A 72089-nucleotide genomic window follows, 5' to 3' on the forward strand; every position below is an offset into this window, starting at 1 on the left:
CACCACCATCAAGTTGGTTTCATCCAAGGGTGGTTCAACATACACAAATCAGTAAATGTAATTCATCACATAAACAGACCTAAAGACAAAAATTTCATGATTATTTCAATAGACACAGAAAAGGTCTTCAACAAAATTCGACATCCCTTCATGTTAAAAACTCTCAATAAACTAGGTATTGAAGAAACTTACCTCAAAATAATAAGAGCCATTATGATAAACCCACAGCCAATATCATATTGAATGATCAAAAAATAGAAGCATTCTTCTTGAAAACTGACACAAGACAAAGATGCCCTCTCTCACCACTCCTATTCAACATGATATTCGAAGTTCTGCTCAGGGCAATCAGGCTAGAGAAAGAAAGAAAGGGTATTCAAATAAGAAGAGAGGCAGTCAAATTGTCTTTGCATATGGTGTGATTCTATATCTAGAAAACCCCATCATTTCAGCTCAAAAGCTTCTTAAGTTTATAAGCAACTTCAGCAAAGTCTCATTGATTTTACAAAATGAGTGTGCAAAAGTCATAAGCATTTCTATACACCATCAGTCAAGCAGAGAGCCAAATAATGAATGAACTTCCATTCACAATTGCTACAAAGAGAATAAAACACCTGAGAATACAGCTAACAAGGGAAATGAAGGACCTCCTCGAAGAGAGCTACAAATCACTGCTCAAGGAAATCAGAGAGGACAGAAACAAATGAAAAAACATTCCATGCTCATGGATAGGGAGAATCAATATTGTGAAAATGGCCATACTGCTCAAAGTAATTTATAGACTTAATGCTATTCTTATTAAACTATGATTGACATTCTTTACAGAATTAGAAGAAACTATTTTAAAATTCATATGAAACCAAACATAACTTGTATAATCAACACAATCCTAAGCATAAAGAACAAAGCTGGAGGCATCATGCTACCCAACTTGAAACTGTACTACAAGGCTATAGTAGCCAAAAGAGCGTGGTACTGGTAAAAAAACAAAACAAAACAAAAACAAACAAAAAACTTAGACACATTGACCAATTTTTCTGGCTTTTTGATGTAGGCATTTAGCACTACAAGCTTTTCTCTTAACCCTGCTTTAGCTGTATGCCAGAGATTCTGGTATGTTGTGTCTTTGGTTTTCTTTAGTTTTAAATAATTTATTGATTTCTGACTTTATTTTATTGTTACCATAAAGTGATTTAGGAGGTGTCTGTTTTATTTCCATATAATTGTATGGTTTTGAGATCTTCTTACTATCGATTTCTATTCTTATTGTGCTCTGATCTGAGAGTGTAGTTGGTGTGATTTCGGCTTTTATAAATTTGTGAATATTGTTTAATGACTGACTGTGTGGTAACTTTTAAGTTATGTATCGTATCAAGATAAGAAGAATGTATTATCTATTGTTGGGTGGAGTGTTTTGTGGGTGGTGTTAGGTCCATATGATCAAGTGTCCAGTTCAGGTTCTATACATCGTTGCCAGTTTTCTGCAATGATGGTCTATCTAGTACTGTAAGTGGGGTGTTGAAGTTGCTCATTATTATTGTGTGATTATTTAAGTCTCTTTGTAGGTCTCTAACAACTTGTTTTATAAATCTGGGTTCTCCAGTGATGTGTTCGTATGTGTGTGTGTGTGTGTGTGTGTGTGTGTGTGTGTATATATTATAATTAAGTCTTCTTGCTGAATTGAACCCATTATCTTAATGTAACAACCCTTACTGGTCTTTTTTGATCAGTGTTGGTTTAAAATGTGTTTTGTCTGGAATTAAAATAACAACTCCTACTTTCTTATGTTTTTCATTTACTTGGTGAATGTTTCCCCATTTCTTTACTTTGAGCCTATAGATGTTTTTGCATGTTGGATGAGTCTCTTGAAGATAGCAGACCGTTTTGTCTTTCTTTATCCAGCTTGCCACTCTGAGCCTTTAAAATGGGACATCTAGCCCATTTATATTCAAGGTTAATATTGATATATGCAGATTTGATCCCATCATTGTGTTGTTAGCTGGTTGTTATGCAGACTTAATTTTGTAGTCACTTGATAGTGTAAATGGTCTATGTACTGAAGTGTGTTTTTGTGGTGGCTGGTAACCATCTTTCATTTCTGTTTAGCACTCACTTAAGGACTGTTTATGAAGCATGTCTAGGGGAAATAAATTATCTTAGCATTTGCTCATCTGAAAAGGATCTTATTTCTCCTTTATATATGCTTACTTTGGCTGGATATAAAATTGCTAGATGAAATTTCTTTTTTTTTTTTTTTTTAATGCTGAACGTAGGCCCCCAAACTTCTGGCTTGTAGGGTTTCTACTGAAAGTTTAACTGTTAACCTAATGGCCTTCCTCTTTTAGTTGACCTTCCCCTTCTCTCTAGTTGTCATTAATATTTTGTCCTTCACATCATCCTTGGAGAATATGGTGACTGTGTGTCTTGATTATATTCATCTTGTATAGAATCTCAAAAGGGTTCTCTTCATTTTCTGAATATGAATATTAACTTCTATAGTGATGTTGGGGAAACATCATGAACAATATCCTCAAATACATTTTTTAAAGTTGTTTGCTCTCTGTCCATCTCTTTCAGGAATGCCAATTGGTCATAAGTTCAATGTCTTTACATAATGCCATATTTCTCAGAGGTTTTGTTCATTTGTTTCTATTCTTTATTTATGTCAGACTAAATTGATTTTAAAAAAACAATCTTTGAGCTCTGAGACTCTTTCTTCAGTTTGATCTATTCTGCTGTTATACTTCTAATTGTATTATAAAACTATATTTTTATTATAAAAATTCAATTATAAAATCTATGTTAGATCAGCTTGGTTCTTTCATAAAAGAGTTATTTCATCTTTCATCGTTTTTTTTTTTTTTTGAGACGGAGTCTCGCTCTGTCACCCAGGCTGGAGTGCAGTGGCGTGATCTCGGCTTATTGTAAGCTCTGCCTCCCGGATTCACACCATTCTCCTTCCTCAGCCTCCCGAGTAGCTGGGACTATAGGCACCCGCCACTATGCCTGGCTAATTTTTTTGTATTTTTAGTAGAGATGGAGTTTCACCATGTTAGCCAGGATGGTCTCCATCTCCTGACCTAGTGATCCACCCACCTCGGCCTCCCAAAGTGCTGGGATTACAGGCGTGAGCCACCTTGCCTGGCCTATTTCATCTTTCATCTCTTGTTGGATTTCTTGGATTGGGTTTTGACTTTCTCTTGCATCTCAGTGATCTTCACTCCTATCAGGATTTTGAATTATATGTCTATCATTTGAGCCATTTCAGACTGGTTAAGAACCATTGCTAGAAATACAGGGTGGTTGTTTGGAGGTGAGAGGACACTTTGAATTTTTGAATTGCCAGAGTTTCTGCACTGGTTCTTTCCCATCTGTATGGGCTGGTATTCCTTTCATCTTTGAATTTGCTGCCCTTTGGCTTGGTTTCTTTGCTTCTATATTCTTTTTTACCCTTAAGGGTTTGACTGTGGCATAAGGTAGGTTCAGTTGACTGGTTTCACTTCTGGAAGATTTCAATGGGCCAAGGCTCAGCTCAGCACTCCTGGACCACATGCTCTAAACTTGGGGCTGGGCCCATCGCTTTGTTCTCTGGCTCCTTGATGTTACATACTTGTTGCACTGAGGAGCTGTGTTTCTGCTGGCCACAATTTTCCAAGGTGGGATTCCCAGTGAAGCACTTCATTGGAGTGAGGCAACGATGTCTGTACTCACACGTGCATGACAGTAGCAACAGCATGGAACATCATGCTGCTGGGGATGAGGTGCTGACGGGAGCAAAGTCCATGTGTGTACCAGCGGGGGCAAAGCAATGAATTCCACCTTCACACATGTGTTGGCAAAGCAGTGGGGAGAGGTTGCAGTGTTGGGGGGCTGCAGGTGAGTGAGTGCATATCAGTGGAGTACTATCTGCTGGTGCTGTCCGACTGTTAGGTGTGGTCTGCTGGCAAAGGAGCACTATGGCAGCAGCCACTGGGAAGCACCTCTTTTGGGCATCTGAGGCTGCACTGCAGGTGGGTGTGGCCAGGTAGGGACCCTGGGGGAGGCCGACAGACAAAGAGGTGCTCAGATAAGACTGGCCCAATCCCATGGGCTAAACTGCTGTGCTGTACAGAGGTCCAACCATTAACAAAGGCCAAAGGCACCTATAGGAGCATGGCAAGCCTTGGGGAATGGGCATCCCAGGCCATGCTCCAAGATAACCATACTCCCACCAAACACTTTGGGCTATGCATAGGCTTGAGTCTCGTCCCTGTCACCTTCCAAACAGCTCTGTCAACTCAAATGTCTGTGGGGGTTGTGGAGTCTCCTGCAGCTAGGATTCCAGAGGTCCATGGTGAGAGTGGGCCACTCCTCACCTATCTAACTCACCCCTTCCTCAGGAGCTGCTGGGTGCCATGAATGAGTCCTGGTGCCCAGCAGCCCTGTTCAGGGTTCCCAGCTTCCTCTTCCTTCAGCCCAGGATCTGCATCCTCCCTTCATCTACTCTAAATGCCTTTCTTCTGAAGATCTGCTTGGAGTGTGCCAACCTTCTTGAAGTCTGGTCTGTCCATGGGAGATGCTCTTCCTGGCTGTGTCTAGTCAGCCATCTTGGTTCCTTTTCAGTTGTTATTTTCTTAAATAGATTTTTTTTCTTTACCTTCTGAGACACCAAAAATTCAAAAATTTGGTTGCATTATGGTGTCCCATGTATCATGTAAGTTTTGCTTATTTTTTTTGTATTGTTTTTTATTTATTTTTGTATGACTGGACTATTTTAAAAGGCCTGGCTTCAAGTTCTGAAATTTTCTTCTACTTGATCTAATGTGTTTTTGAAGCTTTTGAATATATTTTGTATTTCATTCAATGAATTCTTTAATTCCAGAATTTCTGAGGGTTTTGTTGTTGTTGTTTGATTTTATGATATCATTTTGGTAAATTTCTCTTTCATATCTTGAATTATTTTTCTTAGGTATTTATATTGTTTTTCTGTATTCTCATGTATCTCACTCAGCTTCATTAATATCATATTTTAATTTCTCCTGGGATTTTATATATTTATTTCTGTCTGGAATCTCTTGCTGGATAATCATTCTGTTTCTATAGAGGTGTCATATTTTCTTACTTCTTCATATTTCTTGTGTTCTTACATTGATATCTGTACATCTGACATAATAGTCTTTTCTTCCAATTATTTGAATTTGCTTTCATGGAGGGGACTTTTTCGTGAATAGGTATCTATAATGTTATTTGGGTAGGGCCCTTTGGTTTGGATTTTGGGTATATACAGTAATGTGGTCTCCATATGATTCCTTCAGCTATAAATAGTGACAGTGGTGCCTGAAATTTCCTCAGTGGCTTAGGGTACAGTTGTTAGTAAGAGCTGTGGTTAAGTTTCACTGGGGACAGGATGTCCAGTTAGCCTGTCCTCAAACCCCTCTGGTGGCAGCACTCAACTGAGTGTGCCTGTCCTTGGCCCCTAGGACAGTGTGTGCTGGAACCAGTGTTAATGAATCCAGGCCAATTTTTGTGCCTCCAGGTAACTTGCTTGATAGTGGCAGTGGTTGGCCAGGTGAGCAGGCAGGTTCTCAAGACCCTGGGCAGTAGGTGTGGCATGGGCAATGACAGTAGAGTGGTAATACTTACCTCTGGGTTGCAAGTAGTCCATGCTGTTGTTAGCAGTGGCTATGATGGGCTAAGTGGGTCAGTCCCTGGACCTACAAGTGGTATGTCAGGATGGGTGCTAGCTGTGGTGGTAATGACAGGTCGGGTGGACCTGACTTTAGGCCCCTGGGAGAAATGCTCAGCTGCCAGCAGTGGTAGGCTAGGCTGAGTGAACCCCAAGTTCTTGGACAGAGTTCTCAGTCACCAAAGGATGGAGCCAAGAGAGTCAGACTTGTCATCAGGCCCCTGATGGTGCCTGCAGAGACTGGCTTTGCTAGACAGGGATGGGGTGACCACAAGGCCAAGACAGAATGCTTTGGTGGGGAAGGTAGTGACTGTATTATAGGCTTGCTACTGGAGAAGCCAGGATTGCTTTCATTGAAAATAGCCTAATACAGGATGCTGGCAAGAATGTACTTTGCTTGCACTTCATCCCAAGCAGCAATAGCCTGCAGTGGAAGCTGGTGGAGGTGGGGGAATTTATCCTTGGGGTGCATGAAAATATACGGTGGCTTCACTGCTGGAAATAAGGGGGTTTTTGCCAGTGGTTTGCACTTCAGCCCTGATGGCAACAGCCAATTGTAGTGGTGGCTGAGGGTGGGCAATATCAATGGGTCTCCAGAGATGTGGAGATGCAGGGACTGTTGGACTCCCAGTCAGGATGCAGCCTGGTGGGGGCTGGGTTCTCAAAATGGCATCATGCTGTATAGTTGCTTAAGGCTCAGGGAATGTGTGGGACCCAATGTGATCTTGATCCTTGAAGCAATGCCTTTGCACAGTTTCCAGGCAGCTTCCTATGTTATTCTTGGGCTCATGAGGGTTTAGGGACTTTCCTGTGGCTCGGAGACAGGAGTCTATAGTAGGAATGCAGACCACTGGGGCAACTCACTTATCCTTTTCTACACTGGGAAGCCTCTGTAGGGTCTCCAATTCTTGCCAGCCAGGCTTTCTCACTTTCCTGTTCTTTCCGTGCTTTGGGCATTTCCTATCGCTTTTCTGTTGAATGAATAATAATAGATTTCTTTAAAACAAAACAACTTATCTGAGCTCTCTAAACAGATGAGAGGACCACTAAATATGTGATATGGAAGTATATATCCTAGATATGCTAGGAAAATTTTCTTGTAATTGTATATATGATAGAAATACTGAAATAAAGAGGTGGTGAAGAGAGAAATTGGCGTGTATATCTACTCATCCTATATAAGCAGTACTGATATTGAACTATGATTTTCTTCATTGTGGGAGAGCATATAAACAAAAGTCATGACATTGTCTGACTTCTCAGAAGGTGTGACTTAACTACACCATTTTTCTCTAATAAAATAACTAAATTGCCTAGAAATTAACATCATTATATCTGCTGGTACAGGTATATTTGTGGAATTGCCTTCTTACTTCTCAATCATGGGAAATTCCTACTCATTCCTTAAACTCAGTCCAAATCTTACCTTGACTGTCTCCCTGCACTGTGCTCTTAAAGAACTTTTACTTCCTGCAATTAGAGAAAAATTATCATATGGGTCTGAATTTTCCATGACATATTTGTCTCCCATTCCCCTTAATAGTCTTCTGTGCACGTACCCTAGAACTTAAAGTATAATAAAAAAATAAAAATAAATAGTCTTCTGTGAGAACAAACAATTTATCTTGTACCCCAGTGGTAGTAGTAATATAGAGAAAAGAATATTACAATCAGATTTTGGCAACATTTTTGCTAACTCTGAACATGGGCAAGTTACTTAGGCTCTCTGAACTTGAATTTCCTCACATATAAGTTAAGTTTGATTGTACATACCTTATGGGGTACTTATGAGGCTTAGATATGATTTGTGTGATGTGTCCAGGGTAATGCAGGCATTTAAGTAACAAAAGTCACAGTAGTATTTGGGATAAAGGTGATGCAATATTGTATATTACCTCCCGTGTACCTGGCACACAAAGCATGTCTGTTGCATTACGCATGAACTCTGAATGTTGACTACTTCACTGGAACAAGTGAAGTTAAGAATTACTTCTGCCATAACAGATTTCGGTCTTTGAAGATCTTTCACACTGAAGAAATCAATCTATTACCAATAGCTCATTTTCTTCCAACACCCAACAGCAAATATTCTGACTCCTCTCATATTCCTGTAAGTTTCCTGTTTTTTTTCTAGTCGTAAAAAACTTGTCAATAAATATAACTTGTTTGAAAAATGCTGGACATATACCAGGCTGTATAATTAAAATCTATTAAATAATTTACCCAAATTTCAAACTTTATATAATGGCATATTTCTCTATTTCTTTCAATAAAAACTTAGTCATATTTTAGGGGTTCAAAAAAAGGTTGCCCAGTCAATAAAAGAGGTATAATATTAGAGCAATAAAAAAGTCACTGGACTAAAGATAAGGGGGTGAGTTGGGGTGTGGGGGCAATTTTTGATTAAAGGATGACTTGTGTACCAATATGATTAGTTTTTCTAGTACCAATATGATTAGTTTCAAAATTGAAGCTATACTGAAACTGTAAAATACAAGGAAATTTTTATACATGAAATAGAGCTCTCCATCTGCCTCACTCCATATTGTTTTTTTCTCGAGAGATCAAATCACGTAGACAAAGCAGACTCTCTACTATCTTCTAGGCATACTTATCATAGACACAATGTAAAGGTAAGTAAAGAGGCAGCTGACTAAGCCAGTTATTTTTACAACAAAATAGCCATTGGACTTTTCCATGACCATGGTGTTATTTGGAGATTTGACCTAACTTGAAATCAATTCCCGTGTAGCGAAGTGAAACTAGCAATGTCCAGGAGCCCAGCTTGCAGAAAAGTCGGCATTCGAAAATGAAAATATATTACAATGCTAGCATCTTTCTAGCCACTTCTCCCACAAATTATTCATTTAGACAGCTTATGAATTGGATTTGCAACTATTGTTATGTCATACACAGTACAAAAGAGTGAATGTTTGGTGGACTTTATCTGTTAATTATATAACACATGATGTCAGATCTCATATTGCCTGGGGTTTCTGTTGTTAACCTTTAACAAATATTAATTATGTGCTTCTTCTACATGTTTAGAAAGCTCTAAAAGAGTAAGATTTCTTGGATATTCTTAGATATCCAGATTGTGCTTGTCCAGTAGGTGGTATTTTAGATGTGACTTAGGAGATCATTGAAGTTAGAGGACTTTCGTTCATGACACTTTTAAGTTTGTATCACCTCCCAGAAGCAAGTATGATCTGTGGAAGTACTGTGAATAGAGGTTAATTTTTAATGACTGAGCAGTAAAGTAAAACTTTCCTTTACCTCTTTTTTTTCTTTAATTTTTAGCTAATGTGATGTGAATATGGTGGATAATTAGAAAAGTCTCAAAATGCATTCTAAATTCATAATTTTTTGCTTTTCTTAATTACCTTTGAACATTCTTCTCGTTAAACGAATACCCCAAAATGATGATTAAAAAAAGCTAGTAGTCAGCTCCTGCCAGCCATAAATCAACATTTTTCTTGGCACAATGAGTTTTCATTTATCTCTGGTATGCAGCACTTAAGGATTGATGTGTTCTAACTGTACTTTTAAGGACAGATTTTCATGTGAATACAAGTACTGGCATTTAAACAAAGAAAATCATTAATCTGAATCTAAACTTTATATTAACTATGTCACGGTTTTTTTTTTTTTCCTCCCTGTTTGCCTGTCTTTTCTCTTTTCTATTCTCAAGGTCATTTTCTACCATTTCCAAAGGCATTTTAAATTTTGCCTAGAGTTTTTGGTTGCCTGTTAGATGAAGGGCTAAGTGATTATTTTGCAGTAAGAAAATGAAAGTTAGATGAACCTTGACATTACCACTCAGGGTATAATTCATATCACCAGGATTTATCCACTTTAGGAACTAAACAGTTAACCTAATCATCTCATTTTATTGCTAATTTAGAAAAGCTTTTCCCCTTCTAAGTACACTCTCACTTTTCTAAATTCACTGCTCATGACCTGAGCCTTTTATCCACTGCACTATTACCAACAGCTAATCCCTCTCACTTATTGATAATTGGACAAAACTGAACAACGTGCCAACTCCTGAACACAGCATACCACTGAGGGTTCTATTCAGTTATTCCCGAAAAACCACATTGGTTTCCAAGTTTGGTTCTTTTGTGGCATATCAATGGGAAACAAGTGAGAGATTTTCTCATTGCTTAGGAATTTCGCCAATTCTAACCTGCTCATTGAACAGTCTTTCTAAGGAATAACATTTACAGTTTATAGAGTTCACAGATCTTCCCTTTCTTACAGTTCAATGAACAGTCTGCAATTCTTGTTTACTGAAATAATTACTTAATGCATATATTTAGACTATAATTATACTATAAGTATCTCTTCCAGAACTTAGTTTATTTTGTCGATCCAATGCAAATTCAAACGAGAGATGCCCCAGTGTCTGGGGCTCATGCAGATTTATCACAGGATTAAGCCACAGGCACTACTTTCTATTTGCTTAATTAGTTCTTGAAATTATAGAAGCCTATGATTTGGTGCCACATAGAAATCAATGCAATACTTTCTTAAGGGGATATTCCATCAAACTGTGAAACTGCATTATATCATACATGCAGGTGTAGGAAATATTTTCTATCTTTAAATTTAATAAACATATTTAGTGGCATCTGCTAGCATGAAACAAGCCTTTGGGGCATATGTTAGGAAGCAAGGACAAAGACTTTGGCAACTGAATTATTATAGAATGAAATTAAAAGCTTACAACAGGGTAGCATTCAGAGATGCTCACAAAGAGGGTACAATGCAGTTCACACATTCATGGCTTGAATTTATGCCCTTTCCAATTCAATGGGACAGTGTTGGCTGCTTTTCACTACCTTCACACAGCCACAGGAAAATGAGGGTCCAGGAAGGGGCACACATGGCTTCTCTGCATTGGTTCTCCCTGGAACCTTCTTTTCAATTTTCCCCTCACATGACCATGTTTTCTCACAGCCTTTAACATACTTCACATGTTGATTTCCCTAGAAGTTTGATATTAAAACACAGATGGGACGCCATGAATTTTATTAAATTTGAGCGCTTGTGTTTAGAAGAATTGGGAAAGTGGCCAATGCAGGGATTAAATGACACTCAGAGTTAGAAAATTGGCCATTTAAGGAAGTTAAGTGACTCAAGACACAAGAAGAAAAAATTGAAATGCAAAAAATGTTTAAAAGTGACAAGCGTGTGAGGAAATCCACTGTATTGATGCCTGTATTGTCCCTTTTGAAGAATTTTTAAATACCCCTCCAAATTGTTTCATTTTGCAAGTCACCAAAAATGAAATTCGTTTTAAGTTAGATGCCCACAATTGTTTTTCAGATTTTTTATACCTTTCATTTGAGAGTTGTATTATTAACTAACTTATCAGCACTGATGCTAATTTATTAATTCATTCACTCACTTACTCATGCACCAAATACAATTTGCCCCCTGCTCTGCATCAAGCACAAGGCAAATAAGGTCTTCCTATGGAAAACATTAATTTTCATAAGATGTGGCAAAGCCATAGCATGTTTCCATCAATGAGAGGTTGTAGTGGTGACAGGATGAGAACTGTTTCGAAAAGGCTGACATGACATCTACATGTCAGAGACTCCACCAGGAATAAGGTCCAGAGCATTAGGGTCTCTGGAATTCCTCCCCATGGTTCCTCCAGGGAATCAAGTCCTAATGTCTACAGCATCCATCATAGGTAATAAATTAATTTCTTGCCTGTTCCTTCAAATGGTATTAGTAATGGACCTCATAAGAATTAAGAATATGACCTCTTACATTATGATCTGTGTTTCAGGGTTTAGAAGAAGAACCCCAGTTGATAAAGAACATAGGCTTCCATAGGCCAACTGTCCATATAGGGCTTCATAATTTGATTTTAGGGATAAAGAAAGCCAGAGAAAATTGTTTAAAGTGATTATAATAGTGTTTTGATATTGGTTATTTGGTTTGTTTATTAGAAACAATTAAACTACATTGCTTTCTTATGTGGTTATTTTGCTTGTTATTTTCTGCTTCCTCCCTCTCTCAAGTCAGACCCATTCTCCATACTTCCCTGCCTTTCCTTGTGCTTGGAGGCTGACCTCCCCATGGACCACTCACTTGCTTTCAGGAGAGTTCTGCAAATAGGAGGCATCAGTGGAGAACTGGTGCTTTGGTGGATAGAAAGGATTGGAGTGACTTCCTCCCAGCATGGGCCTGGGGTGTGGCTCTGTTAGGGGTAACCTCTTTCCACCTCTGCACTGGCTCCTGCAGCATGAGCCTGTAATTCTTTCTGTGCTCTTTAGGCTGAGGGATGATAACAGACCACGAGTAAAGTCTGAATTTGTCATAGGTTCTTTCAACCCCAGCTATACTTCCTAAACTCTCCTCACTACACCTGTTTGTATTGAGTCCTCTTGACATCTGGACCCTGCTGATTTCAGTAAGCAGCAGCAGAATACTGAATACTGATGCTTCTGATAATTTTGTGTCAGTTAACAGTCGAGTTTTCTTTTATGTAGGGGAGAAAATGTGCTTTAGTTAGTTTTGGAGAATAGACTTCCAAGTTATACCAAATTATTGTATGATTTTTCTAAACATAAATTTTGAAGAAACCAGTATTTATCATGGTTTGATATTAATTACAGAGGAAAATATTTTCATTTCCTCTTCCACGTAGAAGAATTTTTATCATATTACTAATATTTATAAAAACAAAAATTCGTGTGCTACATCTGAATATTTACCTCAAAAGATAGAAAATAGTACTCATTTATGTATAGATATTACTACTAAAACAATAGCAAATTTGAGAAAGGCATTACACAAAAGCAGTTCCTTTTAACATATATATTTCCTCCCTGTTTATTCCAGTAAACAAATACATTGGCCAACACAAAAAATTAATTTCTGAGAATTATGAAAAATGCCTATTGCTAACCTTTTTCCTGTGGTTAGAGTTTCTAGTTTGAGAGTTAGATAGCATAAAATCTCTCAAAGTTTGCATTTTTATGTCTGACTCAATTTATCCTAATAAAATAACATCGTTGCAAGGCCTGGATTAAGGTTCTGTGTAGAATCTCAGAGAAGTCTGCAATTTGCTTTATGCTGTCATTTTAGTATTCCCTGTACTCATAGTGTCATTTTTTTTTTTCCGACTTGCCTTGGATTCCTAGAGTCAGCAATGAGCTTTAACTTATAAACATTTTTTACCCATTTACATATAAAGCAACTACTATTATCACTAGGCAGCTAGTTGAAATAAACCTCAATAATAAGTCATGATGTAGTAAAATTACAAGTGCTGTATCTCTTTAATTACTGAGTGCAAACCATATTATGTGGGATATTTGTAATCTCATTTGGAGTAGCATTTTGACCAATAGTCCAGAAGCCTGTAACTGAAGCTGGGGAAAGCAGACCCCAAAACAATATTTTTAGTAGTTCTCAAGCTGGTTAAAAGAAAATCAGACAAAAAAAAAAAAAAAATGACAATGACAGAATCTCAGAATTAGGAAAAAAATATGTCATAATTGTATTTTTTAGTTTTCTTTGTTAACTATGGTGGTCAAAGATGAGAAAAAGAACTTCGTAATTAAAGAACATTTATAGCCACACTATTTAACATATTTGTTTAAAACTGAAGCTGACTGTTCGAAAAGTTGTGGGAGGGTATACTCCAGAACAAACCTGGAGGGATGAGTAGCTTTGCTTTTGAAAAAAGAAAGAGGTATACACAGTACAACTGCGAATAGATGTAACTCTGGCTAGGGTCCAGGTGTGAATAAAGTGAGACCTCCCCACACACTCGCTCAGCATGGCTGAATTGCTGAATTGCCATAATAAATCCCAGTTAACCCTGCAGCCAGGGCCGAGCCAGCTTGAGAAAAGAGTCAGGAAAACAGGAGTGAAAGTGTTAAAGAAGTAATACTATTTAAATGGGGTTGCAGAACTCCTATTAAAAATGGCAGTACTATAAATGTTCTAGTATTGTCAGGAATGTTCTGTTGGATGACACTATGCTGTGATTTGTACACACAGCGGACCAGAGTTGATGGGTGAATGAAATGATCCATAACCCTCTCTGACACATTTAGAGCAGTTCAGCTGCACACAGAGAACAGTCCATCATTTGCACCCTTCTGTGAAAGCTGGCTTTACCAAGTGTTTCAATGAAATATGTGCAACTTCCCATTTAAATTAGTACCACATGAACCATGAAGAGCACCACAGGTATCTGTTGTAGTACTAGCCTAATGTAAAAGTGGCCTGTCTTGTAATGCTCTAACAGGAAAGACATACAACTATTCATCTGTAACATATTAAAGCCAGAAGAAATAAATTACTCCATAGATGAAGAATTATTGCTGGTGAAGAAAATGTGCAAAGGTAGTCCTAAAAAGCAGCTTTTACTAAAAAATTATCGCAACAGCATTTGAATTCTTAATGCATATTAAACTGAGAACTTGCAACCATAAATCATCATTTTTAAATGGAGGAAGTCTGGTTAAAACTTTTAGCAGAGATTTGTTTCACTTCTTCACCAGTTTTAGCCTTGGCACTGATAGGAAACTGCCTCAGTCAATCACTGCTTCTATCCCAGGAGCAGTGAATCAGAGCAATTATAACAACGGCAAGCAACAAAAAAAGTAGACGTGTATTAGTTTTTTTTTTTTTTAATGTTTACTTCATAAGGTGACATAATCTAAGTGAGGTTAACTACAATGTATCAACAAAGCCAGATCTCTCCCTGTTATGAAAAAGAGTGCTGCTTAAGTAACGCCATAACGAATGAATAGTTATCTTTGCTTAAATATGTGTGATTTAGGTGAAAAGACTTCGGACCATAAAAACCACCCCAGTGTACACAATATCCATTTCAAAGGATCACGAGTGGTTGCAATTCAGTCAAACTACTTTCCAAATAACTTTAAATGCTCATACAATAAAAATAGTCACAAAAAACACGTATCAGGTTATGGCAATAGATTAGGTCCTTTGCTAAATGTTGTACACACATGATCTTATGTAATTCTCACAACGGTGCTATAAAGTGGATGATTTTACTATCACCATTTTCCAGATAAAGAAAACAGCTGCAAAGAAGTGAGGCAACAAGTCCCAAACCAGCCAGGAGAATCCTAAAATTAGAACTTGACAGACAGCCCTGTGGGTTCCAAAGGGCATTCATGAAAATGTTCTTATTTGAGTCTCGTAACAAACTCAAGAGGTAGATTGGGTGGTTACCATCATTTCATTTTATACATGGAGAAACCTAATTTCAGACGGATGAAGTGGCCTGCCCTAATTCAGAACAAGAAGATGACAGAGTGACAGAGTTAAGACCTGAGGTTGGAGCATCACCACAATGTGGCAGTGCCACTCCTGGGGCAAGCTTGAGGCGTACACTCAACCCTGTGTATGTTCTCACTCCATTCTCCTGCTCAGAGCAAATTCGCCCTACTTCACTTTAAAGTAGCAAAGGATGTATGCAGAAATATTTTTTAAAGGGATTTAATTACGTGGCTCAGTAGATTTCAACATAGTTTCTGCAAAATAAAAAAAAAAATCTGTTATATCTATAAATAATCTGTTTCTCTAGTTAAAAAAAAAATTCAGGCTGTGAGTAATGCGAAACAACCATACATAAAGAAGAAGTAAGCTATAGCTTTTCTAGTAACAGGGAAAGTTGTTTCTTATCAACTATTTTAAGGCATCCTGAATTTTCGCATTTAACAAGGGCCTTCCTATACTCCAGAACTTTTTGCAGTGTTGTGGGTCATAACAGATGAAAGGTAGGTTGAGTTTTGGGTAATTTGAGAGTTCATCGAGTGGCCTTTGTAATGGCTATAAATTCAGGATGAAAAATTTTCCCAATAAGATTACCAACCAGAAAGTCACATAGTATATTCATACAACAGTGTTAAATGTTGTTTCTTTGTAGTAGACTCACATTGCTCAGGTTAAAACTGTGCTGCTAATATTAAAACTCATTGCCTATTTGCACAGTTGCTTGCTTCAAACGCACCACCTGATGTAGCATTCACAGCTCTGTGGACACTAGGATATTAAGGAAATGTGATTATAAGCAGCAATTTATCAGGACTGTCACTTTTAAGCTGGATGTCACATTTTAAATAAAGTTCTGTCATGAGGTCTCCAAAGAAGATTTCAAAAGTTGTAAAATGTATCTGAATGGCATCTAAATAATCAAAATAATGGAAAAGGCATCTGTAGCACTAATCATTTTCCAGAAGCTGGAAAATTAAGAGTTCCATATACTGGAGTAGAAACTGAAGAAAGTTCTACTTTTTATATAAAACCTATTCGGTCCTCTCCAATGCAAAGTCTATCTAACACAAACATAATACAATATGATACAACAAATAGTGTAGCTGGTAAAATTTTGCAACTGTGTTATTCCTCAATCTAATGAGGTGTATGAATGTAGGAGTCCCATGATCTATCTATAAAGTGAAGGTATTTTAGGAATGAAAAAAAATAAATTGTATGTTACTATTCATACTTGCTTATGATTTATTTTAAACTTAAAGCCAAAGAGAAGCACATTCTCTGAAAGAAAGAAAAAAAAAATCAAGAAGAGGACAGTGGACCGCCACACTATATGGGAAAGTGCAGGAACGCTCAGCTGCCTCCAACAGTTTAATGAAGGGACTCTTTCCAAGCATGAGGCTGGGAACAGGAGAAACCACCAAAGATGGAGAATTACTCTGCAGCTAGGAATGGCAGTGTGATCATAAGGAATTTATGTCTGGTCTTTGTCCCTAGTTGCTGACACAGAGCTTCTAAAACTCTTGTAATTTCCTGAAAGCTAAGGATGATAGGTGCATCTTTTGTTATTCAACATAAGACCCTTTTAATCATACTTGAGTTTATGTTAATGAGGTGACTGTTGGTGGATCCCTGGGTAGTTTCAGGAAGGGGACTGGTTGCCAAAGGAACAACCAAACATGTTATTAAATAGTTAGAACTTTCAGCCCCACCCCCTGACCTCCAGGGAGGGTGAAGAGCAAGATGACGATTGGTTGTATGATAAAACCTCCATCAAAACTCCTGACAACACTGTTTGGAGAGCTTCCAGGTGAACACATCAGGGTGCTGGGAGGGTGGTGCAGTTAGAAAGGGGGTAGAAGCGCTGCACCCATCCATCTATACCTTACCCTATGCATCTCTTCCATCTGGCTGATCTGGAGTTATAGGCTTTGAAATAATAATTTCAATATTATTCAATATTAATAATTTCAATATTACCTTTGAAACAGGTAATAATAAGTAAAGTGCCTTTCTGAGTTCTGTGAGCTGTTCCAGCAAATTACCAGAGCTGAGGGGCATGGTGTGGGAATTCCTGACTTTTTAGCCAGTTGGTCATAAGTACCAGAGGTCCAGGACTTGGAAGTGGCAAGTAGCAGGCAATCCTGTGGGACTGAGCCTTTAACCTGTGGGGTCAGCGCTAACTTCAGGTAGTCAGTGTCAGAATGGAATTGAATTGTAGGATGTCCAGCTGATATCTGGAGAGTTGGAGAATTGGTTGGTGTGAGGAGAAAATCCCACCTTTGGTGTCAGAATTATTACGAATAAAAACAGCTCAGAGTCAGGATCCACTATTATAGATATAAAAGTTACTTAAAATCCTAATTCAGATTTGACATAGACAGCAACCCTTCTTTTAAACCAGTTATTTAATTAACCAGAACAGTATGGCATTTCCTGCCCATGCCAGCTAATTACTTCTGCTCTATACATTACCTCATTACTCTGTTTGTATTATTAGGATAGCAATGACCAGCTTGATAGGCTGTTTTAAAAACACCTGTTTCCTCCGTTTCTAGATTGTGCATTTCTTGAAGAGGTGATCATTTCATTTCCAGAGCTAGAACTAAACCATACATGGAGTTACACTGATTTGAATATATCTGAGCTCAATTGTGTGAACACATGTGTGTGCATTGGAAATGCACAAAGAAGAGTGGCATTATGCATTTAAGATCTGACTCCCAGCCTTCTATCTGCGGTGAGGAAGAGGAGGGCAATTACTAAAAGTATAATACAAGTTGACAAAAGTAAAAACTCCAGTTATGTATTTATATCTAAAAGCTGTAATATGACAGTTCTACATTGATAGGTTTTGCCCTTTCTCAGTTTCTTTTGCTTGGAGTCTAGACACACCCGCAGCATCCCATTTTCTTCCCAGCTCCAATTATCACCAGCCAGTTACTACAAAATAATTGTCAAATGGTCCTTAACCCTACGTTGGTTATTCATGTATTTTAGTTCCCTCCTGTTCCCTTCTCAATTACACTCCCCACACCTCATTACCTTCCTAGATCTTCTCCCAGTGAGAGCCACTGAGAGCCACGGGACTCTGCGGTTTTCATTCTCCAAGTGTCTCTCTGCTCCTCTCTTTCTCTGATTAAATTTCTTGGCAACTCTAACTGAAGACTTACATTCCAGCTAGTTTCTCTCCGATTTTCTCTCTGGATTCCCATGCCCTCTCCTACCCAGCACCTGCTGCTCTTACTTTCTCCCAAATCCCTTGTCCTGGAGTCCATTCTTCATGTGTGATTTTGCCTAATGTGTCATAAAACTGTTTCTTACAATACAGTGTTTTAAATTCTTATTCACCCATGTCTTCTCCTGTTTTCCCTTACTTCTCTACAGAGCATTTCATTCTTAACCCTTTCATGTTAACTCCATCATTCTCATTGGTTAAAACACTCTTTCTGCAATGATTGACATATACTTGCCTAGGAATTTCTTTATTTCTTGAAGATCCTATCTTTCAGTTTGTTCGGTTCTAGTTATTTTATCCTGAATCTCTCTGGCTGTTTACTGACAACTTTCTTTGTCTCGTCGATGTCTTTTTTCCATTTGATTCTCCAAGTACCTGTTCTTCAGTCTATACATATTTCATTGACATGCATAGCAGAAGTGGAAGATTAAAATGCCATTTTTATTGGGTGTTAAATTGATCAAATCACTTTTGTCCCCAGGAATTTTTTTAGAGAATGATGCATATTTTGTTGGTTTTGGGTGACAGGCAAACAGCTGTTATAGCTGATGTTGAATCTGTGTGAGAAAGTTTTAGCACTTTTTTGTCTGTGGAAGTTGAGGTCTAAAAAAGATGAAGATTTGAAGGAAAAAGGAATATCACAACCTATGTATGGGAATTTTTTAATCCGAAACCAATCACTCTGGTGATTGCTTAATTTTTAATCATCATGTTTAATATAGGGATATGTTTGTGTGTATGTGTGCATGTGTAAGATTTTTTAATAAAATCAATTATTTTTATATATTTTAAAGCTTCCGAGGCTTGTATTATGATAGTTTGCCTTGGCAGAGGCAGTGTCAATGGTGCCGGGAGAGACTTTACTCATCCTCTGCAAACTATCCATTTTTCTGCCAATATTTGATATCCCATCTTCTGTCTTGTTTATTTTGTTTGTGGTGAATTATCATTTTGGCAATGTGCCCTTGAAACAGACTTCATTGATACAAAAATGTGTCTGATCTGGCCAGCAGGAAAAAGAAAAAAAGATGTATAATACTTCATAACAATGATCCTGGGGGGAATTCGGTAAAGGGCTTGGTTAAGATAATGAGCTAGCCTTAATTCCAAAAGCAATGCATATTCAATAGTGTTTGCAGTTTCATCTCAAATTGTTTAAAAATTAATAATGATTAAGAAAAAGCACTGTGCTCACACTCATGAAGTGATTTTTACTGAGAACCCAAATAACGCTCAGTTGAAATGGGATTCAGTGTAAGCCCATTTGGTCTGAAGAGACTATAATTCTTATATAGGAATTCCCATCTCCAGTAACGGGCAGAATTATCTGAGAAATGTACCTAATACAGTGGCGTGCACTTGATGGGCACTCTACAAAATTTCATTACGGAGCATCATTTAAAGTAGTCTTTTAAAACTGGGGATGAAGGGAAATATCCAGGGTCTTATGTACCTGAACAAAATATTTCAAGATAACAGAAGAAGCAGACTTTGTGTGCTTCAATAAAGAAGGCAAGTTTTTGCAATTAGTCACATATTTTTATAATTACCATGTAGAAATTAGTAAAATCAACTATGGCACACTAATTGAACCAATGAAATGTTTAGAAATACTGGATCAACTCAAATGTTTCAGTCTAAATTCCTCCTCTGTTCAATATTGATGTTTCAAACAATGTAAAATTTCTTTGTTGTTTCTACTTTATTCTGTTGTATCTCTTTTTCAAAAAGAGAAAAAAATAAACACATACTGTATGAATTTTGGACGTAACTTACAGGCTAAAAACCATATATGCTGAATTCTGTTTGCAATTTTGATAATAATTTGCTGAAAAATAATTGAAGTAAAAGGAAAATAGATTGAGTTGAATATTGATGTCTATAATGCATTTATATCTCAACTTTTAAAATATCTATTTATAGCTAAACTCTACTATACCTATTTTTCTATGACTCTATACATGTTTTACATATTTATATAAATTATACATATAAATTATGTGTTTCTATGCATAATTTGATACTAACCAAATTTTACACCTCAAACATAAAATTTTTCAAATCTAAATATCAGTATGCTTTTGGCTGATATTTGGATTTAAAATATTTTATAGCAATTGAGTTGTTATGACTTTCAAACTATATCCTTGGAAATGATAATTACAAAAAGTTAAAATCCTAGGATAAATCAAGTAAGTATGAGGGTGGTTGGTCCCAAGGGAATTGAATAGAAAGAGGAAACAAACTCTAGTTTAAGAATTTAAGTAAGGTGATAGTGTAAAATTCACACATTTCATGTTTTCAAGGGCGTTCTAATGAAAATCCTATGGAACAGGCTACATATACTTTTTGTTTTTCTTTCCAAGTTATCTCTGGAATTCAATTTACTAGAAGTCATACAAATCCAGTGAGAAATAAGCATTTCTGCCCTGTGTTATATAATTCGAGAAGCTGCTAAAAATAAGTACATAAGACAATAGTTATGGAAGATGCAATTTGGAGACCACAATTGAAATGAAGTAGAGATACACTAATCACAGATGCTTTTGCTTTTTCTAGGAGTTCTTTAACATGGTTTTAATCAGCATATTCTCATTCATTGATGAAAGAGAATACAAGAACAAAGCCAAGAAGTAAATTTTCTTGATCTCTAATTATTATCTAATATTAGTAAGCACTCCCCTGTATAAAGCACTATATATATAAGGACACTCTGGAAATGCATTTTTAAATTTCTATTGCAAATAGTATTTAGAGGCATAACATTTGAAATTGTAAACATAGGATATATTCCAAGTAAGCATTTCAGGTACATTTCATTTTCCATAAAACAAGCAATGACCTAGTATTTAATAAAAATATAATTGGTAAAAATTATGTTTTAAGAATTTTAAAACTAACCATTTTTAAATTATTTAATTATTATTTTTTTCTTTAGAATAAGGAGCTTTTTGCTTTGAGCTTCCTTATTTGAATTAGTGAAATTCATTTATTCACTTGGAAAGCAGGTACTGTGCTTGGCACTGGGAATACCATAGTGAGTAAAACAGATAAGATCCAGCTTTCATGGAGCATACAATCTAAAAGGGAATATAATCAGCAAACAACTAGTTACATAATTAAAGACACTATTTAAAAATTGTGATAAGGATTATATAAGAAAAGCACAATGCATGTTAAGAAGTATTAGTAGGGAAACGTGACTTCTTTGGGGGATTTTATAGGCCTTCCCTGAGGGTGTGACAATTAAGCTGAAAGCTGAATGGTTACTAAGAACTAGCAGGGAAAAGAATGAGAATAAATGGTATCATTGGAAGCCATGATCAGAATTTTCAATTATTTTTCCTCTGTGGTTTGGAAAGTCTTTAAAGGGTTTAGCACAAGAAGAGATATTTTCAGATTTTTTTAAAGAATCATGATAATTACTGTGCAGTACATATAATAAATCGAAGGGTTGAGAATTGGACTGTCAAATGTGGTAGTCTTATCTTGACATGAGGCTGTTGAGTACAAGAAATGAGACTAGTGTGAATTGAGATGAGCTGTATGTATAAAATATATACAATATTTTAAACACTTTGTAGAAAACATGTAAAATATATAAATGTTTACAATGGTTATGTGCCATAATAAAGTGGATCTATTGAGTTAAAATGTATTAATACAATGTATTTCACTTGTTTTCCTTATTTTTTAATGTTATTATTAGAAATTTAAAATTACATGTGTGGAGTTTTCAGTTCTAAACAAAATGGCGTACATGACATTTTTTCCCACTTTATTCCATTAACTACAACTGTAAACCCTGCAAATAATGCAAAAAGCAACCAAGTAGAGTTCTGAAGGAAGAAAAGAGTAGGGGAAAGAAATGAGGGACTCCAACATTGGAAGTACAATGTAGTGGCAGGGTATTACAGAGACCCCCATCCTTTGAAGAAGGTGACTCAAGCCCAACCTTTTCTGAACTCCAACCTAGAAACATTAAGTGGCCCCCATAGGTTCATTTCTCTCCACAATTGAATGGAAGATCACTGGACAGAAACAAGATATCTAATCAGCTCTACCCAGGGGCTTTGACTGGGAGCCCTGATGGCAATGAAAGAGCAAAGGAAGAGTTTTCCTTTTCCGCTGGGCCTGAGATCCTCCTCCACCAAGAGAAGCTGGGTGGGCAGAAGACAAAGGCAATCCAGGCCATGAAGCTTCTTCCTCCACTTAGAAGCACCAGGTGCCTTATCTGAGGAATCTCTGCCTGCTCAGGCAGCATCAAGAGGAACTCGTGGGAGCCTGAACAGCAACAACTACACCTAATGACAAAAATAGTATCATAAGACTCTAAACATTAAATTTTCATCATAACCATCACTTAGAAATGTAGGCCAGTATTTGAGGGCGTAACTCAGTGGTATGACTACTTTCTAGAAGAAGAAACTTAAATTGTGCCCATAATCTCCTTAAATAATAGCCAAAATGTCCAGAATACAACTGAAAATCACCCATCATATGAAGAACTAGGAAAACCACAATATTTGGCTGAGAACTACCAGCCTCCTCTTAATTGCTGATCATGAAAATCTCTGTTGGTTTCAAAGGTGCCCTTAGGTTTTAACTTCTCCCACTCTGTTTGAAATGAGGCTTTCTAGCTTGCCTCTCCTGATGTGAAGCTTCCATCGTATGAGCAAGCTGGGGTCAGGGCAATCAGGGGCCCAGTATACTCATCTTTCCATGTGTGAGATTAATCCTCTGAACCTGTTAGTGCTGGCCGGGTGGAGGAAGGGAAACTTGGCCTCCTGGCTGTGCTCACCAGGAATTTAGCCTCTGCAGCTTGGAACAAGAGGGTTTGAGAAAGGATACCAACATTTGGTATCAGTTAGTTGTCTACCAACCTCCTCTTATTTGCTGGTAGGTCTCAGTAATTAAGAAAAGGCTGGTAGACAATCAGCTGATACCAACACTGAGATGACTCAAATGCTGTAAACATCTAACAAGGCTTTAAAGCAGCCATTATACAAACATTTCAATGATCAATTACAAAGCTTCTTGAAACAAATAAAAAATTAGGAACTCCAGCAAAGAATAGAAAAGGTAGGTGTGGTATAAAAGAGCATACGTGGAATTCTTGCAGTAATGTAGCTATTCTGTATCTTGACTGTGGTGGTGGCTGCATAAACCGACTTGTGATAAAATCACATAGAACTAACTGACACAAAACATACAAACACATAAATGAGTACAAATAAAACGAGAAATCTGAATAAGATCCGTGGACTGTAGTGTAATGTAAATATTTTAGTTGGGATAAGGTATTATAGTTTTGCAGGATTTTACCACTGGAGAAAACTGAGTGCAGCGTACATAGAATTGTAAATCTAGTCATTTCAAAAGAAAATATTTCGTATTATGTATGTGAAACATATTTCCATTGGTTATTGCTGGTCTACAACAGCCAACAGACTGGTGAACTACTTAAGCAGTGGCCTGGGTGAGACATGATGATGGAATGAATCAGAGAAATGACATCGGGAGAGAAAAGACAAATTGAAGGCTGACACAAGTCAATGCTAAAAGAGAATCTCTGAACAAAGCTGCAACATTGTGCTGCACTGGGGTCTTAAAATGAAAGGGTCTTCAAATGAAAAAATTAAATGAGTATAGAAACTCCTATTTCTACTCCTATTTCCTGTCTGGCATATAATAGATGCTGAATGGTTCATTTCTGAATGAAATGAATTAAAAATGAAATAATCCAAATTTATAGAGACAGCTTAGGAATGTAATCATTTGGAAGAAACATTCAGATGTTATTACAGAAAAGCTCTTCAAACGTAATTGTTTGGGAGAATTCTCAGCAATACATGCTGATTGTCGAGACAACACAGTGTGGAAACCAGAAACATCATGTCCCCATTTGAGGGAATAATATTTGTGTGTATGTGTCTCTCTGTGTGTAATTTGTATTTAAATTGACAAAACTGCAAGAGTTTATTATTTATGCAGTATCTTTTTGTTTGTACAAAGTTACTAATAGAACAATGCCACATTTTTAGACATTAGTATGTGGACTGTAAAAATGGAAGAAAAACTACTGTCTTCTCTCCTGAATATCACTTTTTGCTTGCATCATCCCTGGTTAAGAAAGAGCAGTGTAGGTCGGGCGCGGTGCTCACGCCTGTAATCACAGCACTTTGGGAGATCGAAGCTGGCGGATCACGAGGTCAAGAGATCAAGACCATCTGGAGAACATGGTGAAACCCCATCTCTACTAAAAATACAAAAATTAGCCGGGCCTGGTGGCATGTGCCTGTAGTCCCAGCTACTCGGGAGGCTGAGGCAGGAGAATCCCTTGAACCTGGGAGGCAGAGGCTGCAGTGAGCAGAGATCACACCACTGCCCTCCAGCCTGGCAACAGAGCGAGACTCTGTCTCAAAAAAAAAAAAGGAAAGAGTAGCGTAACAATTCCACTTCTGGATTAGCATTGTAAGGAGACTGTGGACCTGTTACACCAGAAAACAGACATAATAGGAAAAAAGTATTTTTTAAAAAATCTCCGGAAATTGTTCTAAAAACATACAGCAGACTTTTAAAAAACTTATCTGAGAAAACATACTAAATTTCTGCAAGAAAAACAAGAGTCTGTGGCACGTGAGCAATGTTTGCTTCACTCTAACCTCTCCCTCCCAGGTCACATTCATAAAAGTTCAACTTTAGGAAGTTGTACCCAAGGTGAGATTACCTGTCCCGTTAATTTCCAATCAAGGGATACAGTATATCACCAGGAGGGTAGCCACCAGCATTTCTCAGCTCCTCTTACGCCAAGTTGCAGAGGCTAAATTCCTGGAGAGTACAGTCGTCTGGCCATCACGAACAGGTCAGAGGATTAATCTCATACATGGAAGGATGAGCATACTGGGCCCCTGATTGCCCTGACCCCAGCTTACTTATAGGATGGAAGCTTCACATTAAGAGAGGCAAGCTAAGAAGCCTCACTTCAAACAGAGTGAGGAAGTTAAAACCTAAGGGCACCTTTGAAAACAATAAAGATTTTCATGGTCAGCAATTAAGAGGAGGCTGGTAGTTCTATGAGGGCAAGAAGTTGAACTGTAGGCTAGGTAGCTTACCAGAGACTACAAAGAAAAGAGACACCGAAGTAGAGACTTCCTGGGAACACAACAAACATGCAAGACTTGCCTCACTTAGATCAGACTATAGAGCAATTTATGCCTCAGGACAGTTTTGAAAATAATAGAACAATTAGCCATCAATGTAGCATAACATCTTAGTGTAAATACCAAATAAGGCAGAGAGCTTAACAGAGATATCAGGGAAAGAGACAGTCAAAAAGAGCCCTGCTAAAATTGCTATAATCCCAGGGTGACTGTGTATGTGCCCAAGGCTGTACCCTCTGAGGAGTGACATCAGAAGCTTCACACTGTGAGGAAAATAGACTTCACTACAATAGTCTAGCCAAGTCAGTAAACAAATTAAGAAGCAAACAGAAAAAAAAAAGAAAGAAAAAAGAAAAGAAATGTTCTAGAGAGGGAAGTGAATAAACATTATGCAGATTTACTAAAATATTACTTAAAATATCTAGTTTACAGCAAAAATAAATAAGGGAGATGCAAATAGACAGAAAACTTTGACCCACACACAGGAAGAGAAGCAAGCAACAGATGTTGACTTTAGAGGATCCAAGTGTTTGATTTAAAAGTAAAAGACTTCAAGTCCACCAATGTAACTAGAGTCAAATAACTAAAGGAATGCCTGTTTAAAGAAATAAATAAAGCTATGATGCAGTGCCATGAAATAGAGAATATCATAAGAAGGTAGGAACTGTAAAATTGACCAAATGGGATATCTTAATAGAAAAGTACAGTAAACAGAATTAACAGATTGACGAGAGGCTAAACAGTATACTTGAACTAGTAGAGCAAAGACTCAACAATAGAAATTATACAATTTGAAGAACAGATATAAAAATAAACAAAAATGAACAATGTGTCAGAGAAACGTGGGGTGCCATTTACCACAGAAACGTATGTGTAATAGGAGGACTAAAAGCAAAGGAGAAAGAGAAAGGAAAAGAAATAATACTCAAAGAAATAACAGTTAAAAACAACAACATGCAATCCTAAAAGCTCAACAGACTCTATATGGGATAACCATAAAGAACTCCACACACAAAAACATAGTAGCAAGAGGAAAGGATATTCTGAAAGCAGCAAGAGAAAAACAAATGACAGTACGGAAAAACCCCAATGAGACCAACAAGTGATTACTCATCAGAAACAATGGAAGCCAGAAAGTGGTAGAATGGAATATTCAACAACCTGAAACAAACCCACAATTATCCACCAAGGATCTTATATCTAGCAAAATTGTCTTCCAAAAATGAAGAAGAACTAAAGGCATTGTCAGATTAATAATGATGATAATAATAATAATAACAAAGAGAACCCATTGCTAGCAAATTCACATTACAGGAAAAACTTCAAGAAAACTGTTCAGGCTGAAAGCAGGTAACTCAGAGAGTAATTCAAATCCATGAAAAAACAAAGACACAAATAAAGGTAATTATACAATTATAAAAGATAGTATAAATGTATATTTATTTTTCTTTTTCTCCTAGCTGATTTTGAAAACAACTATATACAAAATATGTATTAAATTTTCTGTTGGAACCACAAAATTTAGAAATGTAATATGTACTTATTGCACAAAGGAAGTGCACAGGAGCAAAGCTTATTTGGAATAGGAAAATGATGTTATACAGGAACACAAATGCACAAGAACAAATGAGGAGAATCTGACATGGTAACAGATTAATATATAAAACTCTATGAATATATATATACCTTCTTTCTTACCTCAGCTTCTTAGATGGACATAAAATTATGTAAACCCATAATTATACCAATGTATTGTTTGTTGTTGAGTTTGTAACATATATAATACATATATATGTAATATGACTGTATAGAAATAACATGTATCACTGCAATAAATTAGTATAAATCCGAAGTAGGTTCAGATAAAGGAACCAGTAAAAATTAACTAAAACATATAATAAAATTATGAAAGAATTTAAATGTTGTACTAGAACATATTATTTTATTAAAGGATAATAGAGGGGAAAATGCACGTGAAGTCTATAAAAAGCAAAATGTCAGACATAAATCCAAATTTACCAATAATAAGAATAAATGTGACTGGATTAAACAATGTAATCAAAGGTAGTTTTTCAGACTGGATAGAAGACAAAATCCAATTGTATCCTATTTATAGGAGATAAAATTTAGATTCAAAGATAGAAATACAACCAATGGAGGAAAAAGTCATGTTAATTACATGTTTTAGTTTATTGAGACCATTGTAACAAATTACCACAAACACAAGTTTATTTGCTCGCATTTCTGGAGGTCACATGTCTGTAATATATTTTACTGAGTCAAAATTAAGATGTCATCAAGGCTGCACTCCATTGGAAGTACTAGAAGAGAAGATATTCTTTGTGTGTTCCAGCTTCTGGTGGCTGGCAGAACTCTTTGACTTGTGACTACATTACTTCCATCCCTGCTTTTTGATCACACTGACTCCTTCTTTTCTGTGAGTCACATATTTTTCTGCAGCCTGGGCCTGGTGGCTCATTCCTGTAATCCCAGCAGTTTGTTGGCCGAGGTGGGTGGATCACTTGAGGTCAGGAGTTCGAGACCAGCCTGGTCAACATGGTGAAACCTCATCTCTACTAAAAATATAAAACTTAGCTGGGTATGATGGTGCGCACCTGTAGTCCCAGCTACTTGGGAGGCTGAGGCAGGAGAATCACTTGAACCTGGGAAGTGGAAGTTGCAGTAAGCAGAGATTGTGCCACAGCAGTCCAGCTTGGGTGACAGAGCCAGACTCCATCTTTCTCTCTCTCTCTCTCTCTCCATATGTATATATGTGTGTGTGTGTGTATATATATATATATATGTATTTTTTTTCTGCCTCTCTTTTATAGGGAATATTGTGATTGGATTTAGGATCTACTCAGATAATCCAGAATAATCTCCCTAAATTAATGTTATTAAATTAGCCACCTTTATAAAGACAGTTTTTCCTCATAGGGTAACACTGACAGGTTCCAAGAATTAGGATTTATTATATTTGGGTGGCTATTTGTCAGCTTGCTATGGTCATTTCTGTGGATTCACATCCCTCCCACATGCAAAAATGCATTCATCCTATCTCAACATTCCTGTAAGTCTCAACCCATTCATCATGAACTGAATTCCAAAACCTCATTTCAAAATAATCAGGCTAAAAGTCTCAGATTTCATCATCTCGTTTATTTGAATCACGTATGAATAAAATACTGAGTATTATCCAATATGGAACAAAAAATCCTCTCTGCTCCACTTGAAGACCTGCAAAACTAAATAATTCATTTGTTTCTGAAATACACTTGTGGGATGGACACCATATAGTAATTATAGGCATTCTCATTCTAAAAGAAAAAAAAAAAGCTATGTGGAAGAAATGACTATTCACAAATGATTTAAAAATATATATTCAGAAAGGTAAACTCAATTGGTTTCAGTAACTGGAATGATCCTCTAGCCTGAAGATCCATCCTCTGGGTCTGTACTGCTGCCATCTCTGCACATGGTCTTGGTCTCTTCCTCTTCACCTACAGCTCTGTCCTCTGGCACCAACTGCCATTGAATAATTATTTCTGTCTTTCTTTCTAGTATTTTCTCTTTTTTTATGGGATAGCAGTTGAGTAGTTTTATAAACCTGGTCTTGGATCTAGAATTTTGGGAATCTAAGAGCTTTCCTTCACTTCCACTCCATTTTTGTCCCCTTTCAGTCCAAGTTTACAATATATTTGCTGATATATCATTGTTAAAAACTTTGTGGGTCTTCTGTATTTGTAATGAACATTTAAAACACTGAAACCCACAAAAGTGTCCACAACAGATTTTTCCTCAATAATCTCATCTTTATTCCTGGCTTCATCTAAGATGGTTGAGTGAATCCATGAGTCACATACATAACCTCCTTTACACTAGAAAAGGATTGTCCAACCTCACTTTAGGCCTTTTCCACAGAGAACCCTGTCTTAACAGCGAATCTCCTAATAACACATTAAAAAAAAATCTGGATAGACTAACAGTTTCCAAAATTACCAAATATTCCTTTTTGATTAACATTTCTTTCCTCACTTTTCTCTTTTATCTCACATTTTACTATAAGCAGCAAGAAGAAACCAGTCCACATGTTTGACACAGTACTTGAAATATCTCAGCTAAATATTCAAGTTTATTATCATCAAGTTCTGCTTTTTGCAAAACTGTAGGATAGAATTGAACTGCTTCTGCCACTATATAAAAAGGATTGTTTTTCTTGTAGTTTCCAATAACATGTTTCTTATTGCCTTCTAACTCCTACCCAGAAGTGTCTTTACTATTCATATTTCTACCAACATCCTGTTTATAACAGTATATACATAACATTATTTTCTAAGACAATATAGGCTTGATCTTAGATGCTTCTCACTTTTTCTTCTGAGATCTCATCAGAAGTGACTTTCACTTTCATATTTTTAACAACAATCTGTTTAATGCCATCTATTTTTTTCTATCATGTGCCTCAATTTTTTCAGTCTCGACACATTAACTAATTTCAAAGCCACTTCCATATTTTCAGCCATTTGCTATAGTTGGATTTCACTACTCAGTACCAAAATGTGAATTAGTTTCCTGATACTTCCATGATAAATTACCACAAACTTGTTGACTTAAAATGACACACATTGATTATTGATTATTCCCTTAGTTCTGTAGACTGTATGTCTGAGATTAATTTCACTGAGCCAAAATTAAAGTATCAGCAGGACTGCACTTCCAGTGGATGCTGTATGGGCATAAGTTTTTTGTCACTTTGGTTTCTTGTGGCTGCAGACCTTCCTTCACTTATAGTCACATCATTCCTATCTCTGCCTCTGTGCTCATATTGCCTTCTCCTCTCCTGTATGTGTCAACTTCACCTTTGCCTCTCTTTTAAGGATACCTGTGATTGCATTTAGGTCACACCTGGAAAATCCAGGCTAATATCTTCCATATCAGAATTCTTAGTTTAATCATATTTGCAAAGACCTTTTTATATATGAGATAACATGTACAAGTCTCAGGAATTTTGTGTGGCCAATATTCAGTAAAATGTTTCATGCTAATATCTGTTAAACCACAAGTAAGCAAGAGTTGCTATACTAATATCAACAAAATACATTTTAAAACAAATCTGTTACTAGAAATGAAGAGGTCTCAATTTCTAATGATAAAAGGGTCAATGCATCAAAAAGATGTAATAATTATAAACGTATATGCACCTCACAACACAGCTGCAAATTGCATAAACCAAAATCTAACAGATTTGATGGAGCACATAGATAATCAATAATGAAAAGTAAAACTTTTAATATTCCATGTTTAATAATTTATAGAACAATCAGACAAAAGATGACAAGGAAATAAAATACTTTAGAACTCTAATTCAACATGACCAGACAGACACCTATAGACCATTCCATCCAACAGTAACAGAATACGCATTCTTCCCAAGTTCACATGAAACATTCTCAAGGATAGACTATCTGATAGTCCATAAACTAACCCTCAATAAGCTGAAAAGAATTGAAATCATACAAAGTATTCTCTCCAACCATAAAGGAGAAAACAATGAAAATAAATGTGAAAAATTTACAAATAAGTAGAAATTAAACAACACACTTCTAAATAATAAAGGGGTCAAATAATAAATTAAAAATATATTAGAAAAATGCTTTAAAGTAAATGAAAATGAAGACACGACATGCCAAAACTATGTGATTCATCTGAAACAATGCTTAGAGGGAAATTTATATTTGTAAATGTGTACATTGTAAAAGAAAAAAGATATCAAATCAATTACCTGATTTTTCTCTTCATGGCCTTGAAAAAGAAGAGCAAAGTAAATTCAAAGCAAGAAGTTATAAAACTAGAGAAGAAATTAACAAACTGAAGAACAGAAAGCAACACATGAAATCAACAAATCTAAAAGTTGGTTCCTTGAAAAGATCAACAAAACTGATAAAAATTTAGCTAGAATTGGAATGTCTAAGAAAGAGACAGAGACAGAGAAACAGAGGGAATTGAGATTAGCTAAATAAAAATAAAAGAGAGAACATTACTACTGCTGATCTTACAGAAATATATATAATTATAACAGAATAATATGAAAAATTATGTGTTGCATACACCATTACTTAATTAAAGATTAAGTAAAAGAGGTACATTTTTAGAAGGACACAAACTACTCAAACTGATTCAGGAATAAATAAAAAGTCTAAATACATTTGTAAAAAATATAAAGATTGAATTAGAAATTAGCTCCAGGCCCAGATGGCTTCACCAGTGAATTCTACCAAACATTTAAAGATGAATTAATATTAATGTACTGCTCTTCTAAAAAATAGAAGAGAATCATTCTCAACTGTTTTGATGAGACTAATATTACCCTTATACCAAAATCAGACAAACACATCACCAGAAAAAATTACAAACATTTTATCTATATAGAAAATAAAACTACAAGGATTTTATGAATATAAACACAGAAATCCTCCACAAATTATAAGCAAGCAGAATCCAGAAACACATAAAAAGTATTATATGCTCCATCTGTACAGGATTTTTCTCAGAAATGAAAAATTCATTTAACATTCAAAAATCAATTGTTTTGAGGAATTAATTATGTTAGGTCATGGACAAATAATCTAGAGGTCTAAAATAGGTAGAATATAAGTTCTATGTCAAAAAATTTTATCTCTTGTATGTATTGTTGTACTTATGGCTTCTAGAACAAAGCCTGGCACATAATTGGCTAAAATATTTGTGGAATCAGCAAAGAAATGACAAGGACTGTGCTAAATACAGAAAACATTTAATCCTGTAAAGGATTATATCAGGTAAATATTAGTACACCTATGTTACTACAAGAAACCAAGACACTAGCCAACTAATTAACCATTTATACCTGTGATATTGTAAGGAGAAATTAATGGGCCGTAGTTTGTAGAACCAAAACTTTGGCAGGAGGGCAATTAACCAGTAAGGATGATCTTCTTTAGGTACTCAGCAGTAATTTAGTTAAGTTCCATTGGGTTGCGAAAGTGCATTGATAGGGTAAAGTATTTTATCATTATTATTATTTTACCAGAACTGCAAAGTCATCGACAATAATGAAAAGTAACGGTTTTCAAATGGAACTGAAATCACCCAGTTTTTATCCAATAATCATGACAGACGTTATGGGAAAACACTTTTTTCTCCCACTATCCATAGCAGATTTCTCTTCTTCCTGGATCTTTCCGAATGTTCATTTTTAAAAATATGTATTTTGGGTTAGAAATATAATTTTGGGTTTATTCTTGAAGAGATATGATTCTAGATCATAAAAATAGGCCAAAAATAATTGATTATTTCAATATGTTCAAGATGTGCCGAGATTATGGACATTAGCCATCAGTAGTACACTCACATACATTCATTCACCAACAAAGAATGAAAATAAGAATCAACTGCTGGAAACTAACAATAAGGTAGCCGCTCTGCTTGGCATTGTGGATATAAATGGTCTACAAGGTATTTTCGAGAACATTAAGGAGCTCACACACAGTGGCAGTGTGAGGAGCAGGGAGAGTCAGAAAGACATCTAAGTTCCTAGCTATACTAAAATGTGAAGAATTATTTGGCTCCTTCCTGTGACCAGTATTCTCATTTTATTAATTCCATGGCAAGTGGTCCCATTGAAAAGCATACTTTTCCTACGTTTTTCCCCCCTCTCCTCAAAATGGGTAGGAGTTTAGATAATGTAGCCTCTTGAATTTGAAAACTGGCCAGATTTTTTTTTCTTTTTTTTTTTTTAAAGCAGCACCTCATAAATAAAGAGGCATATCTTTTCATCTGCAACCTATAGATGTTAGCCAAAAATTACCTTGAATGAAAATATTTTATCTCTGTGTTTTCTCTGGAATCTCTCTCTGATGACTTTCTCAGCAGTAAAGCTCTTGACTGGTCCTCAAATAATGAGAAATTATATAATTAATGTAGGTAATATTCACCTGGAATTAAGGGGCAAAAACGAATCCCCAAGAATTTAGGGAAGCCTACTCTGTTATAATTAAGAAAAATATCACCAGAGGTCAGGAGTTCAAGATCAGCCTCAGCAACATGGAGAAACCCCATCTCTACTAAAAATACAAAAATTAGCCAGGTGTGGTGGTGCGTAGGCACCTGTAATCCCAGCTACTAGGGAAGCTGAGGCACGAAAATTGCTTGAACCTCGGAGACAAAGGCTGCAGTGAGCCAAAATAGTGCCACTGCCGTAAAGCCTGGGTAACAGAGCGAGACCCTGTCTCAAAAAAAAAAAAAAAAAAAAAAGTGTGTGTCTATATATATATATATATATATATATATATATATAATCACAGAATGTATTAAGGACAGTAAATCTTAAAAAAATCTAAACATTTAACATTTAAATAAATTTTAAACTACATTTTTCATGGAAAACTAAAAACACATTTAATATGATACAATTATTAATACATATAAAAGCCATATATGGTGACTTGCACCTGTAATCCCAGCTACTCAAGAAACTGAGGCAGGAGGATCTCTTGAGCCCTAAAGTCAGCTGTGATTGTGCCACTGAATTCTAGCCTGGGTGACAGTATGAGACATTTTCTCTAAAAACAAACAAACAAACAAAAACCATTATCTGTATGTATATTAATCATTTTATTAATTTGTCTATATGTGTAGTCAAATTGTAAACCACCACCATGAAGCTATGTATGCTGTCTATTCATCTACTATGTAAGAGTGGCAAACTGATATCCATTTTATGTTATTTGGCAAATACAAAATGAAATATATCAAAGCAATATATTTTCCCTCAAAGTCTTTTCTAATTCAATAATAAGAGCAATATTGTAAAAATATTCATTAAACACATGTAGGTTATTGACCACTATTGCTGAAAAAAAGCTGAAGGCCAGTCAGCCTTAAAAGACAAATATATCTTAATGATTGTCATGCCTGGATTAATGGCATTTGTTTACCGATATTCTCTGCTCAAAAACAGAGACAATACAATGATTTTCAACATACGCATCAGAAAATAGAGGCATCATCTATCTAATGGTCATACAATTATTTTATGATTGTTAAATTATTCCCAAATGTTCATTTAGATATATTTTTAATTATATCTTATTAACACTGGGAAATTTAGTTACTTTTCTTTCTGTAAAATTAATTAAATTGACATGAGAGATTAACATTAATGTATTTTGGAATATTTTTCAGAAAGAGCATTTTATTTTTTCTTTATGGGGTAGATAATATCAAGTATTTGCACACGTTTTAAGATTTTTCAAGGAAAATAAAAAATAAGTAATATTACTATAATTGAGATTAAGAAGTACAGTAATATGCCTTCCTAGTTGAAATGGAAATAGTGCTAAACATTTAATTGGGATCAATTACACTGTGGAATTGAGGATGCCTGACTCTTCCCATAGATGTCATTATACCTCCCATAGTCTTAGTCACCACGTTTGTTACAAAGACCTCAACATAATGCCATGCCAACTTGCATGGACCCTGACAACACATAATGCAATGTGCATTCTCACTTTATTCCATTTACACAAATAAATTCCCACAAACAGAACTTAGGAAGAGATACAAACAGCCCATGTTACACCTAAACAATGACCCATGTTTTCCTTCCATTATAAGTAACAATATTTGTTTGTAATGCCTCTGCTGTGTGACTCCGCCTGAGGTGATTCACATTCATTGTATCATGTTAATACTTCACATATTGGAGGTAGATACTATTAAGTTAATTGTATTGGCAACACCTTTTCATATGGTTTAAGTAAGATATCCAAAGCCACACAGCTAGTAAATGCCAGAGCTAAGGTTTAAGTCTTGCACTTTTTCACTCCAAGACCTTTGGTCTGTAAACACTTTTCCTCCCTGGTTTTTGCCATGAAATATGGATTCGTGTTTACGTAGATTTAGCAGTATAAATAAACTCATCAAAAGATGCCACATGTGTAATATGGGCACACGTTATTTCACCTCACTGTTTTAGTTCCTTCTATAGGAGCATCAAGAACAACTCAGGAGACTGCCAGGATAAAGTGTGCTGACTGCTCTCAGGACAGCATATGACATAAAAACTTTCTATAGATATTAGCGATGCTTCTTCCTCCCACCTCCACTCTCTGCCCTCTCTCACCCTTCTGCCCACACACACAGCAGCCTGGACTGCGGGTTCTTGAATTAACCCTCCAAGACTTACAGCCTTTACTTCTGACTCCACTTCTTAATAGCTGTGTGACATTTTAAAGGGAACTTAGCCTCTCTCTGCCTCTGTTTCACATCTGTAAAACGGACAGATTAGTAGTGCCTACTTCATAGAGATTGAGTAGATTAAGTTAGATACATCGCACTCACTGTTTAGAATAGTGTTTGACATTTAGGAAACGTGCTGAACTCCTGTCCATTGTTCACTTTGGGCTATCAAAATGACATAGTTTTCTGTTTCTTTAGTTAGTGATAGTGCATTTAAAAACACAAAAATCGAATCTGAGTTCTCTTCAGAGAATTAGAAAGATGCACAGAAAGGTAAAATGCGTCTTCTGCATTTCACCTTTTTTAGGTAAAAAAAGGTGCATTTTACCATTTTTTAACCAGCAAATAGCATCAATAATATGCTTATTATTATTCTTATTATTAATACTCAGCACTGTAATTCATGCCATCCTCTGGGTCAAAATTGTTCCCTCGGCTGAGAGTTCAGTTCTATAGGCCATCTTTCAATTTGTCCATGTTTTTCAAGTTTCTCAAAGGAAGACTGATGGCCTGATGACCTAAGCATATTTATTCCCCAGTGAAAATACTTCCTTAGCTCTGACCCTGTTCTAAACAAGAAACACTGTTAGTTTGCATTATCTTATCTCCACCAACCAATCAGGGGCAAAAGCATCTGTAGGAGGCTTTTATGTCTCCTTTTAAAAATAGCAGTTGCTTGAAGTAGGCAAGGTAAGGAGTCAAAGGCAAGGTAAGGAGTCAAACACTAAGTGTCTAAAAGACCTACTTCTTCAGAGGGTGCCATGAAACAATTTCTTATAGGATGCATAGAGTGGAAAGTATCCCATTCATTCTTGAGCGGAGAAGAACCAATGGAGATATTGCCAAGATATTTTGTTTACTTACAATAATTGCTTTGTGAAGTTATTTTTGCAAGTAGGGAGTAATATGTATTTTTCCACCTCACCTTGCTTTCCATGGCTAGTTGGAAGTAACTGAAGTTTGTGGCAAACCTCTTAGATATGTTCATGGTTAGACAGTTATTTCTGGAAGGATTTGCAAAATTATCCTTTGTTTCTGTGTCTGTTAAATTATAGTTTTTACTAAACATTACCTAATGGTAATCCTCCACAGTCTATCAGCTTGTAATGCTTTTTCATGAGCTAACACCTTATTAAACCAGTGTCTTGATTCAGGACGGGGTGTAATTCAAAACAACTGCTATTCTCCAGGCAAATAAAATTTCTAATATTATCAAACAAAAATCAGGAAATCCAAACTGGCTAACTAAAGCTGTTTTTTTTTTTTTTTTTTTTTTTTGGTTTCATGCATTTTTATTTTAATGAGGCTCTACAAAGTTGGTCTTGCATCTTTTTACCAGAGACCTAAATACCTCATATACAAATATTTTTGGCCTAAGACATATATTAATAACTTAGATATTGTGCATATTATCTCATGTTCTCATGCAAACACATTTATGCATACACGTGTGTATAACTGACAAATATTTTTGAGGTTACAAAATACACAATGTTAAAGCAACATGTTAATTCATGATTATTAATGGTTTGGGTCTTGCAAATCAAATTAATCTAGAGAGTAGACATTGTCATGGCAGTCTTCATTCAATAATTCCATGTTTCCTTTGTGTAATACTCAATTTGCCCAGCCAAAAGATTGCATATAATAGGTTTAGAATAAATATCTGGTGAATACATTAATGAATTCTGGGATGGAAATTTATTGTAGATTTGTGTTATGTAAAGTGACAAATTCTCTTGAAAATTCTGTAAGGTGGTTGTGTCCTATGATGCAAATGAATCTGAATCGTAAGAAATTATGAAAAATCATAAGACAAATAAAACACATCATAGAAAATGCCATAAGAGAGCCTGACAGAGGAAAAGGAAATTGTAGAACAGAGAGAAATTAATTGTGGCTCAGGGAATTTTGAATGACCATTAGTAAAATTGGGAAACTTTCATGAACACAAAAAGATGCAATATAAAATCCTGTATTTGCATTTATTAAACGCAAATAGGAAAAAATAGGTAATGAAATTTAAGATTCTGCAAAGTATTTGCATGATAAGAAAGTAGTTTTCCTATTTAAAAGCTACTACTGGCATTTTCTAGAGTTTTAAATTTTATATCACTATATATATATGAACGTCTCATGTATACTTTTATTCTACTACAGTTTTTTCTCTTTCTTTTCTTCATTTTTATTGCTTACTTCTATCTCCCTTACACATGTCTCTTCCATTTTCACCAGTATATCCACAACTACTCCAAGAAACACAGGTCACAATCTAATAGGAATTTACCCATATTTTTATGCTTATATGTTTTATAATTCATACATATGTATAGACACATATAAATATTATAAAATAATCCTATTTTATATATACTTTGCTATTTTGCTTTTCACACTAAATAATTAATTTATGCCCAATTATTTCTTTTGAAATCTCAGTAACATTTTATTTTATGCTGTTGATATACTACAAGTTACTGCATAAACAATGCTGCTATCAATGACCATATGTATATGAGTTTTTGACCTCAAGGAATTTTGTTGCTATAGTATAGAGACTCTCAGCACTTAGTTTTGCTTTCAAAAATATTCTAAAACCTCTGTTTCCACTATTAATGTTTATGCTCCCCAAGCTCCTGACAGCATCAAGTATGTGATTTTGTTGTTGTTGTTGTTCTGATGTGGAGTAAAATGATGTCTCATTGTTTCATTACTTTGACGTTCCATGCCTACTAATATTCTCCTGTTTAAATGGACTCTCTCTCTCTTCCTATCACAGAATATTCTTCTGTGCATATATATACACATATATATATAATTATTCTGTGTGTGTGTGTGTATATGTGTGTGTGTATATATATACAGAGAGAGTCCATTTTTCTGTTGGGTTTTGGGTTATTTTTGTTTTTCTTGCCATTTTAAAAAGGTTGAATATTATAGACATTCGCTTTTTATCTTTTCTGTTAGTCTGTTTTTTTTTTTAACCTATCATTTATCTCTTTTAACTGAATTTTGACAGGGAAATGTTTTATATGAGTAGCTTGGGGTTTTCAGATTCATTTAGAAGGTTCTTTTCACTCACCTATGTCCTTGATTATTCTGTTAGGGTTTCTCACAACGCTTTCACTCTTTATTTTTCTTATGTATGAGGCTTTAGTTAACCTAGAATTTATTTTCTATAATGCAATACATGAGTGTAGTTTTATTTTATTCTCTGTTGATGCCGAAACACCCCAGCTTTATTTATTACATAATTCTGATCCACATTTAGTCACCCTCCCCTTACTTTTACTTGCCTAGAAGGTTAAGAGGTCCAGGTGTTGTGATTATCGGTCTGGATGTCAGACAGAGTTATAACCCAATGCCTTTTCTTTCCAGCTGTGGAACATGGAATCAGTTGCTTATCCTTCTCTAACTTTTTATTTCCTCATAATTGGAATGGGCCCAGTGATACTTCTCAATGTTGTGAAAATTAGATTGGGTAACATGGGAAACGTCAGCACACAGCCTCATACATAATAAGTGCTCAGTATGTGCCAACTGTAATCATTTACTGTTTGTCATTATTAAAGTCACCTGGTTATGCTAAATCATTACTACTAAGCAGCTGGGATGCTGAACCAAATGAAATGAACCATTTAATTTAAATATATAATGAGTGGTGACCTATGATGCACTGTGGAATTGTGTCTATTAGATTTAGAGAAAAGAATTCTCTTTTGCAGAATGCCCAGATTCACCACAATAAAAAGCCAAACCACATCACAATCATTGGTTTTCCTAGCCATGTTGGTTTAGAAATTGGCTAATCTTCTGGCCCCAGCAGTCTAAGGCAATCCCAACATTCCTAATGTTATCTCAATGTTTCTAAGGGTATCCCATTGTTCCAGAAACACTATTCTTAAATCTATCCAAATAGCTCTGATATTATATCCGTTATTCCTAAGTCTATCCTAACATTGTAGGTATATATACTTCGTCTTAGTAGTAACTGTAAGTACAGTTTTTTAAATTCTCCAAGATACATTTATTAGCTGTTAATATTAAACAAGAAAAGGTGATAACATATACAAAAACACTACAAAATATTGCCCCAACTGAAATTCAACTGCTAGCTAGATTTTCAGTTAGCTTTCTATAAATATGCTTCTAAAAGTTACAATATCCTTGGGATATAATAGCTAAGCATGTGATTCTGGTTGCTTATATTCGGTGAGACAGAGGGTCATGATATGACCTTTTTTTGTAAAACATCCATTCTCCTTTTCTTACCAGACTAGCCCAGATGTAATTTCATTAGACAGAAAGAAAGAAAAAAATAAAAATATAAAAAAAAAAAATAAACCTCATGTTAGGGTTTCCTTTTTGGATTATACGCTCATTCATTAACATCTTCCTTCAACGATGACTAAGACATAATTTTTAGTTAGAGGACAGTTAAGGCTTTGAGATGATAGATAGCCAAGCCAAAGGGCAAGCCAAACCAAAGGGCCCAAAGGATAGCAATAAGCTAAAATCTGAGGTTAAGATTTCCACAGGCCAGGCGTGGTGGCTCATGCCTGTAATCCCAGCACTTTGGGAGGCCAAAGCAGGCGGATCACGAGGTCAGGAGATCAAGACCATCCTGGCTAACACGGTGAAACCCTGTCTCTACTAAAAATACAAAAAAAGATTAGCCAGGCGTGGTGGCGGGTGCCTGTAGTCCCAGCTACTCGGGAGGCTGAGGCAGGAGAATGGTGTGAACTCTGGAGGCGGAGCTTGCAGTGAGCCGAGATTGCACCACTGCACTCCAGCCTGGGCAACAGAGTGAGACTCTGTCTCAAAAGAAAAAAAAAAAAAAAAAAAAAAAAAAAAAAAAAAAAAAGATTTCCACAGAGGCCAGAACCTGCATTTGGAGAAGACAAAGCCTGTAACACTCTCTCAGGATATTTGATATCTGTTTGCTATTCACCCCCACAGACTGACAGCTTTTCAGAGTCTACTATAACACTCAGAGCTCTGTTTATGCTCTTTGTGCAAAATGTAGTTGACTTCTGGACCCTAACAGGCTCCCTGCTTGGGAATGGAAATGTAGGTTTTCTCTGGATACTTCTATTTGTGGATATTTCCGTTTATGTGCTTGAGTAACAATTGCGTCTCATGTGGGGTGTGGCTCTGGTGAAGTGTCACTGGCGGAGTGGTCCAAGGACAGCATGAAGTAACCACATAGTGAGCACAGAAGGTGACAGAAATTAACCAGCTGCTTAGCATGCTGGGAAATCCTGCCTTTACCTTGGGACCCACCCACAAAGGTACTCTCTATGCTACTACCTAAAAGAACATATGCTGAAATCTTAAGGTTTTTCATATCAAGTATAATTTTTATTGTATGCAATATGGCAAGTTGAAGATTTAATAGCTTGAACCAAAGGATACTGATGAAGTAATAATGATTAACCGTTCAAATCAATGAAATTTATAGTTGAAACTATAATATGATACACAATGAACATATTTTTATATTATAAAAACTAGACTGTTTGCATTCCCAAATTTGCTAAACACGTTTTTTGCCTTTCTTAATGAGTCCTGCAGGTGGCATTTGAGATAAGGCCTTCCACGAAGGTAATTTACTTTGGAAAATGATCCTAGAGAACAGATCTGGGGGGCCTGGGAGAGTAAAACATAGAAGGAACAAAAGCCAATAGAAACATAGGGTTTTAAGATATTCATTGCGGGAAGCAGTATGACGATTCCTCAAAGAGCTAAAAGCAGAACTGCCATTCGACCCAGCAATCCCATTACTGGGTATATGCCCAGAGGAATAGAAATCATTCCACCACAAAGACACATGCATGTGAACGTTCACGGCAGCACAATTCACAATAGCAAAGACGTGGAATGAACCCATCAGTGACGCAGATTGGATAAAGAAAATGTGGTACATATACACCACGGACTACTATGCAGCCATAAAAAGAATGAGATCATGTCTTCTGCAGGAACATGAATGAAGCTGGAGAGTATTATCCTTAGCAAGCTAACACAGGAATAAAAAACCAAATACCTCATATTCTTGCTTATAAGTGGGAGCTAAATGACGAGAACTCATGAACACATAGAAGGGAAAAACAGATGCTGGGGTCTATTTGCAGGTTGAGGATGGGAGGAAGGGGAGGAGCAGAAAAGATAACTATTGGGTCCTTGGCTTAATACCTGGGTGGTAAAATAATCTGTACAACAAACCCCCATGACACAATCTCACTGATGTAGCAAACCTTCCTATATACTCCTGAACCTAACGTAAAAGTTTAAACAAATTTTCACCACTTTGGGAAATGAGGGCTCAGCCCCACCAGAACCCTCTGATACGTATAGTATGAACACGGAATTGTTGGTCAGAGAGGCTGAAGGGGGATGCACCTATCAGCTCAAGAGTTGCTCCATGAGACAATAATTCATTTAGACCTCCAGTCTTGAGTGTTCGCCTGGGGTCAGGACAGCCAAAAATTAGAGAGTGACAAATGTGCAGTGATGCTGGTTACACATGTATGAGACTGGTTACAATAGTAAGTGCTAAAGTCACAAGCCAAGTGCTGGGGGCTGGGGCATAAGAGGTGTTGCCTACATTACCACGACTTTGGAAGTTTTTACACCAACTATATCTAAGATGAGCTTTGAAAATATAGCTACCTTATGGCTGCCCGCAACCTTGTCCTTGCATTATGCTGCATGAAATATCCTTTTTTTTAGAAAAGCAAACTGGATTGTAAATGATACAACCTCAGCAATTATTTTCCTCAGAGCCAGAAATCATGAAAAGCATCAAATCTTGTGACCCGAACTTAGGCTTAACGTTATGAAACAGGAAAGGAGGTTTCTGAGACTAGAAGGAATCCTCTCTCAAGTCAGGAGAACATTTGAAATAGGTGCTACCCATGAGATGCCACAGACCTTTAAAAGAAACACTTGTTCTTGCCTCTCATCCTCAGTCCCTGATGTAGAGGCGAAGGGGTCTGAGTAGTGGGAGATCATCAGGTGGGTTACAAATCTTGGCTCTTCACTTATCATCTAAATTATGAATTATCAATTTCTGGCAGCAACTTTCAATCCCTTGTCATCTGACAGTGACCAGTCAGTCATGAAATAAAATTAAAAAATCAGATACACTCTGGTGTTTCAGAAGAGCAGGAATAATTAGCTGTTCAAAAACACAAAACAGGGAATTCTATCTGGAAAAACAGATTAAATTTTTTGTCATGGTTAATGCCGTATACTGTAAATCAACACTCATCATATTCTATTGATGCATTAGAAAGTGTCCAAAGTATTGAGAGCTGCAAAGCAGTCTCATCAAAGAAAACAGCAAGAATTCTACTAGAAATTAAAGAATTATGGAAGTCTTCTAATGCTCATCATAGTGGACTTTATTCCTTGATTTTAATGTTCTCTGTCCTCTAACAGCCTTAAAATTATCCAACTAGTTCCTTGAAAACTAATTTCCATCAAAAAGAATAATAAAATTATCAATAGTCTTCAACACATGTTTGAAATCGAAATTCTGGAAATCTCACTCTTTTAAGTATTATCTTCAAGATATTCTAATACTTTGCATTTTGAAAGCTGCAACAGCTTTTGCTAGATGTTTCCTAGAAAGAAAAGATGTAAAATACACACAATGAAGTAGGAATGTAATCTACAATTTTGTATTAGATATTTGAGCCTCTTAAAGTAATGTAGTATGCTTTTAGTTATCAGGGATCAATAAGTATTACTCTTGTTTTTACCATTTTCACAGGCCTTTATAAGCAATAACAATTATGGGTTTCCTCACATGATCATATTTAAATATAAGCAACTTACTCTTTGGGGAATCATGTGTGTTATTAAGCTGAAACAAATGCTCTCATTGAACTTAATGAAATCTACAGTCTCAAGTGCCTGGGAAATCATTACAAATAAGGTGAACTCAAATAAACCAAAGCATAATTATTAGGTTTAATTCCTAAAATAAAATTAGTCCATCTAAAAGTAATAAGCGTGGTAACTCTGACATAACAACTTCTTCACCAAACAACTCTTCCTTTGTACTTTAATAAAGGTAGCTTTTTATTCCTTTTTGTGCAGCCTTCCTATTGCCTTACTGTTACTTGAAACCCTCAACATACGACCTTAACTTCGTGAACTGCCACCTGCATTACAATGTATGACTGATCTGTTTTCTGATGAATCTAAAGTTCCTTTGACTCAGGCTTTGAAAGAGGATGTGGAATGATGAAGAAATTGATTTAGAAAGAGTACATATTAGGACAAGTCTACTTTGTACTTGGAAAGGGTTGTTCGTAAACATCTGTGAACAAATTTGTGCAAATGGAACACCCACTTCTGAGTGAAAACTACTGCGTGAAATTCTTTTTCTCACTGCAAGTGCTTACAGATCTAAGGCATCAAATTCCTTTACAGTTAAATTTTGTGGAATTCATTTTTCAAATGGAATTGGTATTTTCTTCAATGACTCACTCTGATTTTAAAGCTTCTGCAGATTTATAGTTCAAGATGGTGAAATGCATCTGCATCTATACCCTTCCTTCCAAAATCCTATGGAAAGGATAGAAAATTGCATACACACATAAATGTGTGTGTGTGTGTAGACATGTGTCTGCCTGTGTGTGTATAGCTATATCTATACCATACATATGCACATGCACCAAGGACATATATACACTGCCATAAATACCTATACTATAATATTCTGCTATATGCTATAACATAGAACTACTCAAAAAAGAAATCTTTTAGCGAAATGGAAAGTCTAAAGAATTTCTAAAAAAGCAAATACATTCAGATTTGTCAAAAGCACACTGTCGTGAAATCTGTTGTTCAAAGCTCTAATGGTAGGACTATTCTTTCTAAGTGGATGTTGATATGGTTTGACTGTGTCGGCACCCAAACCTCATCTTGAATTATGGACTCCCACAATTCCCCTGTGAAGGACCCAGTGGGAGGTAATGGAATCATGGGGGGTGGATATTTCTTGTGCTGTTCTTATGATAGTGAATTAGTCTCACAAGATCAAATGGTTTCAAAAAAAGGAATTCCCCTGCACAAGGTCTCTTTCTCTCTCTCACTCTGCCTGCCACCATCCATGTAAGACTTGACTTCCTCCTCTTTTCCTTCCTCCATAATTGTGAGGCCTCCCTAGCCATCTGGAACCTCTTTTTCTTCCCAGTCTCAGGTATGTCTTTATCAGCAGCATGAAAAGAGACTAATTCAAAGGCCCAGAGACGAATCAATCCCACAGCCAAAAATTAAAAAAGGAAAGTCATCAGCACAGCTATTGGGCCTCTCTCTTCCTTTGCTTGTCAACTATGACTTTTATACATATGACAAAAGCCAGAGAGGCACATTGAAACACAAGTAAGGGATCAATGAGAAGTCTACTGATATGACAGACTCAAAAAAATAGATAAATAAAGTAAGGGAGGGAGGGAAACTCAGGATTCCCCCATATGTATGCACGGAATGGGGTGGAGGAAAGAAAAATAAGGCAAGGGTAGAGGCACAGCTCCATACAGGAGTGAAATTTAGGACAGGAAATACATCTGCAAATGCATTTCTTAATGTGGCAACTTGGGAGTTCCTAGCTGGCTACCCTATCCCACTGCCATGATCCACTACCCTAAACAGAACCCACACCTAATCTTGCATTTTAAGAAAAGCTTCTGAGGGAAACATACTTACACAACTGCAAAGAAAACCCAGCTCAGTAACTAAAATAATCAACCTAATTCTGAGTCATGAGGAAAAAGAGAAAAATGCAGAGTAAATAAATATAATTAGGGAACCAGGAAAGAACAAGAAAAAAGTAAAATAAATATTCTCAGAAATTCAAGATTATTATGCAAGGAGATACAGCTTTTGGAAACAAAAGATTGTAAAACATAAATATTTTGGCAGTTAAAAAGTATCATCAAAATCTTCTGTTAAAGAATGAATATTTCAGTCCTGCAAAAATTCATATGTGGAGATCCTAACTGCCAATGTGATGGTATTAGGAGGTGGAGCCTTTGGGAGATTACTAGGTCATGAGAGTAGAGCCCCTGATGATAGGATCAATGCCCTTACACAAGGACCCTGGAGAGCTATGTCACTTTTTCTGTCATGTGAGAGTACAGCAAGAAGAACCAGGAAGGTTTTTCTTGCTGGTTCTCACCTGACACCCAATCTGTCAGCACCATGACTGTGGACTTCCCAGGCTCCTGAACTATGAGAAATACATGTTTGTTGCTAAGCCACCTAGTTTATGATATTTTTGTTGTAGCAGCCTGAATGGACTAAAACAAAAGTTGGTACTGAGACGAGGGGCTACTGCTGTAACAAATACTTTGCAAAAATGTGAAACTGGCTTTGGAGTTAAGTAGAGGCTGGAAGGTTGTTGAGGTGCATGCTAGAAATGTGGACATTAACATTAATTCTGGTGAGGGCTCAGAAAGAAAAGAAGAGAGTTAGAATGTAAGCCTTAATCTTCTTGGGAAATACCTAAGTACTACTAAAGAGGATTTGGTAAAAACATGAACAGCAAAGTCCATTGTAATGAGTTCTCCAAAGGAAATGAAGAATATGTTATTGAAAACCAGAGGAAAGCCAATTCTTGATATAAATCGACAAAGAGCTAGACTGAATTGTGTTCCTGTCTTAGTGTTTTGTGGAAGCTGGAATTTGTCAGCTACCAAATTCAGTGTTTAGCTAAAAGAATGTCTAAGTGAAGTGTTGAAGATATGGCTTGGCTCCTTCTGAGTGCTTACAGTAAAACGAATGAAGAAATGACTTAAAGATGGAATTCTTTGGCAAAAAGGAAGCAGAACTTAATGATTTGGAAAATTCCCAGCCAATCTATATTGCAAAAAATGAGAAAAATAAGGGTGTGGCTAACCAATCATCTAATAAGATTAGTATGGATCTTCTATCTCAACAGAAGCCAGATGTTATTTTTCAAGACAATGGAAGCATGACCCCAAAGATGATTCAGTGATTGGCAGGGCTTCCCCCTCCCATCACAAGCCCAGAAAGCACGGGCTCAGAGCACATAGATGTCATCACCTAGGTTACTAAGAGCAGTGTTGCTCAGTCTCAGGACTGGAAACCAATTCAGGAGTGACTTGGGTGCAGAGCTTGAGCCTAGCAGAGCTGCAGGGGCCTAGCAGAGAACATTACTGGTTGGGGCCCCATTAGAGAGCCACTGTGGGACTTTCTCATCAAGCCATGGGAGTGATGTTGCCATCCAATGGACATGGAAGAAAGAGCATCCAGCCCAAATAAATAATTCTTGAGCCTTAAGGTTTAATGTTGTTTGTCCTGTTAGGTGTTGAACTTACTTGGAAGCCATTACTCCTTTACTATTTCTTATTTTTCCCTTTTGGAAGGGGAATATCTACCGTATGCCTGTTCCACCATTGTGTTTTGAAAGCTTAAAACTTGTTTGGTTTCACAGGTTCATAGTTAAAGAAGAATTTGCTTCAGGATAAATCATATTCTACATCTCACCCATGTCTGCTTTAGATGATATGTAGATGAAACTTTGGACTTAGACTTTACAGTTGATGCTAAAACAACTGAAGATTTTGGGGGACTGCTAGGGTGAAACTAGTGTATTTTGGATGTGACAAGGATATAAATTGTGAATAACTAGAAATGAAATGTTATGGATTAAATACATATGTCCCCCCAAAATTCATATGTCAAAGCTCTAGCCCCCAAAGTGATGGTATCAGGAGGTGGGGCATTTGGGAGGTGATTAGGTCCTGAGGGTGGAGCTTCATGAATAAGATTAGTGCCATTGTCAAAGGAACCCAGAGAGCTCTCTGTTTTTCCAACATGTGAGATCACAACAAAAAGATGGCTGTTTATGAACAAGGAGGCAAAGCGAACCCTCATGAGACAGCAAATCTTCCAGTGCCCTGATTTCAAACTTCCCAGCCTCCAGAACTGTGAGAAATAAATCTTTGTTGTTTAAGCCACCAAGTTGATGGTATTTTTGTTAAAGCAGCCTGAACAGACAAAGGCATTTTTCTTACAGAAGAATTGCAAATAATTTACCTAGATACTTTCCTCTCCAGAAAGTAGAACTTGATTTCTACATACTTTCTCTTTGTTCAGGAACTATGCTTACTGACTCTCTTCAAAGACTAGGTTAGAATAAAAAAACAGTATCTTTAGAGAAACTTAGCAAACAGTTACCTCAGTCAACTGTTTAAGTGACATCAGTGATATCACATGGATATAATGTGATAAAAAAAGCTACTTCACCTGTGTTGAATTCATCCCTAAAGTTTATAGTCTCAATCGAATCAAAAGAAAAACATCAGACAAACTTAGATTGTTGGACCTTCTGCAAGATACCTGGCCAGTACTCTTCGATATTATTTTGCTGTTGTTGAAAAATAAAGACTGAAAAAAAACTGTCACAAACTAGAGGGGACTTGGGAAGCATAACACTGAAATGCAATATTGTGTCCTGGATTCAATTCTAAAACAAAAAGATGACATTAATTTTAAAATTGGTGTAATATAAGTAAAATTCAGAATTTAATTAATATTAATGTACCAATAATGAGTTTCTTAGTTTTGACAAATACACATGGTAATGTAGTTGTTAACAATGAGGGAAAATTGGGTGAGAAGTACACAGGAGCTTTCCTTATTACTTTCAACTTTTCTTTAAATCTAAAATTATTCCATAATTTAAAAGCTTATTAAAACTGTGGTTGCCAAATAAAACTTAGTAAATGTTGCTACAGTAGAAAAGACACAAAATAGCTGAGATCTGAAATATTTATTGTGCATTTATTAGGAAATCTAAAAAGAAAAAAATGAATCAATGAGTATGAGAAAATAGTATAAGTAAAAGGAAGGGACCAATTTTAGAATAAAAGTCACAACAGAAACAAAGGAATAAAAAGATAAACACACAATCATTGGTTGTTGGCATACCTGCACTCAAGAATAGAGTAAAAATTCTCCTGAATAGAAACAACTACAGCAATATTACCTAAGAAAAGAATGAAAATAAAACCAATACTAGACATATGATGATCTACAATGAAGACAATAGAGTAATGCTTCAATAATTTTAACTTTTGAATTTTATACCCAGCCAAACTCTCAATTATACATGAGGAAAAAATAGACAAATTTGTAGACACTTAGGGTGCACCAAATTTAAAAACCATGGAAACTTTGTGAAAGAATTGCTGAAATATGTACCAGTAAAACTGAAAACAGAAGCCAAGAGAGAATAATATTTTTTTCTAGAAGATAATTACATTTTCAAAGATTTTAAGGAAAGATAGAGCCAAAAAAGAAATGAACAGATAATCCATATAACCTTGACATGTGGAAAATTCTGATTTCAGTGGCACAGACTTGGTTATAGTTAACAAAAGAGAGTAGAGTAACGTGTTCTCACCACAAAAAAAACGATGAGATGTGATACATATGTTGATTAGCTTAATTTAGCCATTTCACAATGTATACATATATCAAAACATCATGTGTACCATAAATATATATAATTTTTGTCAAATAACAAATAGAAAATAACAATAATTATCATACAAAGTAAAATAAATAAATAAAAGTTAACTTAAAAAGTGAACCATTAAAATAGCTGTTACTGGGAAGAGAGAATCAAGTGGAACAATGATTTCGTTTTTATTCTCACACTTTTCTATGCTTTCCCACCATTTTATTATTGGATTTCTTTGTTTTAATTTAATAACCTTTAAAAGTACTTTCTAAACTAACCTGAGAAACACTTAAAACACAGGACCCAAACATTCAATCATATGAAGGAAATATATTGTGATATTGATATGTCTTTATTTTTCTTCTGTTCTTGCATTTTTTCATTAACTTAGGAGTTATGGAGAATGTAACATGGTCAGTAATATTAAATATAAATTTTTTTATTAATGGAATAAAACAATTTCAAATACATTACAACTAATATGTCCTAACCTGGCTCCACAGTCTGTCTCCAGACCTTCTCCTCGTACTTAATTTCTTGCTTCTCCTTAAAATAGATAGGGAATCATTCACCCATTCATTTGATTAGCATGGACTGTTGCGGGGTTAAAGTTTACAATGAACTTACAATCTAGAAGAAAAATAGATATGCAAAAACACCAATTACATAATAATATAGATGTGTTTTAATAACAGTGAAAAAGTACTATGTGAAGAGAGTGCATGCCTAAGTTCCTGTGTAGTCAGGAAAAGCTCTGTAGAGGACACATGCTTGTGTTCAACTTAAAGCATAAGGAGGAATTTGGCAGTACATTTTAGAGTTGGAATTGCTCAGGTTGAGTGAGAGGTAGCACTGCCCACCTCATCTAGCCAGTAAGTAACAGAATTAGGATTTGAATCTACTTCATGACCTCAACCACCGTGCCTCACCGTCTGTGACCATCTGCCAGTTGTATAGTCATACATTTAGAAACAAAGCCAGAGAGATCATAATAATTAGAGTCAGGCACAACTACATTTTTTTCAATACTATTCAATAGGTAATAATGATGATGGCATTACTAAGAAACCGGCAGACACTCGAGTCTTCATTTACAAAATTGGATGAGATAATGAGGAGCACTGTGACCTCATCACAAGCTTTCGCCAACAAGCCCACTTTAGTCTACTGATCAAACCAGGCAAAGCTGAATCTGTTCCAGTACTTAAATCTGCTATTCATTTTAATGATGGTCACATGTAAGTCACCTGCTCCATTTCTGAAACTATGTCATGGGGACATGGTCTCAATGTCACCTTATTTTGCTTCTAGAGGTAAATTGAACAAACCCCAGCATTAGCCCATAGCTGCTAAATAGAAGCCTATATAATAATCCAGATGCATCTTTGGGACCAGCACAATACTCCTTAATCACTTTACTCATTACTGCTTTAGCAAAACACTCAAGGCAAAATAGACAGCAAAAGGTGGATCTATTTTCAGTAATTGGCATTGTGTAAACATGTGCAGCCAGTCAGTCCTTGAGCTATGACACTTCAATATCAGATGTACACACTTGAATTAGGTGGAAGTCATGTCCAATATAAAAATATTTATATGCCTATTTTTACTTATTTTATAAAATTATGCAACCAAAATCATCTGCTTTCTCAAATCTAATATTTCAAGAATCAATTTTAAATATGATTTAAAGACTAAGAGATCCTTCATAATAAGGGAAAATCATTCATGCATTCATAAATTAATATATATATAAGTAATTGTATTTGTCTGTTTATGTATATATGAATGTCTACCGAATGACAGGCATTATATTACACAAATCATAGGTTGATGAATTATACAGTGCCCTTGGGTAGCTCTCCAATCAGTAAGGGGGAGAAAGAAGTAAATAGATAACTGCAAAATGTCAGGCAGGACCTGACCCTAAGGGACTTGGAGCTTGGCTTTAGGAAGAAGAGCCTCCAGCACAGAAGTACAGCTTTAACAATATCCATCATGGGCCATTGCAACTCAGTATTTACACCTCGCCTTCTCCCAGCAGACCCCGGCGTCTCACTCCTGCTCTGATTGATGGGGTTTTTGTTTGCTTCTGTCCTTTCTCTGGCTTTGGCTCTTGATTTAACTGTGTCTCTGGCCTTGTGGATCCACGGCATTGTCTCCTTGTTCACAGCTTGTCTCCTTGCTCCAAGTCTCTCAGCCAATTACGAATGAGCACATTGTAATTGACATCTGGCTGGGCCTTATTGTGAATGGAGCGGGTAAGAGCAGGAATCTGATTCAGGGGTTTATTAGGAAAGACAGGATTTGGTCCATATTAGATGAGAGCATAGTGTGTGCGCGCGTGTGTGTGTGTGTATGTGTGTGTGTGTATTTTGGTAGGCATAGAAACTTAGAATAAGGAAAAATTGAGTTTCAGAATATGGATACATTTTTAATTTCGGACATTTTCTTGGTTATGATGACACAAAATAAATTGAAGAAGTAGGCAATGTTAAAAGAAAGACATATGTAAGTAAATATGTGGATACATTGGATGCATGTAAGCATAGATTCCTAGTCTCCACAAATACCAGCTTATCTAAAACAAGTGAAAAAACAATTATAAACAGTTACCTTATCAATGTTTAAATGAGGTTCATTATTCTCAGAATCACTGAAATTAACCAAGTAGGGCAATGTTCTTCTGCTGGTGTTTACGGTAGTCCCAACTCGGATTCCTAATGCATGACATTCCCCTTTACTGGGGTTCCATCATTCACTCAATGCATATTTTTGAACACTTTCTATGTTGAGGATCTAAAGAGAAATAAAAAAATAAGCAAATAAACATGAACTACATCAAGTGGCAATATGTGCTATGAAGGCAAGAAAAACAGAGCTTGATGGGGATGCGGGTTGCATTTTAGTCACATTGGTCAGAGAAATTCTCTCTGATAAGGTGGCCTATGGAATACAAGCCACATGAGGTCAAGGAGGATGCTAAGTGGGTGTCTATAGAACAAGGAGCATAACGACCCTGAGATGGAAGCACTCCAAATGTGGTAAGGAGGCTGGAGCACAGCGAGCAACAATAGCACAGAGGGTGGGGAGAGAGAGAGCAGAGGAAAAACTTGAACTGGGGGAGGCAGTCCCACGTGTGGAAAAGGGCTGCAGGCAGAAGGAGTCAAAAGAGCTCCTTTCTTAGGGAAAAATTCATTGAGGAAATGAGTTATAGGCTGAAAAACGAAGAGTGCATAAGAATGAATGGACCAGAATGGGGACAGGCAGAAAAGGACTGTGCTGAAGATTCCCATTCTACAGGCAATTCCCGGGCTGAGCTTGGCTACTGACTAGCCCTGTGACCTTGAAAAGTAGAACCCTCCTAGAACTCATTTTATGCATTGATAAAATGGGTACAATAACAATAACTCAGTGTGTTTTTGCAAGGAGGGGATGAATGTATATACGTTAGCCTGTCTTATCAACATTCTCACAGGACTTTGGGCCATAAGCTCAAGGCAGACCTTGCATGTCCCATGAAGTAGGAGAGAAGAGCCACCTCTGACACATTTAAGAGTATTTTTCTGTAAAGAGGAGAAAAAAATGGAAGTGGGGGGATACAGGGAGATAATGAGGTTAAGAAAGGTAGCCCTTGTGTTTGCTTGTTTGTAGGAGATGGGATATATGATGGCATATTGGTGTCCAGTTTGGAAAGACCTAGTGAATAGGGGACATTCTATGTTAGAGGAGAGGTAGGAATTGACTGCAGCCCAAAGGCTTGAGTAGGTGAGAGGTGCGGCTGTGAGGCATGTGCCAGGGAAACAACCTGTATTTGATGAGTGGGTGGCAGGAGTATGTGGAAGGTCTGTCTGTTCTGGGTCTCTTTGGCTACCAGCATTGATTTCTCTTTACCTAGCAAAACAACCAAAACCTAATTTTCAAAGGATCTTTCCTTTTTTGTTTCCTAGGATCCTGAGGGCAGAGGAAGTCCCTATCTAAATGACTGTCATCTCTATCGTATCTATATAGAATCTGATGACACTTTCTCCCATCCGAGGTCCCATGTTTCATTTACCCTTCTTTAATAACGGATACACCAACCAGTCTCCATCCTTGACAGCAGGTCTTGAGACCTATAGCCATGTTGGGCTTGAATGATAATCTGCAGTACTTTGGAAATCGAGCAGCATCTCAGCAATGTTTCCTTTTAGGCAAGTGCTTCTTAAAGTATGGCCCTCAGAGTGGCAGCAGAAGCACTGGATACCTTCGTAGAATGACAAATTCTCGGGTCCCATCGCAGAGCTGCTGAATCAGCAACCCTGGATATGGAAAACAGCACTTTGTGTGTTTTAAAACACAGGTGACTCAGAGTCACATTTTGGGGTAAGAAATGCTGTTTTGGGCTGGTGGAGAGACAAAAGAATTCATCAAAGGAGAATAAATAAAACCCATCTTTTTTCAGGTAACCGACATCTCCCCCACAACCCCCAAACACTAATTCGGAAAATATACACACCATATATAGAGTCACAATAGAAAATTTAGAAACTGAGAAAATTAGAAAAAGTGTTAAAGGTCAGTCAGGGACCCGTCACTCAAATACATCCAGCTTTAATCTTTTGTTCTTTTATTTCTAAAGACAACAATGTGTTCTTTGCTGTTATCGGGCTTGCAGCTGAGGCTGGCTACTTTCGCTGGTGAACTGAAGGCACTTACCATATTGGAATTAGCTTGAAGCTTCGGGAACAATTCATATTTTTGTTTAGCAAAATGCACTTTGCTTATAGCTTGCTTTTGCTGGAGATGTGTATCTCTCTGTGGCCAGACAGATGCTATTTCCCTGTTTTCTATGGGCATCCACAAATTATTTATGCAGTCAATAAACATCTTATAAGTAACTACTCATTCGGGCTGAATTGATGTTTGTGCTAACTAGAAAAGAATGTTGGTTCTGGCACTTTGTTACCTTTGCACCTTATAAATAGAAGGGATTTAGTAAAGAAGCATGGATGTTAGGGACTCCCTGAAGCTTTTTGCAAGAGAGGTATGAAGGGGAGGGAACCCAGAGCCAGGGACTAATTAGCACATTGACTGCCAATTCAGGCACTCTTGGGCCTGACTAGGAGGTAGGAGGTGGGGTGGGTGGAGACTTGCAAATGTGTCTATCATATTAGCCTTCTCACTCATTTATTAATTCTTGCCAGTGCATTTCTTCCTTTCTATTCTTCCATCTCTCAGCAGTACCTGCTTCTACACTTCTCTGTTCTCTTTTCCTCTTTCTTCCAATTTATCTTTCTGCATCCCTACTCTTCCGTAACTATTTCATCTATTCAACATAGAAAACACAATAAATATCTCTACATCATTTCTGCACCATCTTTCTTCTTTGCCTTACCAAAAAAAGAAAAAGTCTATTTTGCATTCACATCTTTGTTTTCTTTTACCTCCTTGTAGGCAAAGACTGCATGCTTTTAGATTAACTTGTGTAAAGGATTTTCTTAAAAATCCTTTAGAATGTTCACAACAGAAGACAATTTTCTTTTACAGTAGTGATTTTTATCAAGTAAGATTTATAAAAGACCAACACAGAACTGACACACAAAAAAAAAGTAGTTTGAAAAAATTTGCATCTCTGAATCTAAATATGCTTACATCTGCTCACCTGTGGTAGATACAAGGTAGGAAAGCAAACAGAGCAAAAGGATGTCATGTAGAGAGAAAGACCACATTTGTTAACACACGTTTTGCTGTAGTATCCCATAACAGGTAAATGCATATGCATGTTTTAAATCCTGTTAATTACTTAATGTGAACTGAATGAAATAGGTTTTTATCTTAGTTGTGTTTTCATTCACCTTTTCCGTGATTTTAGGGGCTTACTTGTAATGCTTACCTCTTCGTGAAATGGCATTTTTACATCCAGTAGTTTAATAGTATTATGTTTTTTCAATCTAAATTTTGTCTGCTTTTAAGAAATAAATATTTATATCTCTTAAATATAGAATCAACAATTATTTTTCTAGTAAATTCTAAGAAAGGATACTACATTGGGTGAGTAAAATAATTTCATCAATTGGGCACTTTTTTGCTGCTTTTATATTCTCATTCCTCCTCTGCTAAGATGAAGTGCCCTAAAATTAAATACAGTCATGTTAATCTGGTATCAATAAAGTTATACAGGCATTAGCAGAAAATTATATTAATTCATTGTGTCACATGAATGCTTTTAGGCATTCTTTGCAGCCCAAGCAGTCAATGCAGCAGGTGGTCTGCTTTGTTCATTTCCTTTGTTATCACCTTGCTCTCTGGTCCCAGATCAGGCTAATCAAGGTCAAATGCACTGATGTCCTAGTTCTGGCTTTCATTTATTTACCAAGGATAGAGCAGAGAATGGCTGAGTGAAACGGCTATGACCAATCTTCTGTACATACTTCAATTGTTCTCAATCTGTGGGCCTATCAAAGGTATACTTTATCCTGGTAGTGCATTATATTTATCATAATGTTTTACCAATAAAATGATCACAACTTGGTGCTAATGTATTTTGTTCAGTGCTGCAAAGTTGGTCATACTAATGTAGTAATATGTAATAATATTCTTGTCACACATCTGCATGCCCCAAATAGCATGTATCTGTATGTGCCTGTGTGTGTGAGTGTGTGTGTGTGTGTGTGTGGAGGGAAAGATACAACACTGGATACTTGAACCAATTCATAAGGAATTCAATGGTCTAGCAGTAAATTGGGACACTCAGGGGAGCAATTTGGAATAAGTACTTAAGATTAAACACTTAGTACTTAACACAACTGTTTTACTGACTAACAGATCATTACCTAGTGGTTGACAAAGTATTTTCACAGCTATACCTGTCAGTCAATTCTACCAGCTCACTTTTTAATTAGCAAATCTTGAAACCACAACCAATTAGGGGTGGAATGGCAAGCAAATGGTAAATTCCATTTTGTTCTCTTTATTGTCTTTAAACTCTTCTACAGTACCTATTTTCCAAGATAATGATGATGAAATAAAAGAATAAGCAACTTTTTTGTTTAGAAAATTAATTCATAACTTACTTTATCACTAGTAAATATAGAAATACATTATGTATGTGTGTGTTTGTGTGTGTGAATGTGTATAACCATGCCATTTATTCTTGATATCAAAGTAGAATTTTTTTCCATGGTAAAGAAAGGTTAAAATATCGGTAAGATTTAAGAGATTGATGTTATGATTAACTAAACAACATAGCCACAAAGGGGTCTTGTTATTTCCTCTTCTGAAATAATAATACTATTGTAAATGTGCTTTTAAATTTTTTAACATTTCCCTTAGTACTCTGTAACTAGGTGACTACTCAATAAGTGCATACATAAAATGTGAGTAAAATTTCTACTTTATGCTTATCTTAAAGTTGAAAAAGCAGGGAAGTCAAGAATTTCTGCAAATTTGAAATTCTCCTTTCTGGGAATATCATCTACTGTTTATTAGATGGATCTCTAGTAGGGACTGAGATCCTGAACTGATTTCTCTAAACTCTCGGTTCAAGGAATCATTAGCTGAATGGTCAAAGATGAATGAGAAAATGCAATGTTTGCCTCAGAATGAGCAGATCTGATTGTCACTGCATGCATAAATCTCAGCCACCTAAATTTATTTATAAATTTGAGGACTCCCTTAGAAACACTGTCCAAATCTTAGCTAGATATGTGGCATGATCTTGCACTATGTCCGGGAGGGTATAATGACAAAATGTGGGTCAGAGGCAAGTCTAGTTTTATAACTTTATAACTAATTAAATACCTGTACCAAAACTTTGATAAAAATTCTATTTCAATTAGGAACTAAGGAGGCCTTACCACTTGACTCTGTGCTGCTGAATATGTTTTATCAACAATTTCTCTAGAGATGAAAATGCATGCTTATCTAATAAAATTTGGGAATGATAGAAAGGGCCAACCATTATGTAGAAAGACAGATTTTTAAAAAATTGTTTAAAGATCCAGCATGATTAATTTTTAAATTTTAAAAATGCAAAGTCTTAAAATTAGGTGAGAAAAGTGATATGTACTAATAGAGGGCAGGAAATGTCTTCTCTGATAAGAACTTATGAAAACATTATCCAGAGTCTTCAGGACTTCTGTGTAGCTCCCGTAGCTACCTCTGGAGTATTCTTACACAAGTCTCAGACTTGCAGCAGCCAGTAGCATGGATTTGGCCTCTCCAGAAGAAATTTCTCTCTGGGATAAGAAATGAGAAGAGAGAGAAAATCAAGTTACACAGAGATGTTGAGAAGAACAGGGAATGTTAAAGGTGCTTCTATCAGAAGGCATCTATTGTTTTACTGAGATAAGACCGCAATTAATCTAACAACCAATGTAATCAAATCAAGTTGTATTTAATATTTTAAAAGTCAATTGTTCTATTTATTTTATACCAAGAAAGCAAAACAAAAATGGGATGTAATGATACAGAAGCATCGTCTCTGAAATTTGCTTTTCAAATATTGAGATGGCTTATTTCAACTCTTTGTTTACTGTCATTGGTTATTTATTTATTATGATTCCATAAAATAAATGTGGATAGATTTGTAATATAGGTGAGAAAATATGCAGAGAGAACTCTCTATTCTCATCATATCAGCCAAATCCAAGTTTTTTTTCCCACAATCTAATTCGGTTTGTTGGTGGGATTTTTATTTACCCCATTTGTTTCCTACTCTCACGGGCAGGATCCCAAATTTTATTTGGTCCACAATATAACTAGGTTAGATGATGGGAGGATGAAGGATATTACCACAGAGCTGACATGAATATCTTTACATTCCTGTTTCTGAAGAATTAATCCATAATTGTTTTAAAGTATAAAAATAATTACATTGTGATTAAAGCATCTATTGATGAAACAGCCTACAGAAACAACAAAAATAAATATAGTTGATCCAAGAGCAATTTCTTGACTGACTCAAAACCGTATTTTTCAAAATTTAAGAACACAAATAAGCTGATTATTAACTTTTGCCTCAACTGAGGGGAAACATAAGGCTGCTGCTGGTGGTGTTGCTTTTTAGGTTCAAAGGTGATCCTGTGAGCCATGATCTCCAATGTGGATAAATACAGCTGAAGAGACAGATGTGTGACCTTTACTTTCCAAATCAAGTGCATGTGTAATCTGCCCACGGTTAATGCCTGCATCCATATTCAGGAGAATTGACTCCTCTTGGCCCTGGCCCTGGGCCTAAGTATTTCTGTGAATACTGAGCCGGCAACCCACAAAGACTTTGAAACAAGCCAGCTCACAGAGCTGCACTCCACTTCCCCAGTAAAAACACAATCTGTGAACATGCTTTAAAAAATACTTTTCATTGCCTTCCTCGGATCATCATCGTCCTGGTTTGGAAAGCAGCATTTCAAGCAAAGTGCTTTTGTTCTCTTTAGAATGATAATGCTCTCTGCAAATGCTTATCAATTATTGACAGTCTTTGTTATATTCTTAGAAGTAATGCCACAATAAGCAGTGTTACTAACTTATGACATCCCTTTTCATTACCAGTGATTGAATGATTCCCACACATTTTAAACTCCAAATAAGGAGGTGGGGTAGGGGGGCTGCAAAAAGAAAGACAACCCACATACAGATTTCACCTCACTAACGACTTAATTGGCATCACCCCTGGGGTGAAATGTTGTAACACCCTACAACCCTTTATGACAGGAAGTGAAAATTCCATATCCAATTGGAGCTACAGGGATAATTTAGGGAGGCAGAATGCAATTATCCAATTAGGAATTTAGCCAGAACAGAAAGGTTAATCCCCCTTAGTCCTTTCAAAAGAGCCCATGGGATCTTTAATGACGACAAGGGGTCAGGACCTGTGTTTTACAACTCAAGCCAAAAAATTATTCAGACTTCTCTCTCACTTTCTGAAAAACAGGGAGACTCAATCTACCTAATTTCAAAAGAAATATTCCCCAATATCAGAACTTTTCAGAATTTGCAGATTTCCCGTATTATCCACTCCAGGTTATGAAACCACAATATAAAAGTTGGTTTAGCTTGAAAAGCAAGTTTAGTATTTGGCTAACAATGATTCTGTGGCATGGGATGCTTTCCTGCACAGAAGACAGAGAATGGCATGGAGTTGGATGCTGACTCAGAGGTTTGGAATGCGCCATTGATGCCTGGCTGGGCTCCAGCTTTTGGCTTAGAATCTGCCAACTTGGCAGGCTGGGGAATTTGCTGTGGCAATTTTTCAAAATGGGAAGAATCAGTCCAAGGAGAGATTGTTTCCACATTTTAACTACCAGGACAAGTGACAGGGTCCTCTCTAACAAACAGTCTGGCCCAAGACAGAAAGAGAGGTTAGGCTCAAAGGAGAACCGACAGCCTATTTGCAAGAACCTCTTGTACAAGTAATATACCTTTTGGGCATTCATTCCAAAGTTCCAGCCAAAGGAAATATGAATTACAAATTTCAGTCTGGGAGGCACAGAACACAGACCTGCCGGATGCAACAACAAATGGTACTTTTCAGGTCTTCCTATTAGACAGACAGTTATGTCATGGATATTTAGAAGTGAAGCAATTTTTCTTTGGATGTCAGCCAATACAGGATCATTAAACAGAGCTTTTTGGATTCTCAAGTCTAATATGTCTAGAGAGAGAGAAAAAAAAAAGTTTTCAGTTAGTAACCAACTATAGCTTTGCCATATTACTCTTTTAATTCTTCAGCCTTTAATTCCCTTGATAAATTCCGACCGACACAAATATTTTGATGAAACTTGTAGAATGTCCTCAAATATTGTTTAATTTTCTACAAATTTCAATTTGTCCCAATGACCTACAGAATAATTTTCTTACAAAACTTAAGATACTTGTAAAAAATGTAGGCGATGTATCAAAGCAGGAGTTAGAGGACTTTAGTTAGTTTTTGTGAATCAATATAAATTAATACAACCATATCAAAGTGTAATGCAACCAGGTTACAGCACTGCTACTTACACATCAGATTGAAATTGATATTAAATTAGCATTAGAAAATGCTTCAAACTCTGTCTTCATCAGAACTTTTAAACATTTTAACAGTACAAAATAAAACATAAATTTTATATCACCTTATAGACTATATTGTTGATTCTGGTTCTTTATTAAGTTTTCTGAGAAGGCAAACATTTTATATGTGGTAATTTAAAAACACCTAAATAATGATTTCTCAAGAAAATGAAAAAATACTCTGTATACATTTGGAAAGCAAGTTTCTGCTCCTTGTACAATATTACATGTTGCGTGGTTAAATTTACATTGAAAATAAAATGATAAAATATTATTAACTAAAAGAATAAAATAAATAAGTAACCTGAGATGCCCAATAATATTAGTTCCTTTAGAGTGCTTTTGTTTTCTTTTAAAATATTTAATTTTATAGAATCTAATGATATCTGAGGAGATAAAATCTAACATCCATATGCATTTCCAGCATATGTAGGTAAATCTTTTCTAAAATAGTTGACTTATTGCATTATCTGTTGTTAAAGTAGGATTTTTTCTACTCTACTACTTTCAAGAAGATGACCGTCTACATCATTTTTGGTTTCAAAACAAATGTTCACTATTATTTTCAATTTTATTGGAAGGTGGAGGGGAAGATAGTTTTCTAATGACAACGGTATCTAAGATGTCCAGGATACAAGTTTCAGAATGTAGCTTTTTCACCCTAGTTAAGAAGGCTTTATCCAAAAGAAAGGCAGTAACAAATGCTGACAAAGATGTGGAGAAAAGGGAACCCTCGTACACTATTGATGAGCGTAAATTAGTACAACCACTACTGAAAACAGCTGGGAGGTTTCTCAAAAACTAAAAATAGAGCTACCATATGATCTAGTAACCTTACTACTAAATATATACCCCCAAAGAAAGGAAATCAGTATATCGAAGAGATATCTGCACACCCATGTTTATTACAGCACCGTTCACAATACCCAAAAATTTAAAGCAACCTAAATATCCATCAACAGATGAATGGGTAAAGAGAATGTGGTACATATACACAACGGAGTACTATTTAGCCATAAAAAGAATGAGATCCTGTCATTTGTAACAACATGGATGGAACTGGGCGTCATTATGTTAAGTGAAATAAGGCAGGCACAGAAATGTAAACTTCACAAGTTCTCACTTATTTGTGTGGGCTAAAAATTAAAGCAATTGAACTAATGGAGATAGATAGCAGTAGGTTGGTTACCAGAGACTAGGAAGGGTAGTGGCAGGGGGTGGAAAGAGGGGATGGTTAATGAATACAAAAAATATAATTAGATGGAATTAATAACATCTAGTATTTGATAGCACTACAGGGTGACTACAGTTAACAGTAATTTATTGTGTGTTTTTAAATAAAGGGTATAATTGGGTTGTTCATAACACAAAGAAAAGATAAATACTGATGAATTTATCTTCATCAGTAAAATTCATGAGTAAAGATGAATTTACTCAGATATAATGTTCTTTGCACTGTGTGCCTATATCCAAATATTTTATGTACCCCATAAATATATACACAACTATGTATCCCCAAACATTAAAAATGAAAAAAATATAAATTGTATGATTATTGAGGTATAGCAGACCAACAGATCAGGAGGTGATTGCCACTGAAAAGATAGTTTATTACCACAGCTTGCAGGAGGAGGGGGCACATCATATGGGTCCACCGGGAGATTCACCAGGATACTTCAGGGATCAGGAGTTGCAAGGAGGGCAAAAGACAAGCAAGAGTCTTTGTTGCAGTTACTCTGGAAAGGAATAGAGGAGGCAAAGAAAGCAGTCTAAGAATTAGCTAGTTGAATAATTTCAGCTGGTTCTGGCTAATAGAAGTGTCCCTAATTGTCAAGTACCTGGCCCTGGGGTGGTTAGGGCAGAGGAATAGAGCCCCAGAGTGGGAGAGCCCAGTAGAAGAGGTGGGTGGGGATATGGACTCTGAATTTGTCAGTTTGCATTTGAAAGACACACTCACAGGGGTGTCATTTACTGTCTCTAGAAATTGACTAGTCGCTAGCCCTGAGAGTGACCGCCTCTCCAGGATCTGCAAGAGATGCAGAGGGACCATCTCTCCAAGATTTCTGATCCAAAAGCATCAGAAATACAGAAACTAAAAGAATGTGATTAATACAACAGACTTTTCATTTTGTTTTAAGGCATGGTGGCAATCAAAAAGCTTTTTCAGTTTGCCCAGTATGTACTCAGTTTTTTTAATGCATGCCCATTTTCTGTTGATTGAGTCATAAGTGTAAAAGTTGTTTAACGTCTACTTACGTAATGAAGTCACCCCTTCATTGGAATATCTTTTCTTTGGAGTTAGACCCAAAATCAAATCCCACCTTTGCCCATTTTCATTTGGGTAATTATGCATAAACTAATTGTCCAAGACACAGTTTCTTAATTTGTTAAAAAAATTATTTTATCTCTTAATTTGAGGATAAAATGTGAAAATGCCTATATAGTGCCCAGAGCTCAGAAAGTGCTCGATGAAAATTCTTACTCTAATTATTCTTCAGAAATTGATAAACTGAAGCCATTAAGATTCTAAGTAGTCAATAAGATTGCTTTTAGCTTATTCAGATCTGTTCCTTTATATTTTTCTAGAGTTGCCCTAACCATTTTATAGGAAAACCTTACTATATCAGATATTAAGGGGCTCAGTTAATGACAGGCACACCTTAACTGCTAGAAACCACCTTTACCATTATAGAGTGGACCTCTATAGAAAACAAGGACCAACATCACTGATTATTAGAGAAATGTACATCAAAACTACTATGAGACACCATCTCATGCTTGTCAGAATGGTGGTGATTAAAAAGTCAAGAAACAGCAGATGCTGCCGAGAGTGTGGAGAAATAGGAATGTTTTCACACTGTTGGTGGGTGTATTAGTCTGTTTTCACACTGTAGATAAAGACATACCCGAGACTGGGTAATTTGTAAAGAAAAAGAGGTTTAATGGACTCACAGATCCACATGGCTGTGGAGGCCTCACAATCATGGCAGAAGGTGAAAGCCATGTCTTACATGGTGGCAGGCAAAAGGGCTTATACAGGGGAACTCCCATTTATAAAACCATCAGATCTCATGAGACTTATTGACTACCATGAGAACGGTATGGGATAAGTTGCCACCATAATCCTATTATCTCCTACTGGGTCTCTCCCTCAACATGTGGGAATTACGGAAGCTACAGTTCAAGATGATATTTGGGTGGCAACATAGCCATACCATATCATTCTGCCCCTGCCCCTCCCAAATCTCATGTTCTCATATTTCAAAACCAGTTATGCCTTCCCAACAGTTCCTCAAAGTCTTAACCTATTTCAGCATTAACTCAAAAGTCCACAGTCCAAAGTCTCATCTGAGACAAGACAAGACCTATAAGCCTGTATGTAAAATCAAAAGCAAGTTAACTATTTCTTAAAGTGGGGGTACAGGCATTCGGTAAATAGACCAATTCCAAATGTGAGAAATTGGCCAAAACAAAGGGTCTACAGACCACATGCAAGGCTGAAATCTAGCGGGGCAGCCAAATCTTGAAGTTCTGAAATGATCTCCTTTGACTCCATGTCTTACATCCAGGTCATACTGATTCAAGAGGAGGCCTGCCATCTGTGATGGCTTTGGGCAGCTCCACCCCTGTGCCTTTGCTGGGTGCAGCTCCACTCCCTGTGCCTTTCACAAGCTGTCATTGAGTGTCTGCAGCTTTTCTAGGTGCACAGAGCAAGCTGTCCATGGATCTACCATTCCCTTCTGGTGTCTGAAGGACAGTGGCCCTCCTTTCACAGCTCCACTTGGCAGTGCCCCAGTGTTGACTCTGTGTGGGGGTTCCAACCCAACATTTCTTTTCCTCAGTGCCCTAGCAGAGGTTCTCCATGAGGCTCCACCCCTGAGCAAACTTCTGCTTGGACATCCAGGCATTGCCATACATACGCTGAAATCTAGGCTGAGATCCTCAAACTTCAATTCTTGACTTTTGTGCACCTGCAGGCTCAATATCACATGAAAGCTGCCAAGACTTGGGATTTGCACCCTCTGAAGCCATGGCCTGACCTATACTGTAGCCTCTTTTAGTCATAGCTGGAGGAGCTAGGATGCAGGGCACCAAGTTCCTAGGCTGCTCACAGCAAGGTGGCCCCGGGCCTAGCCCACCAAACTGTTTTTTCTTCTTAGACCTCTGGATCTGTGATGGGAAGTGCTGCCACAAAGATCTCTGACATATCATGGAGACAATTTCCCTATTGTCTTGGTGTTCATTACTTATGCAAATTTCTGCAGCAAGCTTGAATTTCTCCATAGAAAATGGGTTTTTCTTTTCTATTGCATTGTCAGGGTGCAAATTTTTCAAGCTTTTATGTTTTACTTCCTCTCGAACACTTTGCTGCTTTGAAATTTCTTCTACCCAGATACCCTAAATCATCTTTTTCAAGTTTAAAGTTCCACACATCTCTAGGGCAGGAGCAAAATGCCACCAATCTCTTTGCATAGCAACAGTGACCTTGGCTGGGCATTGTGGCTCACACCTGTAATCCTAGCACTTTGGGAGGCCAAGGCAGGCAGATCATCTGAGGTCAGGAGTTTGAGACCCGCCTGGCCAACATGGTAAAACCCCGTCTCTACTAAAAATGCAAAAATTAGCTAGATGCGTTTAATCCCAGCTATTCAGGAGGCTGAGGCAGGAGAGTTGCTTGAACCTGGGAGGCAGAGGTTGCAATGAGCCAAGATTATGCCACTGCACTCCAGTCTGGGCTACTGAGTGAGACTCCATTTCCCCCCTCCCCCCCCAAAAAAGAGTGACCTTTACTCCAGTTCCCAACAAGTTCCTCATCTCCGTCTGAGATCACCTCAGCTTGCACCTTATTATCCATATCACTATCAGTTCTTTGGTCAAAGCCATTTAACAAGTCTCTAGGAAGTTCCAAACTTTCTCACATCTTCCTGTCTTCTTCTGAGCCCTCCAAACTCTTCTAACCTCTGCCAGACCCAGTCCCATAGTCGCTTCCACATTTTCAGGTCTCTACAGCAACTCCCCACAGTACCAGTATCAATTTGCTGTATTAGTCCATTTTCATGCTCCTGAGAAAGACATACTTGAGACTGGTTAATTTATAAGGAAAAAGAAGTTTAATGGACTCACAGTTCCATGTGGCTGAGAGACCCCACAATCATTCCAGAAAACGAAAGGCACATCTTACAAGGCTATGCAGGGGAACTCCCATTTATAAAACCATCAGCTCCCCTGAGACTTATTTACTACCATGAGAACAGTATGTGGGAAACTGCCCTCATGATTCAATTTTTTCCCACTGGGTCTCTCCCACAACACATGGGTATAACGGGAGCTACAATTCAAGATGAGATTTGAGTGGGGACACAGCCAAGTCATATCAGTGGGAATGTAAATTTGTTCCACGATTGTGGAAGACTGTGGTAATTCCTCAAAACCTAGAATCAGAAATACCATTTGACCCAGCAATTCCATTACTGCATATATAAACAAAGGAATATAAATCATTCTATTAAAAAGATACTTGCATGTGTATGTTCTATACACCACTGTTCTCAATAGCAAAGACATGGAATCAACCCAAATGCCCATCAATGATACACTGGATAAAGAAAATTTGGTGTGTGTACACGCACACACACACACACACACACACACACACACACAATGGAACACTATGCAGCCATAAAAAGGAATGAGATCATGTCTTTGCAGGGACATGGATGGAGCTGGAAGCCATTATCCTCAGTAAACTAACACAGGAACAGAAAACCAAACACTGCATATTTTCATTTATAAGTGGGAGCTGAACAATGAGAACACATGGACACATGGAGAAAGAACAACACACACTGGGACCTATCGGGTAGGAGGAAGGGATGGAGAGCATCAGAATAAATAGCTAATGCATGTGGGGTTTCATATCTAGGTGATGGGTTGATAGGTGCACCAAACCACCATGGCACATGTTTACCTATGCAACAAACATCTACATCTTACATATGTATCAGAGAACTTAAAACAAATTTAATAAAAAGAAAATGAGGGCCGGAAAGTCTTGTATGAATGCAGAAAAGACTGTTGGGGGTATATAGCAAAAGAATTATGTGGCAACTAGTGGGAAGTGAACTGAGAGGCCAGGTAAACTCACAGTCATCACACAAGACTGTCTTACAAGAGTGAGCCAAGTTATTCAAAACACTTAGGAACTAACACATAGCAACTTCTTTATGTATACTCATCAAATTAAATAAGATTAGTTAATTTATAAAACTCTCTTGATAATATTTTTATTTTCTTAAACATAATTATGCTTACATATTTTTTAAAGTAGGTGTGTTAAAAAGAATTATTGTATAATACAAATTTTAAAAGGTAAAAATGTAATTTATTTTTTAATTCCTCCTTTATTTAAAGAATAGAAGCTTCAAATACAGGAATACAAGTATGTCTTTCAGAATCAGAATTGGGATAAGTGGAAGATCTTGTTCTCAACCGTTTCATATAGAGTTACAACATTCAGATTCTTAACTAGTTTTCTCAACATTCCATATTCTTCCCCAGTCCTGAACTGATCTATATCTGATTTCAACATTTCATGACAGGTCACATCAAGGTTCTCCTGTGTAAAATTCTGCTCTCTTACAGAAGGAGAGGCCCTAGCTATAACTATTTTCTCAAATTTATCTGAGAATGGCACCTTCAGAAAAAAAATCATCATTTTTCTCTAAGTGTTGAAAACTCTATAGTACAATGAATTAGGACCTTCTACAGTTTAAAATAAATATTTGGTTTTTTCTAGCCCTGTAGCTCAATGAATGCCTGACTCCAATGACAGACCATAATTATCCAAATCTTTCATTTATGAATATGGAATATAAATATGCTAAAGTGATTATGTCATGAATAGACTTCTTTTTTGCATAACAATGCTTAGAGTTTCTCACCTTTCTCGTCGCCTTCTTTTTCTTCGTTAAATGTAGTCTGGAGGTTTCTTATCTATTCCATATAACCAAAAGAGTAATAGTTTATTTAGGAAAGGGTCTCAGGTGGTCTAAGGTTAGCAATGGCAGATGTGAAGAAAATGAAGAAGAATGGAAGGAAATATGCGTACACTTCCTCATGCGTTCCAAGATCCTGCAGTGGGGAAGGTCCAAGTAACCAGTTCTGTGACGTGTGCCATTTCCTAGTTAAGTCAATATCAACTCTGAATGATTCTTGAAAAGCACATGTTGAGGTGGTGCAGACAAAAATGAAAGCCTGAAAAGATTTCCACATCACTGATTAAAAACAAACAAACAAACAAACAAAAAAAAACACTTCTGGGGAAAACAGTTTATTCAGGTTCTTTGTATGAATGAAAAATACACGTATACACTTTTACTAAATCTCTGAGATTTGGAAAAATTGTTTGTTTACACAGATAGACCCAATTACCCAATTATTGAAACTATCAACACCTCATCTTCAAGTATCATTAGAGAAGGTAGGGTATAAATATTTTCCATCTGTCTGTCACCATGAATTGGAGTTCTGGATATCTTCTTCCAAGAGTATCTTTTCCCAAGAGAATACACCAATACCATTTTACTTCCAATATATGGAGGTGGAGCCTTACTCTCCTGTAAGTCCCCAGTACCCAGTAGAGCATCCTAAATATTCACTAAAAAAAAAAAAAAATGAATCTAACCATTCTGTTTTTAAGACAAAATGTACCTCAGTTTTCCAAACATATCAAATAAACACTGGTATTAATGAGCAGCAGCTACACTGAAGAATAGAGGTTAGTTATATGCCCTGGAGGGTACACCTTCTCTAACTATTTAATGGAATTAAAAACTGAGGCCACTGGCATATGACTATTACTTTGTTAGCAGGTGTCTAACTATGAATTCAAATTCTCTCATGCACATAAGATGTTGCAATTTCTCATTCCCTCTTCTGTCAGCTTTGAAAATAAAACTCTTTGTATCTTGCCTTGGTCTATAATTATTTAAATCGATTTCCAAATTCAGTGATATAAAATTTTGCAAAATATAATTTAACAATCTTTTAATATCTGTAGGATTATTGAGACGTCATCATTTTATTGGCGATGTTACTTATTTGTTCCTTGTTTTTCCTTGCTAGGAGTTTATCACGTTTTAGACAGTATTGAGTTTCTGTAAGACATGATGGCTTTGTATTTCATTACATTTTAATGAATTTTTTATTTTACTCAGTGAGTTTAATTTGCTGTTCTTATTCAAGATGGATGTTTTCAGCTTTTCTCCTTATAATACATTCATATGTAAATATAGCTTAAGCTGCATCATAAGTTTGAAAGTTTTTGATACTATTTAGTTCTAAGTATTTTATTATTTTCATTATATGGAATTCCAGATTATGATTTCTTCTTTGACTTTTGCCTAATTTCCTAACATTGGAATTTTCTAGTTATTTTTATATTGGTTTCCAGTTTAATATTTTAATGTCCAGAGAATGTAACCTGTGTGATTTTAATCTTTAAAATCTGTTTAGATTTGTATTGTGGACTAGCAAATGATCAATTTTATGTGTTTTGTGTTTTTTTGAAATTTAGAGACATAATTCCACATGTATTAACTGGTTCGTGCTTTGTAATCATATTATTTAAATCCATATTTCCAACGACATTTTCTCTGCAATTCTTTGTAAATATATTAAACATTTCTCATTATGTTATAGTTTACTTTGTTTTACATTTGTAAATTTTTGCTTGATATATGTTGAGGTTGGGTTCGTTAGGCACATGTAAAGTTTGAATTCTTATATTTTTCTGATAAATTGAAATTCTATCATTATTAAATGCTCCCCTTTATCTCTGGTAATGCAATTTGCATTACAGCATATTTTGACTCAAATAAAGTTAGATATATTAGCTTTCAGTGATTCCATACTATGCTATCAATACCTCCACTATTTTTCAATACTAAGGCTGAAAATGATGTTTGCAAAGGTCATATGAGTTGATTCTTTGTATCTTCTTTCTTTCTAAAGTCCAATCTGCTAATCCTTGTATTTTTTTCTATTGAATTTCTAGTTGTTTTACTTAATGGAATTATTGACATGTTTGAAATTTATTTGCCACATTTCTATATTATTTCAATTCTCCCATCCTTCCACGACCTGTTCCATTTTGTTGTATTTGTTTGAATTGCTGAAGTTTTTTTGTTTGTTTGTTTTGTTTTCTGTTTTGTTTTTTGAGACGGAGTCTCACTCTGTCGCCCAGGCTGGAGTGCAATGGTGCGATCTCGGCTCACTGCAACCTCTGCCACATTCAAGGGATTCTCCTGCCTCAGTCTCCTGAGTAGCTGGGATTACAGATGTACACCACCATGCCCTGATAATTTTTGTATTTTTATTAGAGACGGGATTTCACCATGTTGGCCAGGCTGATCTCAAAATCCCAACCTCAACTGATCCACCTGCCTCGACCTCCCCAAGTGCTGGGATTACAGGTGCGAGCCACCGCACCAGGCCTAAGTTTAAAAAAAAATTATTCCACATCCCTTTTATTAGTTTATTAGTAACTACATATACTATTCTTTTAATAGTTTATCTTCCTAGATCCCAGTTATAATATGCATTATTACTCATTAAAACCTACCATGAATTGTTTTACTACTTTTTGTACAAAGAAAAGATCTTAATAGTTTTTCATTTTAACTAACCACTTCCTGATATGTATGCTGTGTTGTTCTGTATCATGTTATTTTTGACATTGTTATTGTCTACAACAGATATTTTCATTTATATTAAGCCACATACCTTTAGCCTTCCTACCTCTCTGAACTTTCGTATTGGATCATCTTCCTTTTTTCTGAAGATTACCTTTAATGAGGCTGTGCTTAGTACAAATCATTTCCATTTTAGTTTGTCTGAAAATGTTTTTATTTTACTTCCCGTTTTAAATACTATGTTTTGCTAACCATGGAATTCTAAGTTAAAATTTATTTTCCTTCTGCATGATAAAGGGAAGATAGTTGACATTCTTATTGTTGCTATATTGAAGGGTAATATCCTGTGTTTCTCTTGCTGTGGTAAAAATTTATTCTTTATTACTTATTTTCACAAATAAAAGATACAGAAAATTTTAGTTTTGTAAGTCTACTTGGGTTTTTTTTTTGCACTTTTCTTGATTTATAATGGTTTATGAATCGAAAGCTTGAAGAATTCATCAGTTCTGAAATTTGCTCAACAATTATAGTCTCTAATACTCTATCTGTCTCACTCTCCTCCCTTCTGGACCCAAATTATATGTGCGTCAGAGCTTCTGACCATATCTCAATGTGTATATTGCATAGTTTAAAAAAATATTCTTAACTTGATTGTTGATTCCGCGTACATATTTTTTGACCTGTCAACCAATTCGTCTCTATTTATTTTGTAATTTTAGCTATTGCATATTTTAATTCTATAATTTTTTTCTTTTTCTGTAATTTATACCTGACAAAGTTTGATGGTTTTAACAGTTTATTTTACATATTTTTTACATACTATTTTACATAGTTTTACATACTATTTTATATAGTTTTAGCTGTTTTAAGGTCTCTGATCTTATTTCCTATTCTCAAACTCTGTGTCTGTTTCAGTGGTTTGCTGTTTCACTTTAATTCATGTCTTCTCTTACGTATGGTGATTTTTTATTGAGAGCTGGGCATTGCGTATGATAATTTTAAGAGCTGATCAAAAGTTTTGGATAACACTATCTTTATGCAGAGATGATTGATTTTTGCCTAGGGTCAATAGTATTTTCAGAGATCATTTTAATCCATTAGGGATTGAGATGTTTGGCAGCCAGACTTTCGCCACTGTAAGCTCTGGTCTCTTTCTGGGTTAGCCTTATTCCTAGGAACTAGCTGCGCTTTGTGCTCAGTAAGTCTGGATTTCCAGGCTCTCTTGAAAACTGGCTTCTATTTGTGTTCAGCCAGTAATAGATACTAGTGCAACATCAGAAGCATGGTGGACTAGAAGATTTTCTTGTCCCTATCTTTCTCTGTTTATGGCACTTCTACTGGAGGTGGCTTCATTCTATTGTAAACTAAGCTATGTTCTGGTAGCCTCCCTTGATCTTCTTGCTGGTCCCATCAATGGTTCCTCCAAGGTTCCAGGCCAGCACTGGTAGCCCCTGCTCCATTGTTCCATCCCTCTCCTAGGTGATCTAGTGTCAGCGACAGTGCTCCCCATGCAAGGTCTAAGCATGTCTGTCCCTTTATCACATTCTGTAGCTGATATCAGTTGCACCAGCCCTACTTCCTGGTTTCTGGGAGTAGAACCTGCTTGATGCTGTTATCATTGCTCTAGACACCCTGCTGTTAGTAATCTCTGAGTTACCATATCTTTACTCTAAGCCCTTCCAACACTTAGTACCTAGTATAGTTTAAGTTTTGGGGATAGAACCTGAATGATACACTTGACAATATTCTACAGAGCAATTAGTTATGAGACTGGACTTGAACGTTAACTGCTTAGAACACAAAGCTTGAATTGTGTTTCTATCTTTGCACAGTAACAATAAGTTTACTTTTCTAAATACAGACAATGAATAGAAAATAGCTATGCTCAGAAAAGTGACACAAAAAGCAGGATTTACACAGGAATGGCTTGGAGAGTCTTCCATACTAATATGGTTTTGCTGTGTCCCCACCCAAATCTCATCTTGAATTGTAGCTCCCATAATTCCCATGTGTTGTGGGTGGGAGCCAGTGGGAGATAACTGAATCATGAGGGTTGTTTCCCCCATACTATTCTCATGATGGTGAATAAGACCCATGAGATCTGATGGCTTTATAAGGGGAAATCCCTTTTGCTTGGCTCTCATTCTATCTCTAGTCTGCTGCCGTGTAAGACATGCCTTTCACTTTCCACCATGACTGTGTGTCCTCCCCAGCCACGTGGAACCACGAGTCCATT

This window comes from Chlorocebus sabaeus, chromosome 14 (genome assembly GCF_047675955.1).
Source record: "Chlorocebus sabaeus isolate Y175 chromosome 14, mChlSab1.0.hap1, whole genome shotgun sequence".
Lineage (NCBI taxonomy): Eukaryota > Metazoa > Chordata > Mammalia > Primates > Cercopithecidae > Chlorocebus > Chlorocebus sabaeus.